Source organism: Aricia agestis, chromosome 7 (assembly GCF_905147365.1).
Source record: "Aricia agestis chromosome 7, ilAriAges1.1, whole genome shotgun sequence".
NCBI lineage: Eukaryota > Metazoa > Arthropoda > Insecta > Lepidoptera > Lycaenidae > Aricia > Aricia agestis.
Genome location: NC_056412.1, coordinates 13015691 through 13087779, shown reverse-complemented (window position 1 = coordinate 13087779; position 72089 = coordinate 13015691). Strand labels below are relative to the sequence as shown.

Below are 72089 nucleotides of genomic sequence, written 5' to 3'. Positions count from 1 at the left end.
CCTCTACAGAGGCTTGAGGGGAGTGACTTGTAATTTAAATTGACTAATTTTCTTTAATTTGGATGCAATTGAAATGCAAAATTCGGGAATGCAAATGAGGTCGGTGGTAATGGTAAAAATATGGTTTGAAAACGATTCATTTGGCATTTATTTTTAACAAATCTTCCGCAAAAGCCCCCTTTATTTAAATAAAGATAAGATAGTAGGTGAAACAATGGGGGCGCCAAAAATAATTTGTTCTCAAAGTGGGCAGTAGACAAAATAAGTTTGGGAACCCCTGATCTGAGGAATGTTACGTGCAAATGAGCAAAATTTGCAAACGCGGTTTCTTGGGGTAAAGCTGGTGACGTAATATAAGATTTCAGTAGGAAGATTTTACACAAAAGAGAGAACTAAGTATAAAGATTATGTGGACACCTCACTGGTAAAAATTGCGACGGCATTTCTGGGCCTCTTACGTGATAAGTGCAGCCTTCTGCAGCCAACCATGGAAAACACAGCCGAGTACTTAATTTGCAAAAACCTCCCACTTACTAGCTCACAAAGGGGTAAACCTTCGATGAGTCCTATTGAACGTCCAACAAACGCTCGGCGCGGCCGTTATTTTGAAAACTGGATCAGGTTTGAGCTTTATGAATGAGACGTCCTGCCCTGGAGGTCGCCCGCGCCATTGTGAGCATCGGAGTATTGATTCATTACAAAATGCGGGAAGTTTATACTTTACAGAATAAACCGCAGGAATGCCGGGTAAAAATAGACAACAACATAGTAGACTAGATATGATGTGAAACTCCCGCACAAAGGAATTCGATGAAACACAAAAGAAAGTCTTATTACAGTAAGAGCTGGTGCCATTGAGATTTTTCCTAAGTCTTATGTTAGTACAATATCAGTACGAAGCATACACTGCGTTTTACATTATGCTAGTGAACAGGTCAAAGAGCTCCGCGATTTCCACCTATTCTTATTAGACACTTTGAGTTTGAGGTATACTGGCTGAGTTGGTATGTATAGGTACCTAATTCTTGTGCCATTCTAGTAAGTTTGTTTGGTAGTTTAAGTGAATATAATGTATACAGTGTGTAACAAAAATAAGTGATAATACTTTAGGGTGTGTACGTGTTCCTTGTAGAGTAGTTCACTGTGAAAGTAGCAGCTCTGAAAGACGAATTTTTTTTTTTACTTTTGTATGGGCAAGGGCCCGAACGTCACGAGTTTCCCCATACAAAAGTGAAAAAAAATTAGATCTTTCAGCGCCGCTACTTTCACAATGAACTCTCTACAAGGAACACGTACACACCCTAAAGTATTATCACTTGTTTTTGTTACACCCTGTATACTGTATACGACGCCTCCGTGGTCTAGTGGTATAGAGCGCGGCTCTTGACTCGGAGGTCGTGGATTCGATTCCCGCGTTGGAAACATGTTATTTCCAAGTTTGGTTAGGACGATGCAGGCTGATCACCTGATTGTCTGACAAGTAAGATGATCCATGCGTCGGATGGGCATGTAAAAAGTCGGTCCTGCGCCTGATCTCTCGCCAGTCGTGTCGGTCTTCCGTCCCACTGGGTTATGAGAGTAAAGGAACAGAGAGTGCTCTTGTGTACTGCGCACACACTTTGGCACTATAAAATTACTCCTGCGTAGCTGGCCTGGTTTCAATGAAACCGGCCACCGTCACCGAAACCGGTGTGGGAGCTATTATTATTATTATTATTATTATTATACTGTATACCCACTTTAAGGATAAAACATTTTTGACTACTTACTAGTTAAGTAGTAAGTTAGTAAGTAGTAAGTTAAGTAGTACTCGTAGTAAAAATTTTCATTACTCTCAAAAACATGCTTGATCCTTCAACTCATAATATTACTTATTTATGGTGATTATGATGAGGAACTTCCTCCTTATATGCAGGAACGAAGTTAATTTTTTCAATTTACTATAATTTTTATTGAACCGGGCCGAATGTATAATGTCTTTCTTACTTAATTTATCGACAAAAGAATTGTGTTAATGAAAGAAATTAGTCAGCAAAAGCCACCTCGCAACGAAAATTTCCGAGAGGATCATGCGTGTGTGTTTGTGTCGTATAGATGTGTGTGTATGCATGTGTGCGTGTGTAAGGAATTTTGTATCCCAATTACTAAAACCCGCCTTCCATTAACACGGTATTATTTATAGGCTGAATAAGTTGCGGCTTTAATCAATCATGCTCATAAGGAGCATCCGGTCCCACATTGTCCGAAATTGCTGATCATCTTGTAAATCCCACCCCCACGATGTATAAATGGCAATTAACATTGTACTTGCCTTGCTTCCTGCTAGTAATACGTTATTTTCTGAGACATATATACCTAAATATGTACTATTTTGTAATATTTACGTAAACTTTTAGATAAGTCTTTCAACTTTCATCCTCGCTCGTTAATATGATCTTAGGGGTGCCTGGGGGACATGCTAAAGCTGTCTTGGGAGCTGTTAAGAAAGAAGCGAAATATTTTTCTCTCCCATAAGCAAAAGACAGAAAAAAGTTGCACTTACTAAAGAAAAAGGAATAAAGAATACCATGAGAATGAAAATTAATTATTGGGTCTTCTAAGCTAGAAGTTAATCAAAGTAGGAATTTGTTGTTACAGATAAAAATGTTCCAAAACTACTTGAAGACGCGGTTCCTAACACTTTTCGCGAGATCACCGGGTAGTAGCCAGGGGCCAGGGTTTAGGTACATTGTTAACTGTTAAAGTAAGAATAATAATTCTTTAGATTTGCATGAGATATTTAATTATTATTAAAGAACCTATTATCATCAAGCAAGACTTATTTTAATATATATGTCGCAGCCGACTGGTTTAAATAGCCGTTCAATCAAACAGCTAGCCCTTTGACTGAACAACGAAATTCAATCACACGGCTATACGTCGTTTAGCCGACTTGTTGACTACAACGTTCAACACTACAGCTAGACGACGCTTAGCCAACTGGTTTAATGGCAAATTAACTAGGGCGACCATTAGCTTAATATGTAATTTGGGAGAATAGGAAAACTTTTTGTATTTTATTGAAAGATTATTCTCGGATTAAGTTTAAGGGGTGACCAAAAGTTTAATGCAATAAGTAAAAATAAAAAATTCTGAGGCGTGTTTTGTGACGGTCGCCGGCTGCTGCCGCAGCACAGTCACAGTTCTAACCTAACCAACTTTTGGACTTTCTGGATTGTGTTTGTTTTTGTTTTGGCCCCCCTTTTGTTTGACGACGGTCGCCGGCTGCTGCCGCAGCACACCTGCTAGTTGACGTCATATTGTAAATAAAACGCACCTAGCGCCGCAGCGGTGCGCGCTGAACTACTTCAATTAGACGGCGGCTTTTGAATCAGCTGTACCTAGTGTTGAACGTTTTGAGCGACTAAAATATTCAATAGAAAAGCTAGACGTGTGATTGAATGGCGTTGTTCAGTCAAAGACCTAGCTGTTTGATTGAACGGCTATTTAAACCAGTCGGCTGCGACATATCCATCTAAGAATAGATACAGCAATAAAAGCCCAATAAAATATGTGTTAGAACTTAGAACTACAAACGACCAAGAAAGCGCGATCATCATATTAGTAAACCACAAATCCCCCTATTAATACCATTAATATTGCGGGAATGTTAAACATTCTGGTCACAAACTCTAAAAATAGCCGGGAAACCACAGGCCAAGTAAAAATAGAATGAGGGCTGGGAAGTGTAGACATAGTAAAAGGAGGGTGTAGACGACATTAAAGTTTACCTAAAGTTTCTAAAAGTTCACAACCAGATGATTCACGTGGCGCCGCCCGCGTATATAAAGAATTCGGCGAGAACCGTACATTTTCCCCGCTAAAATAGCCTAGGTATGTTCTTTCCCGTAGTCTATTCTATAACTGTGCCAAATGACATAAAAATCGGTCAAGTAGTTATAAAGACAAGCACGTTCAAACAAACTCTTCAGCTTTATAAATTATAATACCTAATTATTTACAGTAACGATTTTAAATTTTAACTAGCTTTCCCGGCAAACGTTGTTTTGCTATATAATATAAAGTATTTCGCTCATATTACCTACTTTATTATTGAAGTGACTAAATAAGTATGGCACCGTGGTAACGTCCATCGCTATCCCGTCGCACAAACAATGGTCGCCGTCAGTTGTAATAAGTAATTTACTATTATTTAGTGAACAAAATGCACAAGTATCAAAATAAAAAGTAGCCAGTAGCCGATTCTCAGACCTACTGAATATGCACATAAAATTTGGTAAAAATCAGTAAAGCCGTTTCGGAGGAATACGGTAACAAGTAACAACATTGTGACACGAGAATTTTATATAAAAGATATAACTTAGATCGTACTATAAAACATTCTACGACCGTCGTAGCTGGTGTCATTATACTAGTAAACCCATAAATTATAGGGATTATATAGACTTTTCTTAAATTTAATATAACTCGTTAGTGTGCGTAGGCACATTCCTGCAAATTAACAACAAGAAGCTAATCTACTTTTTATCAGAGACTTCAAACGAGTCAACGGATTTTGATAAATGAGCACCTAAACTCCTAATCGAAGGTTTGATTGCGCAGGTATGCGGTACCCGCGCTGTTACCGGTTTTTACTCTTTGACTTTTCGCAATGGTCAATTTCGCTGTAAATTGTAATAAATAATGGTATTTTGATATTTTAGCTGTGATGTTCAGGTTGCTAATCGTAGCTATTTATATTTATTGCTATTTAGCCGTAAATAACCATCTTAGCACCCTGTTAGCAAAGACATCTAGAATACAGGATATATTAAGTACATATCTTTAAATACTTTAGGGTGTGTATGTGCCACTTACTTACATGTTGTTAATAACCGTGGAAGTAGCTGCGCTGAAAGAGTAAATTTTTTGTAGCGCAGAGCATGCATTGGCCCATACAAAAATTAAATTAAGTTATTCTCGCGGCACTGCCACTTTCACAATGAAATCTATACTTACAAGTTACAGGGGACACACAAACAGCAAAATCAACGTCGATCATGGTCAATCATATACGAATGTAAGGTCGTCCGTCGTCATAACAATTTGCTTCAAGTCTCCAGTTTCTACCTGATTAATCTGGCTACTTGACGTTCGGGCGGTACGGGCGGTACCATATATTGTTTACAAGCGGATTATGTAACTACGATAGTCATCGGGCATCAGGTTGCCAAATCGCTCACCCAAAAACACCCCGAGACGTAACACAATATTTCCCAGCAGTATTTATTAGGCGGCTCCGACGGGCTCCGGGCGCCGCGACACCGCACTTCCCAGAACCTCGGTCGAGGCCGTTATATCACGAAAAAAAATGTATTTATGTTTACGAAAAAAACCGGGACTCGATCCGTATTTATCTGAAAAGTTTTTGTGTAAAAGTCAATTTGCAGTCGCATTATGTTGTTATGTGTTAAAACTTTAAATTATAGTATAACACTGAACAGATCACTAGAACATTATCGCCACGTAACTTTGGCTTGCAGGTAGATATTATGACGTAGGCATCCGCTAAGAAAGGATTTTGATCAATTCCACCTCCAAGGGGTTAAAATAGGGGATGAAAGTTTGTATATAATAATACTTCTTAACGCGAGCGAAGCCGCGGGCAAAAGCTCGTATGAAATAATATCTAATATACATCCGTACTTATAAATGGATAAATATTAAATACGTGGATAAATTCTAAATCGATTTACGTAGGTACATTAGGTACATTGAAATTTAGTATGGAGATACCTACTTTGAGCCCTGGTCACTGGCAAACCTAACACAAGACAGTTTTTAGCAAAAGGTAGGTACAGTTTCAGCGCGTAAGATGTTTCGGATAATATTAGTTTCAAAAGCAAGTGAACTCTAGAAAAATTTCTAATAAAAAATGTTTATCGCGTAACCGATTTATTTCGATCAATTTAACATTGACTTAGTTCAGGTAAGACTTATAAAAAATATATAAATCTCATAAATCTTTGCCACAAGCCCGAAGCTCAACGAAGAATGGCTTCAATAATTGATGTTGTTTTACTAGACTATAGGTAATATCACAACTCACAAGTGAAAAAGATCAAGCAATTATGCTAAAAGGACCTTAAAATGTAAAATAATAAAAAATGCATAAATTCATATCATGAAGAGATTAAAATTTAAAACATTCTTAACATGAATCGATTTTATGCTTATGCCCATCAGAAATCCTTAATACAACTTACAACTTATTTATAATAATGTGAAAAACGCTGTTACTAACTGTTGAAAGAGCACAAAGGACAATAATCAAAATATGTAACTTTCGACCTTTTCTTTTCCCTACTAACCAGCTTTATACGTCATTTGAAGTACTAACAGTTCGTCAGCTTTTCATCTTTAACGTAGTACTAAAGCAACACATATCTTTACCCTTCTACCCGGATTCCATCAACAAAAGGCGGAAAGATATCGTTTGTCCACTAGAAATAAATACAAAACATGCTTTTGCTGATAAGTACTTCATATTTTTAGGTCCTCTTCTTTATAAAAGAATAAATGTCCTGTTAAATATATATTATGTTATATATTTTAATTGTAAATTAAGCCTTAAAAATTTCTTCAAAATATGACTTATGAGGAAACAGAGAAACTTCTAGTGGTTTTGCAATAAATGAACATCAGAATAAGATTAAGTAAGTATAATATTGTGTAATAATAAATTAATATTAGTAAGTATAGGCAATTTAAAACTATAATAATTATAGTTAGTATAACTACTTAATTTAATTTGTAACTTTAAGGCATAGCTATAGTTTGTATCGTAATAATTATTGTAGCACTAATTTTCGCCTGAAACACAGGGTATCCTAGTTCAGGCAATACTATAATCATTAAATACTTATTTAGTTTAAGTAGCCCTAATATAATAATTGTATCTCACCATCATTGTAAATACTGAATAAATGATATACTTATTATATTATTATAATTATTATTAGAGATGTGCCGACTAGTCGGTAAAGCCGACTATCCGGCCACTTTCATAGTCGGCGACCTATGGAGATTCCATAGGTCGTGTATGAAACTGATGACTAGCAGAAAGTAAAATGTTAAGAACTCACCTGCCGGGCTAGCACGGCCACCAGTAGAAATGCGAAAGTATAGACAAACTGTGGAGATAAACTTAAGGTGAAGTTCCGATCTTTTTTCGTTCCACTACCAAAATGCCACATTATGACAGACTATAGTCCTAAAAATTCAAATAATATCCTACTTTATGACATATGCATGTCATAAACTAGGATATTATATAAGTCTGTCATTTTAATTGAATTTTTGTCGGTCGCGATTAGCCGCGGTAAAGATCGGAACGGCACCTTAAGTTTCTGTCCACAGTTTGTCCATACTTTCGCATTTCTACTAGTGGCCGTGCTAGCCCGGCAGATCGTCAGCTCGTAGAACTACAAGTGGAAGTGGTAGATAGGCTTGGTTCACTCTAAAGTAACTTTTCATTGCACGGTTGCACTCGACACATTATAAATGGAAGGTCGCCTTAACAAAAACGCACTACCTCAGAATTCAGGTTCTTTATCACGTAAGCCGATTGTCACCACGACTTTTTGGTCGGTTATTGTCGCTGCGATTCAAGTCAACGTAATCCCGATAGGTTAATTAGAAATCTAAATCATTTTTGATGGCTTGGGAGGCTTAGTTAGGAAAATAACATAATAGTTAATTTGCAGGTAGACATTTCAATGCTTAAAAGGAGAAGGGGCATTTTTGTATGGAACCCGTACCTAAGCTGTAGCCTGTAGCACAAAGGTTGAACGCCTCCGTGATCCAGTGGTTTAGGGCGTGGCTCTTGACTCGGAGATCATGGGCTCGATTCCCGCGTTGGAAACATGTTATTTTAAAGTTTGGTTAGGACAATGCTGGTTGATCACCTAGTTGTCTGACAACTGACAAGATCCATGCGCCGCGTCGCAGGGGCATGTAAAAAGTCGGTCCTGTGCCTGATCTCTCGCCAGTTGTGTCGGTCTTCCGTCCCACTGGGTTATGAGAGTAAAGGGAAAGAGAATGCTACTGTGTACTGCGCTGCGCACACACTTGGGCACTATAAAATTACTCCTGCGTAACTGACCTGGCTTGGCTGGCTGACCTGGAAACGGCCAACGGGCCACCGTCACGGAAATCGGTGTGGGAGATAATATATTATTCTATACCAATATTATAAAGCGGAAGAGTTTATTTGTTTGAACGCGCTAATCTCAGGAACTACTGGTCCGATTTGACTTTTTATCGAGCTATTAATATATAGATATTAGCTGACCCGGCAACGTTGTTTTGCCATATAAATTATTTTATAGTAGGGGAGAGGGAAGGGGGGCAAGTTCTAACAGATTTTTAATATTGTCATTAATTCTTTTCTTAATTTGAAAACTTTGTTATTATTTTATACCAGAGTAACGGAAATTTATATGACTTGCATAACATACTAAGCTAAAAATTCATCTAAATTACTTGGATTCGAAGGGAGACGCATTTTTTAAAAAGTCAGCGGTTAAAACTTGCCCCGTTTCGGGGGCAAATATTAACAGTGTCGGGGTAAGTATTAACGCTAGCCAAACTTGTTAGAAATTCATTTAACCATGGAAGTAATAAACAAAACAATTTTAAAATGGTAATTTATTTATTTTTGATATACAAATGTTAAATAACAATAAAAACTTCTCTCAAATAACATAAATTTCTTTTTCTGTCATCCACCCTGAGCTGCTATGGATTCTAGTGGACCGCTTGCAACAAAAATTGAATCTGATCCTCGGAAATATGAACATCTGTGGTATGGTGTTGCCAATAGCGTGTACCGCTGCCGCCAGAGTGATCCACGTACCTCTTTCGGCAGATGCAGCTCCAAATGGCTTGTAATACCAAATATTAACGGGTTAATACTTACCCCGTTCCTTTTGTTAAAACTAGCCCCCGGGGACCTTTTATTTTTTTATATATTTATTTATTATTTATTTTTTTATTTTGTTAAGTAAGTATATCTAATAACTAATTATTTAAAAAAAAACTATATGTATATTTTAATCAAATAACACGAAAATGTAATTAACAACTAAATAACCATTAATTATGTAAAAATCTGCAATGACAAAACTAAATTCTTAAAGCATGAATCAAAAAATTCGAGACGTAAAAATGTTCGGTTACCTGTATTTTTGCACCGACGTACAATAACTTCATAACGCGGCGACCGGTGGGCAATGTGTGGAGGAAGGTGTGGGCAATTGAATGTCTGAACGTATCGTCATTTAAAGTAGTAGTAGACTTGTTAATACCCCTGTTAAATCTAGCCCCCTCTCCCCTATAAATATAAAGAATAGATAAAAATCTATTCTCAGGCTTAACGAATGCATAATTTGATTATAAAATATATGAGAGTAAAGGAATAGAGAGTGCTCTTGTGTACTGCGCACACACTTGGGCACTATAAAATTACTCCTGGGTACCTGGCCTGGTTTCAATAAAATGGGCGACCTTCACCGAAACCGGTGTGGGGGGTATTATTAATGTGATTATCGTATATAGTAGGGTAATGGCTCAAAAACTACAAAAAATACCTGTTTCTCATTAAAATAAATTATATTTCACAACTCTTTTGTTTGCTTGTACTCCACAAAATTACAATTTCAATTTGAATCACTATCACTCCCCGAATAATTAGCTAACAGTGATAATCCTCCTGATTGTGACGGCTTTTCTTCTTTTATCTTCTCTGATTGTGAAGTTTCTTCTTTTTCAATCTTAACCTGATTCAATGGTGGTTGTGCTGATTTTTTTACCACGAGATTTGATAATGTTGTCTTCTTTGATAGTACACCAATACTCTTATTCCATGTTTCATTTTTAGTAGTGCTAATTTTTGCAACATTGATATTGTCTTTTGTATCTGTTTTCGTAATTTTTACACTAGGTTCTCCCTCTGTCACCTCCTCAATTATTTCTTCGGTCACAATTTTGTGCTTTGTAGATGGATTATTGAATTTAACTGACCTGAAAAAATAAATAAAAAAATCCATAAAAAATGCAGTAAAGTCTGGATAGTATTAGTAAAGTTCTCTGAAATTATAAATTTGAATTATAAAATTTTACATAGCTTATTTTTCTTTTACAGAGCTTGATATAATTTTTATTACTTATCACATTTTAAAAAGAATATAGTGGTATAACTTGGTTTTAATTAACAGAAAACAGGATAGCTTTCTTTGATTTACAGTAGGGCATCGGTAATACGGACTCCCGCTTGTTTGGTGATCGCTGGTTAGGTTAAAAATTCTTTAGTTCCTTTAATAAAACAGATGCTTACAAACATAAACGTGAGTTTTATTAACATTAAATATGGGAATTAAATATTGCATACTATAATCTGGACGCTTCGATAATTCGAAAAGGGTCTCGTTTTTGCCTCTCTGGATTAACGAGGCCCTTCACACTATGAAATAAACAATAAAAATCTGCCAAGTGCGAGTCGGACTTGCGCACGAAGGGTTCCGTACTGATACAGAGCACATAGGCTAAAAATTGTGTTTTTTGTATGGGAGCCCCCCTTAAATTTTTATTTTATTTTAATATTATTATTAAATACTAAAGTACATATATAACAAAAGAATGTGTGAAAAATTCAAGTGTCTACCTCTTCCCTTTATAGATATAGAGCGAAAAAGGCCGAAAAAAATCACGTTTTTTGTATGGGAGCCCCCCTTAAATATTAATTTTATTTTGTTTTCAGTATTTGTTGTTATAGCGGCAAAAGATATACACAATCTGTGAAAATTTCAGAAGGTTAGCTATAGCGGTTCTTGACATACAGCCTGGAGACAGACAGACGAACAGACAATGAAGTCTTAGTAATAGGGTCCCATTTTTACCCTTTGGATACGGAACTGTAAAAATTAAACAACATACTTGATAAACTCATTGTCTTCCTTTTCTTCCCTGGCTTTTCTTTCTTCTGGTGTTTCGGGTTGATACTGTTTCAACATACTCTCATAATCCACCGACCTCTGTCGTCGATTCAACTCCTTCAACTCTTCAAGACTTTCTAACAGCTCTATCTCTTGTCTTGATTGTTCTGTTCTATACTCTGCAATTGAAAGGTAATAGTATTTTATTATCATAAACACAAAACTAAAATATCACTAATAATATCTAGAATAACAATTAAATTTTAAAACTACATTATAAGTTTATGTTTTGTGTATTTAGATAGTAGCTGTAGCCCATGTTGCCATTTCAGGGGGTTTGCATGAGTTGATTATTGTAAAACTACTACTGTGTCTTCACTAGACAACTCACTTAGCCCTTAAACAAAATTGCCTTGCAGCCTCACCAAAATGCCATTGGTGCAGTGGTTTTTTGGCATTCAAAAGTCTACTATATCCAACATTCCTTTTAAAACTAATAATCTTTAGTCTTTAATGATACAATTAATAAAAAGAGGATGTAGTTATATAAAGTTTAGAAATAAATATTAGATTTAGAAACTATTTAACCAACTTTGTGGAGTGTGGACTGTGGACAACAGTGAGTGACACAAGGAGATAGGCTCCTATTTATTGCAGAAAAATGTAAAGCTTCTTGGGGTAAATGTGAAACCCTTTTACTAATAGAAAGTCTCCCACAACATCTATAATCAAAACAAATATTGCAGTTTAAGGGGCTCCTGCACCGGGAGCAATTACATGTAATGTACAGAGTTAAGCAATACATCAGTGAAGGAGGAGAACCGATCATTACAATGCACACCTTGTAATAATACATAATTTGACATAACTTGTAACCTATAATTAGACATTACATGAGAATGGTCGTCGGTCAGGGAGATAGTAAAGTAAAATGCAGTGTTTCCCAACCTTTTTCTGCCACGGACCCCTAGGAAATAATGTACAGTTTTTAGGGACCCCCTTAATGAAATAAACAGCAAAAAAATCTGAATTTGTATGGTCCAGAGACGACACCGTGGACCCCCATTATATACTCTGGACTCAGACCACAGGTTGGGAAACACTGGTATAATGTAATGCTCAGTAGAATCTATTATAATGTTACAATAAGGGAGCACCTTTAGATGGTGTAAATAATTATTCTGGCAAATTAATAATATTTTCTTCAATAGTGACTCAACTTACCCAATAATTTCATAGGATTATTTGCTTCTTCCTCTTTCTGTTCTTCCTCTTCCCGCTTGGCTTGTTCTTCTGCTAACTTTAAAGCCATAAAGTTCCTGGTGGCCCCAGCTTCTATTTCATAATCTGTATTCTTAGGGTCTGTTTTGAATGAAATTTCTTGTAGACAGCGAGTACACTGAAATTGGATAAAAACGTTTTTTTATTATAGTAATATAGTATTTAGTTGCATAAAAATAATTTTCTTGCTGTCCAGTATAAATGTGCTTAAACATTATGTTAATTTTTTTATGTTTTTCCTAAAATTTCAAGAAAGATGTTGTATTGTGTCACTCGTTATATATGAAAAATTCCTTTAAAATATTGGGTATGATATTTCCTTCCTCATAATTAACATTTATTACTATACTCACTTTGATATAGAATCTGTATATTCTTATTCCCAAATAATCTTCGTTTTCAACATCCTCTTTTCTTGCGTTGAACTTTTTTCCCTTGTAAATATACTCCCCACAAGTAGCGCATCTCATGTTGAAAGGTGCCATTAGACGAACAGTATATTGACGGTTTTTCGCCAATTTCATGCGAGGGATTTTTGATGGATCAAAATCCGGGGGATAATATTTCTAAAACAAATAAAGCGTGATACCTATAATTTAGCCTAGGGGAATTATAATCGGAAGGAAAAAGTAAGCACAAGCAATACTTACATTTAAAACCTTTCTTTCAGACATTTTTGGATATGGGTTTTATTATGCTGCTATAAAAAGATTTTAACAAAGATAAATTACCACTAATTCAACTTATTGAATACAAAATAAAAATTATTTTTCCAAGAGTTAACCAAAACTAGACCAAAACACAACGAAACTAACCTCACAATCACTACATGACAGTTGACACTTGAGTCTTTTCTTTTTCTTATAACGGCGCTCGGCTTTTTTAACCGACTTCCAAAAAGGAGAAGGTTACTCAATTCGACCTATGTTATTTTTTTTATGTTTATTCGCAGATATCTCCGCCGTTTGTGGACCGATTTTCAAAATTCTTTTGTTGTTGTATAGCATACAGCCGTCATTTGGTACAATGGTCACCAAAGTGGTGATCTGATGATGCAATCCATGGGGAATCGAGGGGACTCCTTGAAATTTATATTGAAATATCTAGTGATTTTAACTTTTTCTGAAGGATTATGTGCATACACTTCCAAAAAGTAACATTTTGCACCAGTGTATACCCTGGTTCCGAAGGTGCTGTACAGAACTCTTGAATCTAAGTTGAAACAAGTTCGGGGGGTTCGGCGTTGTTTTAAAAACGGGAAGCATATACTACAATGCAAATTATTTCATCATCATCATCATCATCAACAGTACTATACTAAGTTATTAATTAAAGTGTATATCATAACGAAATTATTGTAATCTCAACTAAACATACAGATTTCGAGTATCATTTGATAAATATGCGGGGGGCCTTGCCCCCGCCCCCTACATGGGGGGGCGCAGCCCCCTCAAACCCGCCCCCCTCCTAGAAATGTTGCTTATGATATGACACAATCTATACTTAATATTATAAATGCGAAAGTATCTCTGTCTGTCTGTTTGTCTCGCTTTCAAGCCAAAACTACTGAACCGATTGTAATGAAATTTTGTACACAGATAGTCTAAAGCCTGAGAAAAGACATAGGCTACTTTTTGACTGGAAAAAGGGGTTGTAAGGGGGTGAAAATGCGTAAATTTGTTCAAATTAAGTTAGTTCCAAAAATTCATAACAGATGGCGCCAAGAGTCGCCTAGATCGCGATATCGCTTGCTCATATATGTATTTCTATAAGAGGTGGTACCATGTTGAGCTATATTTTTCGATTTTTTCCGATCTTTCGATTGTTATACACGAACTCACCTACCAACATAGATATCAGAAAAAACAGCCTACCAATAATAAATACTAAATAGTTTATGGGCAAAGCTAAAGTTGTGTAATGCAGCTAAGTTGTATAAAGCTAAATAAGCTTTAAAATTTGGTATAAAAAACTTTAATTTAAAAAAAAATATATTATGTGCACACTGCACTGTTTTGGGTATTTTGATTTAAGGGGTACCAGGGTTTTAAAAAGCATTTGACAGCAAGTTTGTTGACACCGCCACAGTATAGCAATATTATACTCCACTCGGGCTAACTTGTCGCTAGCGGTCATTGACTCCCTGTCAAAACTTGTCATTTTCCATATAAAACCACGATTGACAATATCTGACACTTCATTGTCAATCGCGGTTTATATGGAAAATGACAAGTTTTTGACAGGGAGTCAACGACCGCTAGCAACAAGTTAGCCCGAGTGAAGTATAGTCCCTACAGTAACGAAACGCCTTTGATCCAGTAGCACGATGCCGCCACCGATGTAGGTACCGAGCAGATATGCCAGGGTTGCCACGGAACGGGAAATAAAATAAAAATAAAATATTGTGCTTGTAATGCAAATGTTATCATTTAATCTGTTTAATCAGCGTGTTATATTTACATATTTTGTCGTGTACCAAGTGTACCAAGACTACTCATCGTTTGTCATCAGTGTTCGCAGCGCCGGAGCGGAGCACAGGCGTACCAGTTTTCTGTCTCCGATACCAGTTTTCGATACAAGGATTTCCAAGTGGCCGTCTAACATCCCTGTTCAAAACTTTTATTACGTGCGCGGTAAGGGCGGTCCAAAGGACAAAATGTTACACTTTGGTGTGTGTCCCTAGCTAGGTAAGTACTAATTAGTATGTAACAGGGTATTTGACAGATTTTTAATTTATTCTATATTGTTTCTCTCCTTGTCACACTTCTTACAACGTAAACAATAAAACAGAGATGCAAAAAAGTGCCACCAAGGCCAACACAATATTAGTGTAAACTGTGAGCCGATATTTATGAAAATTTAAATCCTTTTTGTTTTTTGAATCAGATTTACGTCCGTACACTGAACATTTATTATAATATCCCGTTGTTTATAAGATAAGTTATCGTTTTACAACACAAAATTCGTAGACAACGCGCCAACGTCACCCCTGTGCGCGCAGGTATACAAACTCCGCGAGTTTGTATACGCGGGCCCGCGCCGCCCGCTTCCCCGCGGGTACCCCTCCGTTGCTCTGCGCAAGTACATTCGTTTCACTACTGTAGGGATATGTCATATTGCTATACTGTGACACCGCGCGCTATAAACTGAAGTCCACGCGGACGAAGTCACGGGCAACAGCTAGTGGGACTATAAAAGGAGAAATTTATCCATCTCAGAGAATCATATTGTGAATCATAATATGATTCATTTTTTTTAAATCGCAAAATGCAAGTCTGCTTGCAATTCATGTCTAGTAATTCGTACTAATTTGACATTTCTCAGTTTGACAGTTTTGACAATTCATTTGCTGAATAATTGATTGAGAGAAATTGCTAAATGTGACCATTTTAGCCCCACTGTTAACTTCCAGAACCTAAATCAACAGGTTTCATAAGTTCACTAAAGCAAAGATATAAAAATGCAATTTTCACAAATTAACGGATTAACGATTAACGTTAACTTGCGTTAATTATTTCGAAATGTAACGCTTTAACGTTTAACGAAGTTTACTTTTTTTGTAGCGGATTAACGATTAACGAAGTTAATAGGATACACCAGGGGCTAGATATATGAAAAAAAAGTACGTGTAACAGCTATAGTCTCCTTTATATAGTCTCCTTTACCTCAAGCCTATACCGCAGAACGCGATAGAGACAACTGCAGAAAATCAACGATTCGTTGTCCCCTGATTCCTTCTCCAAAACTTAACCGATTTAAGTTCTTTTTTCATTAAAGATTAAGAGGAGTCCACACCGCCGTTTTTCCATGTTACGTTGTAGGGTTGCTGAGGATTCCTCTTCCGCTTCCTCATAATGAGGAAGTTCCGCAATATTTTAGGTTCTTCATCCGTTACCGCATCCTCATAAATAAAAATAAAAAATCCTTTTCCGCTATCGCTTCCTCAAAATTTAAGAGGAATTTATGAGGAATTTCACTGCGCATGCGCGTCGCCTACGGCGTATCCAATCATGGCAACGCACACGCCAGAGCGCGACAATTGTATCATTCACTCATCTTAATAAAAACGGGACCCTATTACTGAGACTTCGATGTCTGTCCGTCTGTCTGTCTGTCTCCAAACTTTATCTCAAGAACGGCTATAGCTAGCCTTCTGAAATTTTCACAGATTGTGTATTTTTGTTGCCGCTATAACAACAAATACTAAAAACAAAATTAAATTAATACTTAAGGGGGGCTCCCATACAACAAACTTGATTTTTTGGCCTTTTTTGCTCGTAATCAATAATGGCAATAGGTACTCACTTGAAATTTTCACAAAGTCCTTAATTGTATGTGTACTTTAATGATTTATAATAAAATAAAATAAAAATAAGGGGGGCTCCCATACAAAAAACACAATTTTTGGCCTATTTTTTCTCTATATCGGTACGGAACCCTTCGTGCGCGAGTCCGACTCGCACTTAGCCGATTATTTTTGTGTGCGTGTGTTGTGTATGTTACGGAGCTCCTCTTAACTGCTGGACCGATTTTGATGATTCTTTATTCTGTGTTTTGAGAACGGTATAGATTCATAGTTTGGTCCACTGGAAAATACCCTTTTAATTATTTTTTGTGTAATGTATGTACCTTGTTATGTACAGACTGCACAAAGGCTTTTGGTTTGGGTCCGCTAGTATTTATAATTTCCTATCATCCTATTCCTCATCCTCTTCCTCATCCGCATCCTCTTCCTCAAAAAATATCCTCTTCCTCATCCGCATCCTCTAAATTTGCGAGTGACAATTCCTCCTCCTCCTCCTCTTTCTCATAATCCACTTCCTCAACAACCCTAAAACGTTGTTCCCTGTTTCCTCCCTGGATAATGCCAGTAGAGTTATGATTTTTTTCCTGAATATCTATGGCCACTATTAGCATGTCCCTATGTTTTCTTTTTTTCATAATTTTATTATTAAAAAAGATAAGAACCTCCAAAAACCCAAAAAAATGGCCAGATTTTCCCCTGTGTTCAAACACCCAGAAAACAAAACTGGCTAAAATATACAAAAAAATAAAACAGGAACACAGCTCAAGCCTTGCTTTAATTCTTAATGAAAAAAGTACTTAAATCGGTTAAGTTTTGGAGAAGGAAACAGCGGACAGCGAATCGAAGATTTTCTGTTCTTTTATTAGAACTTTTGTCGTGTTGTCTCTGTCGCGCTCTTCGATGGGAGACTTGAGATTGGTGAGACAGCAATACATTTTCAAATACCTATTTTCAATTACTCTCGCCCCTGGTGTATCCTCTTAAAGAAAGGCTTGAGCTGTGTTCCTATGTTTTTTTTTTTTGTATAATCTAGCCAAATCTGTTTTCTGGATGTTTGAACACAGCGGAAAATCTGGCCATTTTTTTGGATTTTTGAACGTTCATATCTTATTTAAAAATTAAATTATGAAAAAAAGGAAACATAGGGACATTGTATTAGTGGCCGTAGATATTCAGGAAAAAAAATATAACTCTACTAGCATTATCCAGGGAGGAAACAGGGGACAACGTTTGTATGGAAAAAAGGGCGGTGTGGACCTGGACTCCTCTTAACTATTTGATTAACGGTGCCCAGCTATGACGAAAAGTATCACTAATTGGATCATAACGTGATGACCCATGGTATAATTATAATTGTAATGATGATTAATCAAATTGATATATTGGCTTATTCTTGCAGGTTTAAACAACGCCAAAATCCCCGAAACTGTATCTATAAGGATTCAAAAGTTCTGTTGGGTACCTTCGGATCTAAGGTGGACCAAAAAGTAAGACTCGGTTTTACCATTCGGTATAACCTGGTATGAAGTCTTATTTTTTGGTAGCATGTGCCTCGTAATACTTCAGAAAAAATTAAAATCACTACTTATATTATGTTTCCATACAAATTTCAAGGAGTCCCCTCGATTCCTCAAGGATCCCATCATCAGATCACCACTTTTGTGAACATGGTACCAAATTCGAGTTAAACCCTATACAACATAAAAATAATTTTGAAAATCGGACCACAAACGGCTGAGTAATCGTTGAACATACTTACAAAAAAAAGATACAGCCGAACGTATTACCTCCTCCTTTTTGGAAGTCGGTCAAAAATAGTATGGGCACAGCAGTGCTATTCTCTAAGAGCAAATATTAAAACAGCCGTAATTACATCGGCTGTTACAGCCGTGAGATCGAGATTGGTATTCACTTGTTTATGTTTTCTAGGCTGTTCGATACTAGCGCCGCGCGGCTGTAAGCGGAGTGATATAGAATCACTTTTTGACATTTCATGTAAGAAATTCGTATTCTCTAAGCTCAACAGCCTACAGCTTCGATTACAGCCTCGGCGAACGCCTACAACTTTTAATGTCAAACGAAAAGCTACTATTTCGTGGCTGTCGCCAAAGATTTTGTATGATTTTGTACTTATTTACTGAAATGTACACCCTAATTAATGCACTGTTTTAATTTTTTTTACGTTTAAACCGAAAGTCAAATGCTAAGTCACTATAAAAATAACTCTTACGGCTTACCTCAAAAAGTCGCTAGAGCCCGAGTCCCGACTTCCGAGTCCCGGATTGTAACTCCACACAAAAATCTTGAAATTCACGTTTTGTATAAATCTTTCTAGTATCTAACTTTCTTCTACATACTAAACGGCGTTTTTATCGAGTTTTTTTACACTTAACTTAGAGCTTGTATGAACACTGAGTACAAAACATTAAACATACGCGGGTACATAGTTAGGTACATACCAAGTATTCAATATTAGTTAATTTTTACGTAGCACATTTAGATTATTACTTATTCACTTATACGAAACCACATTGATTTACGAAACAAGAATCCAACTTTCACGAATCTCAGACAAAGACTATTCAATGTTTATGAAATATTATGTTCCACGAAATATTTCAAGTGGTTGGCGCGGGTCACTCGAGCCGAGGTACACTACTCTTATCGCGTAGCTAGTAGAAATTCTTTTTGTAAACAGCAAAACTAAAGCTATAAGTATTTAAATGAAGTTTCATCTATTTCATGTCCCTTGGTTTGCACTTTTGTTTACATTCTTTATATTTTGTTTACATACGTAAGTGTAGAAGGCCAAGCGAGTTTTTTTTTATGCGACGAGTAACTCAATGGATACGAGGTTCATATCTTGGTACTTTCAACTTTTTGGATATTTTTTCGATGCATTAATAATTTTGTCTATTTGAATTGGTTCAAATATGTACTACAAATGATTATTACTATAAAAGTTCTAATAATATAGAGTTTATCGGGACAAAATAACTAAAATTCCTAAGACAAAAATGTATCTATAGTCGAGTCCACTATCTGAGCCGCAGCCTCGCCGACAGCCGCAGCCGAGACATCGTCGACGAGCTAATAGAGCTAAGAGAATACGAATTCTACAGCCGTGGTATCAGCGAACGATGTGACGGCTGCGACATCCGTGATAACAGCGGAGAGCACAGCCTTAACGTGTTCCTTAGAGAATAGCCTAGCTGGACAGCGCAGACGCGCGGCGGATGGCGGGCACACGGCGCGGGCGCTGCGCACGCTTTTCGCAATCGATGTTGTTTTCCGTTGACGTCTTTTTGCCAAAATATAATCCATGGTAATCTACATAACAACTGTTTATTTTTATTATTATTATTATTAAATAAAGGGGCAAACGAGCAAAAGGGTCACCTGATGGTAAGCAACTACCGTCGCCCATGGACACTCGCAACATCAGAAGAGCTGCAGGTGCGTTGCCGGCCTTTTAAGAGGGAATACGCTCTTTTCTTGAAGGTTTGCAGGAGAGTTTTACAGTGCGCGGCAGAAAGTTACGCGAAAAACGCACTGTGGAAGACTGCCACTCACCAAGGTGATGAGGATGGTATGTTTTTCGCGTGGGACGATAGCGAAAAGTTGCAGGTGGTATGATTCCGAACAATTCCTCAGAGCACTCCCCGTGATACAACCGATAGAGGATGCAGAGTGAAGCTACATCTCGGCGTAATTCCAGGGGGTCCAAGCTGTTTGAAACACTATGGCAGTCAACAATTCGAGCGGCCCTTCGTTGGATACGATCCAGAGGGAGCAGTTGGTATTTTGGCGCCCCTGCCCAGAGATGAGAACAATATTCTATATGAGGCCGAACCTGCGCCTTGTAGATTTGTTGGTCCGGACTGAAGTACTGTCTCGCTCTTAAGAACACCAAGCTTCTTCGAGGCTAATTTGGCCTTACCCTCAAGATGATATCGGAACTGGACTTCGCTCGATATGTTGACGCCAAGTATCTCAATGCTAGGGGAGATGGTTAAAGATGTGCCCTCGAAACAAGCATAAACGACCATTGGTGACTTTTTAGTGGTGAACGCGCAGACTTGTGTCTTGGCGGGGTTGACTTGGACTAAGTTACGTCTACCCCATTCAGAGACCTTCTCCAATGAATTATCCACCTTAGACACAAGTTCGTTTCGACTCTCAGTGACATTTTGCCTAGAAATATTAGGGGAGCCAGTATATACAGCATCACCTGTACTATCATCCGCATAGCAATGAATGCCGTTGGTTTGAAATATGTCATCGATATGCAGTATGAATAGAGTAGGCGATAGCACACAACCCTGAGGGACACCAGCATTAACAGACTGAGTTTCCGAGCATTCGCCGTCAACTACGACCTTTATGCTTCTGTCTGCTAAGAAACTAGTGACCCACTTACATAATTTCTCGGGCAGTCCGTATGATGGAAGCTTTGATAGCAGCGCTTTATGCCAAACCCGATCAAAGGCCTTTGCAATGTCCAAACTAAGAGCCAATGCCTCTCCCTTCGACTCAATTGCCTGAGCCCAACGATGAGTCAGGTGTGCCAAGAGATCACCAGCCGAGCGACCCTTACGGAACCCGTATTGTTTGTCGCTTAGCAATTCCTGGCCGTCCAAGTATCGAAGAAGCTGGCTATTGATAATGCATTCCATTATCTTCGAGAAGAGAGAGGTTATAGTTACACTCAAGCGTGTACAGTTTTTGTTACAAAACTGTACACGCTCGAGAATTTATATTATACTAGCAGCGCTAAATGAGAGGGGCGCACGCGACGGGTGCCCGCTCGCGGATTCGTGGCACGCGGCGGTCTACCGACGTCCGACGCGTGCGCCCGCCCGTCTTTTAGCGTAATAGCATAGTAAAAGGAGGGGAAGTAGGTTAACTCCGACATCTACTGTCTTAGGGTTGTCAATTTTAGGCGGCGGCGCGGGCGGCGGGGTGGTGCGGGAGCGGCCGTCCGCGCTTCGTTCGCGCAACCGCATGAACAGCGGCAACGTCGCGGTCTCCTGACTTTTAATAAAAAGTAACTCTTTATTGTGCATATTTTGTGCATATTTCGGCCATTTTTCGTGCATATTTGCATGTGTGAGATATTATCCGTTTTTGAATATATTTATGAATATAAATGGCTATTATTTCAATAATAGTCTTAAAAGAAATAATTATTTATGGTAACAATGGTCCTTATTTACGAGTAATTAAGTAATGATACTCGTATTTGGACGACAAAATATATAATATTATAACATTTTATCTTTAAACAGACAATATTAATTAAGGTTTCCGGTTAAAATACTTTTGTTACAAAAAGTAAATGATTTAATCTAATATATAAAAGGCATGTATTTAAATCAATATCTGTATATTCCCTTTTCTCGATCAAAATATTTGAAAGTTTCACCAAAAATACTGACTTGCACACTAATTATGCACCCTAAATAATGCGAATTCAGCATACTATTTAAAGTTATATGCAAAACTGTTTTACTGAACGAATAACTATTATTAAAATTGTATATCTGACAATTCCTTAGTTCAACAAACATACTACAACTTTTTAAAGGAAAACCATCACCTAAATTACTTTTAGGAATAACATTTATTCTAAATAAAACCCAATTTAATCTGTTATGCTCATATAATTAAGAACACATAAAAATCATCAAGTGCTAACTTAACATGGACTAAACTTTGGCACAGTGAATGGTAACTCAGTTTATAAACAATAATAATAAACAATCGGCAAAGAGCGAGTCGGATTCGCGCACAAAGGTTTCCTTACCGACATATTGCAAAATAATTAAGCCTCTGGCTTAGGAATTGCACTCTAGGGGTTGACAAGCTACTAAAGAAAAAAAAAGAAAAAAAACAACGCTACGCGGGGCTCCTATTTCTGGGTGGTTCACAAAAAAATAACCACGATGGCTAAGGCGGGAGCTACGCTGCGCTGCGCTCCCGCCTTAGCCATCTAACCTAACCCAATCAAGTCGTATTGGGCCAACATTGCTATTAATTATTTAAGAATCATTAATAAATTTATTAACCCATACAATTACAATACAGTAGTAAATTTTGATAATTTTTCTTAATTTTTATCAAGAAACCTTGAATTATATTGTATCACTCCACCAAAATAGCCCGTGTCAATATTTACTCCCGTGTAATTACCTCATTCTTGGATTAGAAGTTGGAAAAACGCAAAACCAGCTTACTCTTAGATTAGGAGACAGTTATACTCGAGTAAAATTTTACTCCAGTTTGGTCGAATCCGCCCGTAATGATTAATCTAATCAGCTGGGTAACAAGTTTACAAACTCTCGTAATTAATTTAAATAAAATAATTTCGTTTTCAGGGAGTCAAAAAATTACTAATTTAAAAATTGATTTTCTCAAAAATGAAGTAAAATGCGCACACGGGAGTTCTACTCTTGCATTTGAAATATAAGACACCATTGACTCATTGCGTTAACTTAGTCATGTCCGATTTTGGGGACTTCTAAAACACTGTGAGTCGGTTAAAAACAGTATGTTGGAGAAGCAAGTTTTAATAAAAATCCAGAGTGTAAACCGATTTTTCATATTTTATTAAAATAAAACTAACCAAAAAAACATACAAAATATTAGTTTTAGTGTAATATTTTGTATTCTTTTTTTCTTTTTATAATTATTTTCAAATCGTTTGGCATCCACAGCTTAGTTAGGTAAACGTACGAGTACATCAGAAGAACAGGAATTTCCTGAAAATCAAAAATGTTATGATAGTTTTGCAATCTCGATCAGTAAATTTATCGTTTCCTTATAAATTATAATATTATATTTTATGGTATAACTAGCTGTTGCCCGCGACTTCATCCGCGTTAACATAGTATAATAACAAAGATGGATAGTTTTCTCCCTTTTTTTTGTGGTTCCTTATACAAAGGGTAAAAATGGACCCTATTTAAGCAAACGTCAAACGCAAACGTCAATAAACTTTCATGTTTCTAACTCAAGAAATGACGGACTTTCATTGAAACTTTCTACCCCAATTTCACCCCCTTGGGGGTAGAATTACCAGAAACACTTAAATACGTATCCATTCATTTTTAATCAGTAGCACAAAAATAAAGTTTCATGTTTCTAACTCAAGAAATGACGTACTTTTATTCAAACTTTCAACTCCAATTTCACCCCCTTGGGGGTAGAATTTCTAATAACGCTTAAATACCTATCCATTCATTTTTAATCAGCAGTCCAAAAATAAACTTTCATGTTTCTAACTTAGGAAATGACGGACTTACATTTAAACTTTCAACCCCTATTTCACCCCCTTGGGGGTAGAATTTTCAGAAACGCTTAAACACGTATCCAATCATTTTTAATCAGTAACCCAAACAAAAAATTTCATGTTTCTAACTCAAGAAATAACGGAGTTTCATTCAAACTTTCAACCCTAATTTCACCCCCTTGGGGGTAGAATTTCCAAAAACGCTTAAATACTTATTCATTCATTTTTAATCAGTAACCCGTAAATAAATTTTCATGTTTCTAACTCAAGAAATGACGGACTTTCATTAAAACTTTCAACCGTTATTTCACCCCCTTCGGGGTAAAATTTTCAAAATTCCTTCCTTAGTGGGTGTTTACTTAATAAAACAACCCTACGCACCAAATTTCGTGGCTGTAACTTTTACAGTTTTTGCTCAGCGATGATGAATCAGTCAGTCAGTCAGTCAGGACATGTAATTTTATAAGTATAGATAGATAGTCTAAGATCCCACTGCAGAATTGTGCATGTATCGAGTACACGCTAAAAACCACGTTTTTACTAATATGATAAGGAGTACACATTTCTACTGGGGTGCCAGTCCAAACGTAGCAAATATTTTAAAAAATGTTTTAAAAAATTGAGTTGGCGGGATAAAATGTAATCATCAGGTATTGAAAGCAAACAGCAATTTCACGGCAATGAGTATTATAGAGATTCAGAAAAATCCGGTGTGCCGTTGGGCACCCGGCCGCAACTCTATTTTTTCGCCAAAATAGAGGGGGCCAAGTTAAAGTTGAATCCGAAAAAGTGTCGGTTATTCAGGAGTAAGGTCAATTATCTCGGCCATGTCATCTCCAGTGATGGAATCCAGACGGACCCGGAGAAACTGGAAGCAGTTCAAAATTGGCCAACCCCTAAGAACAAAACCGAAGTGCGGGCATTTCTCGGCCTATGCTCCTACTACAGGCGTTTTATTAAGGGATTCTCAGCGATAGCCAAGCCGGGAGAAATTCATCGGCTGACAGAAGATAAACGACAGTTTATTTGGGACGAGACTTCTGAAGATTCTTTTCAAAAACTGAAGAAACATCTGTGTAAAACACCAATCCTGGGGTATCCACAACCCGAAGGTCAGTCTATAGTCGACACGGATGCAAGCAACACAGCCATTGGAGGGGTGTTATCTCAAAAACAGGGCGAAAGAGAAGTTGTAATTGCACATTTCAGCAAATCTTTATCTAAGCCAGAGAGAAACTACTGTGTAACAAGAAGAGAACTCTTGGCTGTTGTAAAGACGCTACAGCATTTCAGCAAATATCTCATCGGCAGACAGTTTTTACTGCGAACTGATCACGCAGCCTTGAAGTGGCTACTGCAATTCAAGAACCCAGAAGGCCAAGTAGCTCGATGGATTGAACAACTCCAGGAGTATTATGACTTCAAGACGGAATACCGCAGCGGAAAGGCGCATGGGAATGCCGACGCACTTTCACGAAGGCCGTGTTCAGAAGACTGCAAACATTGTGTTAAGCAGAAATCTAATGAAGTAACATTAAAGTTAACGAGAACAAGTCCTTTGGGTCCATGGGAGAATGATGCTATGAGGGAGGCTCAAGAGAGAGATGACGACCTTCGGCACATCATCACATGGAAGAAACGGGGTGATGTAAAACCAATCTGGAGTGAGGTTGCACCCACTGGCGCTGTCACTAAGGCGTACTGGGCGCAATGGGACAGTCTGATACTTAAAAACGGAATACTCTACCGGAAATGGGAGAAGACCAACGGCAGAGAGTTCCATCTTCAGATAGTTGTCCCAAGAACGAGAGTACCAGATGTTCTCCGTGAAATGCACGATGGCGTATCAGGAGGTCATCTAGGTGTCAAGAGGACGTTAACAAAAGTTCGAGAACGATTCTACTGGTTGCATTGTCGAGACGATGTACAGGATTGGTGCCGCAAATGCACTACTTGCGCTGCCGTGAAGGGACCACAGACAAGGAGCCGTGGGAGCCTGCGCTTGTATAACGTTGGCGAACCGTAGGAACGAATTGCAGTTGACGTAGCTGGGCCATTTCCTGTAACGGAATCAGGAAACAAGTATTTTATGGTTGTCATGGATTACTTCACCAAATGGCCCGAAGTGTTCGCCATACCAAACCAAGAAGCTACAACAGTCGCTTCTAAATTAGTCGAAGAAGTGATATCTCGGTTTGGTGTGCCTCCAGAAATCCATTCTGATCAGGGCAGGAATTTCGAATCGCAGGTCTTCCAGAAAGTGTGCAGAATTTTGGGAATGCATAAAACGAGGACCACCGCGTACCATCCACAGTCTGATGGAATGGTTGAGAGATTTAACCAGACCCTTGAGAGGCATTTGGCGAAATTGGTAGATGATAAACAAAAGGACTGGGACAAGTATATACCGCTCTTCCTTCTGTCGTACCGTACCGCCGAGCATGAGAGCATAAAAGCTACCCCGGCGTATGTCAATTACGGTAGAGAACTGCGAGTACCAGTAGACCTCTTGACAGGAGGGTCACCGGAGGAACCGAAGACCGTACAAGACTATGTCTGCGATTTAAGGGAAAAGATGCGCTATATACACGCCATGGTTTGGGAAAATGGGTTACAGTCAAGTGAGAGCATGAAGACCAGATACGACCGGAACTCGAACACGAGCGGCTTCGAAGAAGGGTCACTGGTGTGGCTGCATAACCCAACTCACCGAAAAGGCAAATTTCCAAAGTTGCAGACCAAGTGGGACGGCCCATACAAAGTGGTTACCCGATTGAATGATGTGACTTACAGGATTCAAAAGTAACCAAGAGGGACATTCAAAGTGGTACACATAGATCGTCTGGCGCGATACCATGGCAGTAACAATGATGCTCGGGACGAGCATCTCTAAGAGGGGAGTAGTGTTACGGTACATGGTATACGGACACGTGGTGCCATCTAGCGACAAACCAGCGAAACTTACCGAGGGAGCACAGGCAACATAAATCCCCTACTCAATACTAGATGGCATGAGGTGCGCAAGTACATACTCGAACCTTCTAGAAAAGTCCAACATTTTGTTTACGTGTTTAGTTGTTTACTTTTATTGTAGTACATGCTCGAGCCTCCTAGAAAGTTCCCATGGTTGTTTACTTGTTTATGTGAATCGGGAACTTTCTGGAATTCGTCTCGCCATATAAAAAACCGCAGGCAGGCCCGGCAATTCAGTTCGTTTCGAGCTACCATCAAGGCGATTTCGGAGTGACAACAAGTGATTAATAGTGAGTGAACCAGTGAAACCTGCGACTTGGCTACGACCTAGGACAGTGATAGTGCTTAGTGATTGGACCTAGTGATTAGTGTTTGGACTTAGTGCTAAGTGTTGTGACCTAGTGTTTAGTGCAGTGTTAATAAAGTCTTCAAGAGAGTCACCAGGTCTTTCTCTCCAAATCCTCGAACCCTAGCACGTAACAATATCTACTGTATTTTGAGATCCCATAGAAATTAGAACCCGGTTTCTGATTAGTGATTTTTTTCTCTTGTTAGGGAAGTCTACTCGGCTAAAATAATTATAATATGAGTTAATGACGTCCGCAACTTTGCTTGCCGTACATTTAACCGGGCTAAAAAGTATCCAATATCATTTTCCGGGACTCAAAGTATCTCCATACTCAGCAAAATCGGTTCAACGGTTTGGGCGTGAAGAGGTAACAGACAGACACGTGACACTTTCGCATTTATAATATTAGCACGGAACCACAACAATAGCTTCTGAATCACCTCTCTCTACGTGCTCCCTCGGCCAGTTCGTGTTCCAGCACGGCGATCTTCTCCTCGTGTCGCGTGCGCTGCGCCTGCGACCGCCGCTGTTGCCCCTCCAACTCTAGCACAATCTTCTCCAACCGGTTAATCAGCTGCTGCTTGCTCTCTAACGTCGAAAACAACTCCTCGATCTCGTTGGCTTTAGCTTCAATCTGCTTGTTCACCTAAAATGTATGATTGAAGATTCTCATTTTTGATATTTTACTTGTTGTTCATAAGACGATTAGTAACTTAATACTTTATTATAGGTTGTTAAAATCAGCAAATTAGATATTTAATATGTAAGTACATATTGGATATATGTAACTTCTGATCGAACAAAAAGTATACCAAGATAGGCGGGATTTTTATCAGTGGCGTGCGCGTTAAACAGTGTCTAGATTTTAAACTAGCATGGTTAAAACAATGGTCGTGGGCTCCCTTGACTTTTTAATTTAGTCTGAGGTTGAAGCACATTTTTTTTCCTGAAGGCAGGTCAAGTAGCCCTGATGTCACTGCGACCCCTGAGGATCTATTGTGACTCCTTCGCATTAGAGTACCGTCCCCAACCCAATGCTGCTCATAAATTGAACGATGTGGTTGGGGTTGGTGCCACGAATTTCCTCGGATGTGTATTCGTAGCAACCAAGGTGTCTGTTTCCTGCTCTGTAGTAGAGCAGGGCAGTCAAGGAGAAGGTGTATAGGTGTTTCATCCTCCTCCTCGCAGAATAGCAAGTCATTGAGCTACTAACACCTATTCTGTTGAGGTGCTTATTAAGCTTGCAGTGCCCAGTAAGGCTTCTGGTAAGGATTCTTAATTTATTCCTACCCATGGTGAGCACTATTCCTGATAGTTTCCTGTTGAAGCCAGAAATAAGTGCCTTAGAGTGTTCAAGGCCAGGGGTCTCAACCCATTGCTTCCTGCTCAGTTTGCGAACCCATTCCTCGAGCACTTGCTTTGTGGTACTGGGAGATATTCCACAGACTGGTTCTGGGCCATATATGAGACTCTCAACCCCAAGCCTAGCCAGTTCGTCCGCGGTTTCGTTACGTTACTGTGGCCCGGGACCCATACTAGGCGTATTTTGTTGTCCTTTCCTAGCATGTTCAACGTCTCAATGCATTCCAGAACCAATTTTGACGAAACTTCTGCAGCAGTCAGTGCTTTAAGTGCAGCTTGACTATCAGAGAAGATAAAAATATTTTTGTTAACTAGTGCCATCTCTAAGCTTTCTAGTAAGCAACCGATGATTGCGAAGACCTCAGCCTGAAACACGGTCGCAAACTCCCCCAAACTGGCATGTTTGCCTCTTGGGGGCCTGCCTCCGTAGAATCCGGCTCCCGCACGGTTGTCTTTCCTTGATCCATACGTGAACCAAACTATATTTATACGCAGCTTTTTTTTGCCACACTACGCAGCCATATGTGGTAATCGGTCTCACTATGGCTGTATAAATCCATAGCATTGCCTTCGGCCGAATACCCCATTTAGAGCTGACAAGCTTCCAACAGGAACCCAGAGCACATCTAGCTTTTTTCGTAATATACTCGATGTGCTTATTCCAAGTGAGTCCTTTGTCTAAGATTACTCCTAAATATTTGACTTCACTCGCAAACTTAACAGTTTTTCCGAAGAGTGTCCCCAACACTCTTCGGGAAAACTATTAAGTTTGCGTCTTAGTCTCTCCAACTTCCTCTTTTTGGTGAATGGTATCAAGACCGTCTTATCAGCGTTTATTGTTAGCTTGACCCTTCGGCACCAATCCTCGACGACTCTTAGTGCTGACTGCATTAACCCAGCAACCACTGATGCGCATTTGCCCACCACTAGAATCGTCAGGTCGTGAGCGTACCCTTGAGCGTAATATCTTCTGAGGTTCAGTTCCCTTAGTAGGTCGTCCACTACCAGGGACCATTCCACAGGTGACAACACACCTCCTTGAGGGCAGCCTTGCGTCAGCCTGATTAAGAGTGTCAGGTCCATGATGGTCGATGAGGCTACCCTATTGTCGAGCGTGGCTTTGATCCACTGTACAGTAGTTGGATCCATGTCCCTCAAAGCCAGGCTATTTGTGATAGAGCTGGTTGAAGTTTTGTCGAATGCACCTTCAATGTCTAGAAAGACACAGAGCGCAATCTCTTTATCTTCAATTGCTCTATCAATGCGATCTACTAGGTCCAATAGAGCCGTTTCAGTAGATTTGCCTTTTTGGTAGGTTGCCATGTTGTCTTTCATGCAAAGGCTTTTTAGTGAGATAGGTGTCCCTTATGTGTAGGTTGACCATCTTCTCCATCGTTTTGAGCATGAAAGCGGTGAGGCTGATTGGTCTGTAGGACTTCGGTAAAGCCTTATCTCTGTCCCCACTCTTTGGTATGTAGGACACCTTTACCTTTGTCCATGCCAATGGGATGTAGACTACGCGAAACTTGCTCTGAATATTTTCAGTAGCACTGGGAGGATAATGTCCTTGCCCTGTTGGAGGAGGGCCGGAAATATGTTATCCTCGCCGCCGGTCTTGTAAGGATTGAAGCTGTCAATTGCCCATTTGACTCGGTCAGGCTTGAAGATCGTAGAAGCTCTTCTCCAGTCGTCAGACGATGGTCTGGTTTTAATAGTCGTATGGGAGAATGCTTCGTTACTTTCGAGATGGATACTGTTGGGGAAGTGTACGTCGGCTAGTAATCTTAGCGTTTCTTCCGCTGTTTTAGTATAAGTACCATCTGGCCTCTTTAGAGTGCTGGGATGGGAGCTAGGGGCCTTCGATATTACTATTGAAGCACATATCTATATATTATTATAATAAAAAACTACATATTATAAATATAATTTAAGTGCTTAACTAACATTATCAACGATTTTCATTCTGCGCTCGAGGTCCTGTTGCAAAGCTACCAGCTTGCTACTCTGCTCAGTTTCCTTATTTTTTAGTACCTGTATTATAATATTTTACGTAAAGTCACAGAATATAAATTATAATAGTGTAAGTGTAAGTAAAAACTAGATAATATTACTTTATTAATAAGCCTAAGAGGGTGTTCAAACTTTCGTGTTTTCGACGAAATCACGCACGTCTGAACGCGCCGTTGTTGATAATTTCATCTACTTAATAAATAAATAATTGTGGGCCTTAAGACTAGATCTAGTCTTAAGGCCCACAATTTTTATTCTCTAGTCACCAGAGTAAGGCACCAGCTATACATATTTATTATTATTAATATTATTTTTTACAACAATGTGAAACGAGCAACCTTTATAACTTTCGCTTGAGCGCGTGCTGTTTTTTCTTGCTGCTGCAACAGCTGATCTTTCTCCGTCAGCCTTTCTAACAATTCTTCGTTTCGGGTTGAAACTTCAAGGAGATGCATTTTCAGATCCATAACCTTATTCAGAAATATATTATACTTAATGAGATATGTTTTAATTGATAAGTACATAATAATAGGGATGATGACAAGGTCAAAGATTAGCGAATTTTGTTAATAAAATAAAGAAATCACGGTGAAAAATAAGTGTTCCCAAAATTACAGCTCGATAGCATTTTTTTTTTTTTTTGCTATGCGCCTTCAAAGTTAGATAATCAAGACGATTTTATTTTTCAATTAAATTTCTTAATATTTGTATACCAATCGATAACTTATGCAATTAAAAGCAACTTTTGTTATGAAACCACTTTCATAAACGCAATATTTGATATACCTATCGAACAAAGTTGTCTCCCGATGCATACAAACTACGAAAGAGTGACGTCAGTCTTTCGTAGCACTTTGTATGGATCATTTCGGGCAGGTCTATTTTATGAGATGTTTGAATTGTCATATCTTGGTGAATTTTTAAGCTATCAGAGTCATTCTTTCAGCGATGTTTTTTTTTTTAAGGGTCTTTCAATTACCAATAAGAAAAAAAATAGTCATCTAGCCTATTATGAGTATTATGGAGACACTTTACGTTAGGGCCTAAAGGATATATTATGTAAGGCCCGACCAACAAAATTTTTTATTTTGTATATATTATATCCCCCCGCCATATTGCGGAAATCTATTGGAACTAATTTCTTCAACTGGCAACAATCTTTATGAGATATCATAATTGTCATCTGTCAAAGTGTGTTCTCGATTGTGCGTATTATATTTCTTGGGCAAGTGAGTTATTTATGCGTTAAAGTGCCGAAAACTATTAAAAGCCAGTTATAAAAAGTTATTTCTAATATGAATAATTACTTGTCGGAAAGAAGGTCTGAAGGGATCGACTCTATTCCTCTAAACAACATCACGGACTTTGTTGTCAACATGACTGGTAGGTACCTCATATAGTGTGTACAATTTGAATTGGCTAATTTGTGACTAATTTAATTTAAAAATTCTGTTTTTAGGTGTATATTGATCGTCTGTAATGAAAATACGAAGAGAAGGTCAGACCTCAGTTTTATTTTCTACACCTAAGAATAATGAAAGAAGAATGAGTCAGAGATGAGATATTATGACATTGAACCACTACAATCTGAAGCTCATGAAGTATTATAATATGAATCTGTTGAATATTTAGATTCTGAGTTTGATGAATAACTTAAATAAAAGCGAATATAGAAATTATAAAGTAGTATTTTTTAAAACTGTCTAATGCCTATAGTTTTAAGGAAGTTTATTTCGTGATTCTTTAAAACTATACTTACATTTAAGTGCTATGCTTGTGTAAAATGATTTCTGCAATAGTTTATATTAAAATATTTAGTTTATATTATTAAATTAAACACTAGCTAAAATTGTTCACTAGCCAATTCATAAGTGTATGACTGTACTAGATGTTGCCATAATCATAGTTCATTTAGCGCCCTCAGCACAGGTTTTTTATTTCTGTGGTCAGGCTTTAATACTACTTAGTACGTACTATCGTTATATTATTAATGATTTACCACGCAACCAAAATGCAGGAAGCATTCGATAGACAAATAAACGATAATTACTATAATAATGTGTACCTACCTCATTTTGTATATCTTGATATGCGTTTGTGTCAGGCGATTCTGGAGAATTGACAGCAGCACGACTATGTAATTCATGCACGTATTGTGCATACTGGGCCACCTTCTTTTCGCTAGAAATAGTAGCGACAGATTGATATGTCGATTTAAGATGAAGTTCAAATTTAAAACAATCAAGTATCAATATACCCATACTCACTTTAGTTTAACGTTTTTTATCAACTCTCTTATCTGAATCTGCATATTGCTAATTATTTCCTCCTTGCTCATCAATTCTGCAGCCAGTTTTTGTTGCGCACCAATTTTGTCATCTGAATCCTGTAAGAGAGCTCCGTCAATATTTCGATGCCCCATTTTACTAACTGTTTTATAAATCTCTGATAATGCATTACCACTCTCTTCTTCAATTATTTTTATTTGTAAAACATAGGTCAATGGTCATATTAATTATAACTATTGCTTTGGGACCTATGCAGCGTGCACATACCGTTTCCTTTGTCAGTCTTTCCAAGAACCGTATTTTCTCATTTTTACAAGCTAAGATCTCGTCTTCAGCAATGCGAAGAGTTTCTTTAACTGCACTAAGTTCAGAAAACAGATCCATTTCTCGTTCTGTAGGTAAATCTGAAACAAAATATGCACATATTTATGTATAAAGGCGGTTTAAAAACTAATTATGTACCTATTTATTTTATTACATTATTTAAATTTTAATAACATTATATTAATAATACTCATTACCTATGTTATGTTTACTTTCTAGATCACAAATTTTGTTTTGAAGTTCTTCAATCACGTTTTGACTCATATTTAATTCTGCTGCTAATTTGTCTTTTACATTTCTTTCTCTCTGTAAAAGCTCCTGCTCGTGTTCAAGTGAAGCCATCGCCTTCTCAAATTTTTCATTTAGTTCCTCGATTCGCGATTTATATTGATTTTCTTTTATTTTCAGGTTTTCTTTTAATTCGTGTAACCTTTTAAAATACATTATATTGTTATTGTTACTAAAGTTTGAAGTCAAGAACGTTTGACGTTACTAAATAGCGAAAATAGTTTTTTTTTTATACAACAACGCACTCTGTTTGTAGTCCATTCTTTTGCTGTAATAGTTGGCTGCTCGTCACCTCTCCCGTCTTAAGCGATTCTTTTAACTTTCGTGCTCTCGCTTCTAAACTTATTTCTTTTTGGCGACTCTAAAATAGTTTAAGTTTCGTTTAAAAACTAAAAACAAGCTTTTTTTATTCTCCAAGTCAATAAATTGATAAGAAATTAAAAACCTTATCTTCTAAAGATTTGACGGTTGCAGTCAAACTGGCTATGCTAGCTTCTGCTTCCTTCAGCTGTTTGTCCATTTGAGTGACTCGTGTCCGCGCGTACCGCAGCTGCGTCTCGGTAGTCGCTAGTTTTTCTTTTAACTGTGATTTTGCAGTTCTCTCTTTTTCTAGCTCTTGACGAGCTTCCTAAAACGCTTCTTGCATTAACATCACTAAGATTTTTATTTCTAGAATTTTGCATAGGAAGATTATTGTCGTCGTTGATAAACTTAAATTCATTATTTAAACTGTTTTTGTTAGGACCACTTCCGCCAGTACAATAAAGAAGATGATTAAACTTAATATACGAGTAGGATGATACATCCTACCTCAATCGTGTAACCTTTATTTTTTATTTGTTTGTATCAAACCTCAATCGCATGCGCAACTTCAGTAGGTTCCTGAGCTTGTTTTAGTCGGGCGAGTTCACGGACTAGTGATTCTTCTACCCTTATCAAGGTTGATCTGTCTTGACAAAATTGTCTAAAAATTGAAATTTTCAAAATGTATTATGTTCCTAGTTCTACAAATAAAAGGTCAAAACAGAATCTACTAATAAAAATCGTACTTGGTCAACGAAGTGAACGAGTCCATTGTATTTTTCGACTCGGTCTTAGTTTTCTCCAAAATCTCATACAGACGGAGTCCCTCGAGGTTGTACTGACTTATGCGTTCCTTTACAACATCACTTGGAATTTCCTATATAATATAATTAAAGTTATTGTTTATATATGAACACCTTATCAGATAACAGCTATGACTTTAAAAATTTAGTTTTGCTTTAAACTTTTGACGTACGTTTTTTTCAGCGAGATCTTTCATCCAATCTATGACTTCTTGACGCACTGTGAACGCTTTGAAGCACAGTTCTGCAAAATATTCGGGAACCTTCCTCGCTTCCGTCTCTAGTGCTGCTATCGTGGCATCGTCTACAAAAGTATGTTGCCAGATTAAAAAGGTTGCAAGTACTGTTTATTACATAGGTTTCTGTGGAAAATTCATATCAATTTAAGGCTAAATTGACTCTTTGTGTCGAACGAGTAGATTTTTGTCATAATTTGGTAGCACCTCCATCGTGGGTATCGCAGACGACATATTTTACGCAATTGTTATGCGGCATATTGGGGATTGATGGGTTAAAGCTTATTTGATATCATCATAAACAGTATTAATCAGATTAAGTTTCATACCAATTGGATTAACTTTATTGAACATTTGAGCTCGATCCCCGGCAGAGCCCTCTGCGTCTCTGCACATCTGTGAAATTTCCTGTGTGGTCCAATCACCGACATTAAATATTATTAATTCTTGAGAAACGCTTTCTCGTACTTGAATCCCGTCTTCCTGCATACGCTCTTGTAAGCGTCTTAACGTATCGAATACTTGTAGTACTGATTGCTAAAATTGGAGAGCCGTTAGTATTTTATCAACTAACATAATATTATGTTAATATGTAGCTCTAAGTTAGTAACATACTTGTTTTAGGTCTAATTCCTTCTTCAATTGATGGAATTCGTTTTGTTTTGTGCAATACACATTTTGCAGATCACCATCGATATTCAGGCGCTGTGGTTGCTGCAGCTGTGGAGAGATAATATATATTTTTTTATATTACTGATGATAGAAAGATTGCAATGATTGTAGTGGCAGTAGTTCGTTCAAGTAATGTTACATAATTATTCGAAATTTCAATTCAATTCAAATTACATGGCAAATCCCTTATCCCTAGGCCGTATAGCGCACATGATATTATCTCGGAAACGAATCGTATTTATTCTCCTCGAGCCGTCAGTATTCTTTTTATGAAACTCCCTATTAGGTTCAATCGTCATCCAACACTTGCAGCCCTAGCATGGCCACAGTAGAAATGCGAAAGTATAGAAAAATGTTTGTCGCTCGCGGTTAGCCGCGGTAAAGATCGGAACGGTACCTTAGTTTATCTCCAGTCTCCACAGAGTTTCTATACTTTCGCATTTCTACTGTGGCCATGTTACGGCTATTGGAGAGTTGTAACTCGTAAGCGATGTCTGTGGCGATGTGTCGCCTAGCCGTATTGACGCTAGGAACAAGGTTGACGCTTGACTTGGTACTATATATTCTGTGGCTTGACCGCAAAAAGATACGGTCCTGATCCGAGTTATATTATTATGTGTGTCGTGAGTTGTGATCATAAGTCACCAAAAAGTTTTGTTAAATAGGATACCTCAGCTGCCTCTTGATCATGATGTTTCTCTGTATCATTTACTACCACTTCTTTCTTAACTTCTACCTGGAATCAAAAGTTTTCAGGATTATCTATGGGATTATCGCTATCTCTACAGCTACAAGATTCTTTGGGAACGAAAAATTATAAGCACACAACAAAACGTATATTAAAAGCACATAACAAAATTGGTCCAACCGTTTCGGGGGCTGTCTTGTCTCCCTCTGTCTTTGTACTTAACTGGCAACATTTTATAAATAACTAGATGACGCTCGCAACTCGTTGCGCCAATATTCGATAATCGCGCGGGAACCGTACATTTTTTCTGAGATAAAAAGGATCCTATGTCTTTTCCCGGGACTCAAAGTATCTCCATTCTCCATACCAAATTTCAACAAAATTGGTTCAGCGGTTTGGGCGTGAAGAGGTAACAGACAGACAGACAAACTTTCGCATTTATAATATTATATTAGTATGGTTTTTTTTTAATAATTAAGGTAATATACCACAGCGACAGGTGTGACGGCAGCTGGTCGTATGGGCGACTGCCGCGGGGTGGCTGCCGGCATGCGATGAGCATTGCGGGCGGCGCGGGCGGCGCTCGCGGTGGTCGGCCGAGGGACCAGGCGAGGACCTAGACAAGGAAAAGGTGAAATAATGATTAGTACAAGTCATGTAAAAATGCGATTGCTCGTGCAGCTTAGCTATAACAGGCCCGACTGTGCACTACTTTAGGATCACTCATTGAAAATGGAGGAGAAATGCGCAGTCTCTGTCTCTTGGGTAAGTGGGACGGGTGCGCGCGCATTAGCAAAACGTAGTGATTATAATATTCTCTTTGGCATGAGCACATGCTAGTCGCTACTGGTAGCTATTGTATGGTATTGGTACTCATTTGCACATTGCCCCCTCAAGTTTCGCCAAAAGATATTGAAGTTGCGCGCACCAGGGCCCCCGTAAGGGCTACTGGCGCCTGTGTGCAAAAAAAGGATTTTGGCGCCCCTTAAGGGAAATTTTTTGGGACCTTGGTTTTGGCGCCCCTAAAGATGACAATTTGGCGCCCCTAGAGGATGGCACCCGTGTGCATTGCACACATTGCACATATTATGGTAGCGGGGGCCCTGGCGCGCAGGCTAGGACTAGGTGTATCTTTTTAAATATGAAAAAAAACTGGATATTATAATGATAATGATAAAGTAATAAACATAAAAAAATACTTACAAGGAGACCCTTGTAAGTATCCAGTTTTTTTTTCATATTTAAAAAGATACACCTAGCATGCGCGCCAGGGCCCCCGCTACCATAATATGTGCAATGTGTGCAATGCACACGGGCGCCATCCTCTAGGGGCGCCAAATTCTCTGCCGCATGGACAAATGTATGGGCATTTGATTACCAGTCTCATAAGTCATAACGGAGGCTCTAGTGAGAATGTAAAATGAAAGAGACTTACCTGGTTTTTCATTTGACGGCTTTACACTAGCCATAATATGAAACTTAAATTTAGCTCGAAAATATAATTTTAATTTAGTTAGTCAACGATACAATTTTGGTGTGATCTTGATTTTCGAAAAAAATGACAAATATCAAATGACAGGTCCTATTTTTGTTAATATTTTATTAAAATGTTAATTTATCTGTTACCAGCCAGTTGTAAAAAAAAACTTTTGCAGTGCCGACTACCGACCATGGTCAATTATATGATAGTGCAATCAAAGAGGATAATATTAACTACGATAGCAATAATTGAACTTATCCGGTTTTGTTTGAAAATTGACTTTTTAAAGCCTTTTTAACCAGTTTTGACTGAAAATATTAACAAGGATTGACGCAGATGGGTCAAGAGAAGACAATTAAATTATACTTTCGCACTCTGGTGGACTTGTCCGGTTTTGTTCGCTAGCTCCTCAACTTATCTGACAGATGCTCCATACTTCATCTGTGAGATAAGTTATGGATAGCCTATCCCACACTTATCAGTAAGTGGAGCAGCAGCCCCTAAGGCTTGTTGAGTATCAGTCGAATTAAACAAAGAAAATCCAAGCGAATGGAATATGCAGCTGCCATCATGAGGCATTGGAATAATGCGGTGTAACTGCACAAGTGTATTTCCAACTATTAACTCTACGGTACAACTTATTGTGCGAAAGTTAAGAAGCTATTAAAATACACTTAATACTCAGAATGTCAGACAGACAGACAGATGCCAATTGCAAGTCCATTGCCCCAAATTCATCCATCGCACGGTAACCATCCTTTCCCGGGACTCTAACTATATCTCCATTCCAAATTTCAGAACAATCGGTACAAGCAGTTTGGTGTGAAAAGCTAACAGACAGACATACACTTCTATGAGCCAAATTTGACACGTTTATGTTAAATAGTTTATGAGTTATGAGGGGGCCAAAAGTCCCAAATGGTTCGTGTAATATTACACACGGTGCTGCTCGCCAGTTCTGTTATACTTGAACTTGGCTTGACACGCTGCTGCCTGTCTACATTTGTATAGCATAGCGTACTAAACAAAGTAGGTTGCATTAGTTTTGGTTTTGGCTAAAATATTCCCGGGTTCCGTCAATGACAAAGTCAACAAAATCATGACCACGTGTATTATTTTCCTCTATGATCATGAGTCATGACAAAATCATAGTCTGTGTCTTAACATATTTAAGTATTTGGAAGATCTTAATTTTTTTAAATTAAAACTGCAGTACACGGACGTAAAAAAAATACGGACGGATCGCCATTAAGAAATGGGTGAAGCACCCTTAATAAGCCCAGGCGATCATATGTACACATCTTGCACAAACACTCGCACTGTAATAAGCCGATCGTACCGCCATTACGCAATTAGACTGCATCGCGGTGACACGTCTTTGTCAATCATAAATAAAAATAAATATGCCATCTTGTGTTGTAAAATGGTGCAAGAACAATACAACCTTACACAAAAAACATCAAGGAATAATATTTCATAGGTAAGATAACATATTTTTAAAGTATTTTGATAAAATAATGTAAATATTAATTCAACTTCAACAGGTCAGTAATGTCCATAACAAAGTGGGGAAATTTTCCCCAAACCGGGGAAAATTTTAAATTATTTTTAAATAATCAAATAATTAATTTTATTGTCTTTTATTAGTGTCATGTAAGTATTTAGCATACTATTGACCAGTAATTAGGCAGGAATACAATAATAGGGGTGTAGACAGTAAACGAAATCTAATACAAATTATTGTTTTTTTGAGAGTTTGTATTATAGAATTACCGAAAATGGACATATTTTACTTAATAACTTTATAATATTTTTTATATTGAATAAGTGATTTTTTAAATTGAAATAAGAGTGTATTTATTTTTTATACATATTTTTAGGTGTGACAAAATACTTATGTACTATCAGAGAAGTTGATTCTCTAAGTTGATAAGTAGTTTGGTTGCGTTACGTCAAACCCAGCCGACAGATCACAATTAACATTGAATTGACATAAGTATTCGACCAAATAACGTTGGTCTGTCAATTGCATAGGAATCAACTTCCTTGATGGTACATCTGTAAAATAATTATATTTCCTAAAAATAGTCTACACCCCTATTAATTTCTTAATTTACAAAAGTGGATATAATTGTTGTTTGACGACCTCTGTGGCTCAGTGGGTGGGCTGTCGGTGGCTCAAGCCGGGGGTCGCGGGTTCGAATCCTGCCGACGGAACAAAAAGTTTTCAAAGTTCCTGGGTCATGGGTGTGTATTAAATATGTGTATCATATAATAAAAATCTTAAATATATGTATAGTATAACAGTATTAAATATATTTCCGTTGTCTGGTACCCGTAACACAAGTCCTTCAGGTACTTAGCACGGGGTCAGACTGACGTGGTGTGAAGCGTCCATAGATAAAATTGTTGTCTTAGATTTCCTTCAGTAGTAGGGGAGGGAAGGTGCTATTGGTGCAGTCACCCGAGCGTCATTGAGACCTAGTAGGAATGAAAATATTGAATGGACCTCTAGATCAGCAATAAATTTAACACCATGTTAGGTGATTTGATTTGACGTTAGCGCATGGTAGAACTCTCGATAGCTCTAACAGGCCGTTAACTGATTTAACAAGCCATTATTTATTTAACATTATTTGATTGTTTGATGAAACGGGTTACGGGACTTAAGTATCTTATATCTTTTCGTATACAGGTTTCTTATATAGGTTTCGGGGGCGATAAATCTGTCTAGCTAGGAATTATTTTTAGAAAATGTCATTTTATTCGTGTTTTATCGAATACCGAGCAAAGCTCGGTCAAATAGCTAGTAATAATTTTATTATTGTAAATGTTTGTACATAATCATAATTACTAATAATCTTATGAAAATAATATACTTCTCTGTACGTAATATGTGTTTTTTTTTCTATCTATAGTGTCATAAAAATAATATTTTCATTATGACATCTTTAACAACCGCTTACATTTCTGAAGCGAAAAAACATAAAAATATGTTTAAGTATAAAAAATAACATTTAACTTGTCTGAGTTTACAAAAAAAAGTAGGGAAATTTTACAAATTTATGATTTATATGGCAACCCTCATATCACGCACACGTCCTACACGGGCGGCCATAACTAGGCTTCACTCGTGATTAGAGAAGGTTACGTCCGTACTTTTTTTACGTCCGTGCTGCAGTATTACTATTTTCTACTTTCTACTAATATGTAGTTTTCGGCGGCGGCTTTTAAATCCAGTGAAATATTGAGTTACATTACAAAAATGTCACTAGCTTTTGGAAGAAAAGTCACACACGGTAACAGGAAAAGTCGTCGTAAAAAGTGATTATTATCATAATATGAAGTAGCTGATTATTATTATATGAATGTGCTTACAGCTAGTGGGAGTCCAAGGAAATGTCGTATTCCACAGAGAGTATGCTCGGGAACACATCGTCCTCTTCCCACGTCCAGAGACGTTCCACGGGTAAGGAACTAAAATGCTTAGGTTGGGTTGCACCAGAGGCGTGGTTATAGTTAAAGTTAAATATGGCGTCCAAACACCCCATATTCTCATACGACATCTGTCAATTTTCCGGTTATAGTTAAGGTTAAAGTCAAAGTTAGTTGGTGCAACCCAGTCTAAGTTATGTAAAAAGCTGATTGTACGTTTGACAGCACGTCAGCACCGTACGCGCCGAATTTTAACATTCATTACATATAATGCAGAGCCGCGTACGGCGCGTACGGTGCTGATAGAATATGTGCGATCACCTTTAGGGCCAACCCACACGTACCACAACACAACCACACGACAACTACAACCACACCACAACCACACCACGTGGTCGGGCGTATATTTCGTATTGTAAATGAACTGGACCATTCACACGTACCACATTTTGCAGTCGTTGTCGACCACTTGTCAGATAAGTTATCTGTCAAAGTCAAACGTAACCACGGCCGACCACATCGCAACCACAACGTTGCGTCGATGCAACGACGGTGCGCGCACACCGCCCGCGCTCTTCCCCCCCTCCGTTTCATTGACTATCGTACGCAACCACATCGCAACCACATCGCAACCACTAGCGACAACGCAACCACGTCGGCATTTTGTCGGTACCACAACGCAACCACAAAATGCTGCAGCGACACCATTCACACGTAACCACTGCTCGACGACATTTTGTCGTTGCGATGTCGTGTGGTTGTGGACTGTGGTACGTGTGGGTTGGCACTTAGGCTTCGGGGTTTTTTCATAAAAGAAATCCATCGTGCACTTGGACGATGTATTCCTTCGCGCAATGTGTCGCAATGTGCGCGATGTTTTATATTATAGTTCCAGTACAATGTACAACTATAAAGGTGAAAGTTGGAAGCCAGCTACATGAAGCGGCAGCAGACGACGTGTCGTCGCGATAGTACTGGTTTCTAAGTATTTCTATAAAAAGTGTCGCTAGCTTCGTGCTGGCGGCGTGAAACAGCGCTTGCGCTGTATTTCGCCGAGTGAGTGAGTTTACCGGAGGCCCAATCCCCTACCCTATTCCGTCTTAAAAGGCCGGCAACGCACCTGCAGCTCTTCTGATGCTGCGAGTGTCCATGGGCGACGGAAGTTGCTTTCCATCAGGTGACCCGTTTGCTCGTTAGCCCCCTTATTTTATAAAAAAAAATACATAGAAACCAGTAGTGTCGTGAGTCGCGACAACACGTCGTTTGCGGTTGCTTTATGTCGCCGCTGCCAACCGGCACCAGGCGATCGCACATATTTTGTCAGCAGTCAGCACCGCACCATACGCGCCACGCCGCATTTTAAGAATTATTCGTTGATTTAAGGAGTGAGCACACTGAGACGGGCCGCGCATCCGCTTCCATACAAATTGTATGGAGGCGGATTTTTGCGATGAGCCCCGGCATGCTGAGCCCCGGCACGGCCCGTCTCAGTGTGCTCACTCCTTTAAATGACGTTACTAAATGCTGCTCGTGCGGTGCTGACAAATGTGCGATCAGCTTGATATGGTACCTAAATTATACGTAGGTACATAAGTAGGTACTCAGTACTCACTACTTATTAAACTTGTTTTAGGTTAGTCCCATGTCGGAAAATGGAGGAAAAATACCAAAACAAAATGACACGAATGATAACAATATTATAACGGCTTCTCATAGAATAATATTATGTCAAGAAACATCGGAACAGAAGGTAGAACTAATTTGTTTCCTTGTCACGCCTTAAACAAAGAACTTTGTAGAATAAGAAAAAGCAGACAAAATATTTAAACCTAACCTAACCCTCCACACGAAAACTTCTTGTTTTAGATTCCTAGTGAGAGTGGTGTTAATCCTGAAAAACTAACTAAAGGACAAATAAACGAACTAGGTATTATGTACTCAATTTTTTGTTTTACTTTACGTACTTTACCTAGTGTGTAATCTACAGGGTGTTTCAAATAAATAAGGTTTAGTAAGCCGAAAGGGGGTGATTCGGGGGGGTCATTCTGAACAAACTTTTGTACTGCGACTTTTGGAAATTCGCGAAAAAAAATTATTAATTTTCCATAGACATTTTTTTTAATTCGTCCCGGTCGGGAAAGGCAAAAGGAGCGTTGCCCATACAGCCATTTTCCATAGACACTTTGTTGGTCACGAGACTTTTGACTATGGAAATGCAAAATTTTTTTCGCGAATTTCCAAAACTCGTAGAACAAAAGTATTCCCTGAGTCACCTTTCGGCTTGCTATAATATAACTTATTTATTTGAAACACCCTGTATAAGTACGTTTGTTGCAGGTCATTACTCATTTATATATTTGCTGTTTACAGTTTAACCACTGACCTCTATAAGTGGGTTTAACCTAATTATGTTATTTTTAATAACATAATGGTCTATGTTTTTAGATTCAAATAAAGCTAATATCGACCCTATTGAACTAAAAGCGAGTTGGAAGGTAAAAAAGGAGCAATTCGATAAAATGAGGGATGACCTAAAGGAAAGACAAGTAAGTTCGCCTAGCAAAAATATTTTAGATTAGTACATGAATTTTTTTTATTAATTTACAGAATTTTAAAAAAAACTTGTGGCACTCGGGGACTGCCGCGGTAAAGCTATTGCAGTTAGCAGCTAGTATACACCTATACGTCTACTCGCACGCTCACAAACACCCTGCCGAAGTCTGCCTGAAACGCTAGACGAGAGTTAGGTTTATTTTCGTTACGGAATTTCTTGATTCGGTCGCCGTGCGTTTTTTTTTTCGTAAAAAAAAATTCGTAACATCTATATAGCTTAAAAATATTACAGGGCACAATAATGGAAGTATATGCAGATCTCAAGACCGCTGAGGAGGAGTTAGCTTTACTAGGCCAAAAACTGAGTTCCCATGCTACTGAAAATGACCTGCAAATCATGAATGTAGCAAAGTTGACTCCGCGACGGTTGTTAGAGCTTTGTGGTGAAACGAAGGCCTGCAGTCCAGGTAGAGTAATTCACCTTGGACATAGTAAAAGGAGGGGAAGTATAGTCAGTCAAGAAAGTGAAGAAATTAAAAAGTGGCAACAACATCTCATCCCTTTTTAGGGTTCCGTAGCCAAATGGCAAAAAACGGAACCCTTATAGATTCGTCATGTCTGTCTGTCTGTCTGTTTGTCTGTCTGTCTGTCCATCCGTATGTCACAGCCAATTTTCTCCGAAACTATAAGAGCTATACTATTGAAACATGGTAAGTAGATGTAGTCTGTGAACCGCTTTAAGATTTAAATGGAATGGAAAAATTATTTAAAATTTTAGGGGTCCCCATAGACACAACTGAAACAAAAAACCTATACGTGTGGGGTATCTATGGATAGGTCTTCAAAAATCATATTGAGTCTTCTACACTACTATTATAAAGAGGAAAGATTTGATTTTTTGTTTGTTTGTTTGTTTGTTTGTTTGAGTCGAATAGGCTCCGAAACTACTGGACCGATTTGAAAAATTCTTTTACCATTGGAATCCTGCATTATTTCTGCTGAACATAGGCTAATTTTTATTTTGGAAAAATATAAGGTTCCGTAATATATTTGGGATTTTCGGACGCAAGGTTTAAAAAATCAACCAGAAAAGTTACTTATTTTGCGTACGCTGCCTAAACTATAAAAGATAGAGGCATAAAATGTTCTAAGTAATTATAGATCTTTTAAATATCTACAAAAAAGTCCGCGACACACTATACCTATCTATGTTGAGTGAGGCACAATAACCATTTTTTTATTAAAAAATCTAGAATTTTTTTTGGACTATATTTAAATGCGTTTATTTAAATCATGCTATTGACCCTTATCAAAATAAATTATTTCATCACTAAGTACAGTTAATGTAGATAATATTCGGTCTTTGAATGATTAAAATTGGACGTTTGGTTTTAATGTTATGGCGAAATTAAAATATTACGATTTCTGCTGCACGTTGCGAATTGGGCGTCAAGGCGCGATGCGCGGGTGTGCGTGCGGTAGGGGAGAGATTTAATTATCAGTGCCACAGACTCGCCCGGAGAGTCCACGTAAATATTACCTCGATCGTGGGAATCGCAGACACAATAGATTTTCAATAGTTATGCGACAGCCGGGTGCTGCTTTATTGATTTGATATAGACTATCGTGCTTCATTATTATAATCCTAATTTCAAAAAAGCTTTAAAAGTTATGACTACGAAAGTAATATTTTTAGAACTTTTTAAAATAAGTTTTGAATGACTATTATTTTTGATTGCTATTATAATTAATTAATTTCTTTAACTATAAATCTCCAATAGCGGCAGCCGGCTGCCAGCATAACAATTGAAGATCTATTGTGTCTGCGATACCCACGATGCCGATGCACGATGGAAGTATTTTTAATCCACACTATTTCTGCTGAATATAGGCTATATTTAATGGGAGAAAAAAGGGAACCGTATTAAGTGTTAATAATTGTGTGAAAAATCTACCAAAATATTCCTTCTTGCTTATCCATACTAATATTATAAATGCGAAAGTATCTCTGTCTGTCTGTCTGTCTGTCTGTCTTGCTTTCACGCCAAAACTACTGAACCGATTGCAATGAAATTTTGTATACAGTTATTCTAGAGTCTGAGAAAGGACATAGGCTACATTTTGATGTGGGAAAATATCTTATTTCCATGAAAATTTCGATGAAAATGAATTCGCATTGCGCGTGGCCAGCGCTCATCCCGGGGGTCCTGGGTTCGAGTCCCGCAGGCGGAACAAAAAGTTTTCAATGTTCCTGGGTCTTGGATGTGTATTAAAATAAAATTTCAAAAATCTTAAACATATTTTATGTATAATATTATAAAAAATCCAGAAATATATCGATGGAATGAACATTTTAGTTCTAATACGATTCAACAGATGGCGTTTTATTTTTTACTTTATTGTAACATAGAACTAATCATACTTATTAGTTAGTATGTTTTTGTTTATAGTTTTTAATACGTTAGAATATTATGTTTAATAATATTATCACTTGGTATAATAATAATCAATCTATCTTATCTTATGTAGAACTCCTACTGCATTTCTAATCCATACTATCCATACTAATATTATAAATGCGAAAGTATCTCTGTCTGTCTGTCTGTCTGTCTGTCTTGCTTTCACGCCAAAACTACTGAACCGATTGCAATGAAATTTTGTATACAGTTATTCTAGAGTCTGAGAAAGGACATAGGCTACATTTTGATGTGGGAAAATATCTTATTTCCATGAAAATATCGATGAAAATGAATTCGCATTGCGCGTGGCCAGCGCTCATCCCGGGGGTCCTGGGTTCGAGTCCCGCAGGCGGAACAAAAAGTTTTCAATGTTCCTGGGTCTTGGATGTTTAAGATTTTTGAAAATAAAATTTCAAAAATCTTAAACATATTTTATGTATAATATTATAAAAAATCCAGAAATATATCGATGAAATGAACATTTTAGTTCTAATACGATTCAACAGATGGCGTTTTATTTTTTACCTTATTGTAACATAGAACTAATCATACTTATTAGTTAGTATGTTTTTGTTTATAGTTTTTAATACGTTAGAATATTATGTTTAATAATATTATCACTTGGTATAATAATAATCAATCTATCTTATCTTATGTAGAACTCCTACTGCATTTCTAATCCATACTATCCATACTAATATTATAAATGCGAAAGTATCTCTGTCTGTCTGTCTGTCTGTCTGTCTGTCTGTCTGTCTTGCTTTCACGCCAAAACTACTGAACCGATTGCAATGAAATTTTGTATACAGTTATTCTAGAGTCTGAGAAAGGACATAGGCTACATTTTGATGTGGGAAAATATCTTATTTCCATGAAAATATCGATGAAAATGAATTCGCATTGCGCGTGGCCAGCGCTCATCCCGGGGGTCCTGGGTTCGAGTCCCGCAGGCGGAACAAAAAGTTTTCAATGTTCCTGGGTCTTGGATGTGTATTAAAATAAAATTTCAAAAATCTTAAACATATTTTATGTATAATACTAGCTGTTGCCCGCGACTTCGTCCGCGTGGACTTTAGTTTATAGCGCGCGGTGTCAACAAAATTTGTGTCAAATTTAAAAACTTTTTAATACCCTGGTAAGTGCTTCCGGTGTAGCGCGGCCCTTAATTAATCAAAATACCCAAAAACAGCTATGCAGTGTGCACATAATCTATACTAATATTATAAATGCAAAAGTATCTCTGTCTGTCTGTCTGTCTGTCAGTCTCGCTTTCACGCCAAACGCCAAAAGTATCTCTGTCTGTCTGTCTGTCTGTCAGTCTCGCTTTCACGCCAAACGCCAAAACTTCCGAACCGATTGTAATGAAATTTTGTATACAGATAGTCTAAAGCCTGAGAAAGGACATAGGCTACTTTTTTACTGGAAAAAAGGGTTGTAAGGGGGTGAAAATGCGTAAATTTGTTCAAATTAAGTTAGTTCCAACAATTCATAATAGATGGCGCCGTGCGTCTTCTACATCGCGCTGACGCTTGCTCAAAAGTCTTTCTATAAGACGTGGTATCATCTTTTTAAGTTTCGATTTTTTTCGATTGTTATATCTATTCTACGGTATTAAATAACTCAGTACTTTATCTGCAGTGACGTAACCTTAAATCTATCAATGATAAATAGTTTATGGGTAAAGTTGGGTAATTGGAGGGCTAAATAAGCTTTAAAATTTGGCATAAAGTATAAAGTTTAATATAAAAAAATGAAATACTTATTGTGTGCACACTGCACAGCTGTATTGATTTAAGGGGTACCAGGGTTTTTTTATAAAAGCTTTTGACACCAATTTTGTTGACATCGCGCGCTATAAACTGAAGTCCACGCGGACGAAGTCGCGGGCAACAGCTAGTCTAATATATTTTTTTTCTAATCTGAACAGTTTGCGAGAGACACTCTTCCAAAGTGGTAAAATGTGTGTCCCCCCCCCCCCCCTCTAACTTCTAAAGTAGGGGCATGATAAGTCTAAAAAATATATGATGTACATTACTAAAACTACCAACGAAAATTGGTTCGAGCGAGATCTAGCCCGTAGTTTTTTTTATACGTCATAAATGGTAAACCTTAATTTAACTTTTATTAAATCAACTGAAATATGAAAATAAATTAAAAACCTCTTAATTTCATAAAAATAAACCTTATAGCTGCTGCGGAACCCTTCATGGGCGAGTCCAACTCGCACTTGGCCGGTTTTTTCTAGATTGATTTGAAAGAGATGACACTACGATGTTGCCACTTTTTAATTTCTTCACTTTCTTGACAGACTATAAGTTATCTTCATACAAAGGTACCGCGCGCGGCTTGTATGTGTGCGCCATAGCAATTCTGTGGCCATAGTATCAATGCGTTGCTACACGGCACACAACAAAATCTCGGCGGTACCAGCCTCTAAAACTGGCCGAGATTTTGTTGTGTGCCGTACGTGGCGACGCATTGATACTATGGCGCACGCATACAAGCCGCGCGCGGTACCTTTGTAATTTGTATGAAGATAACTTACTTCCATAGCTGGGCATTAACTCTTTAATCCGTTAATCGTTAATTAACGAAGTTAATATTTTGATTAACGGATTAACTTTTAAGTTAACTTTTAAAAATATTAACGGACTCGTTAACTTCCGTTAATATGCAGAAGTCCGTTAATCGTTAATCCAATGCCAACTATTTACCGCACGGCACCGCGGCGCGGCGCGAAAACAGGTTCAGACAGTTAGTATGAAACGACAAGTGCCGGGCGGGCGGGCAGCGCGGCGCCGCGGCACGGCAACAGCGAGTGAAACAAAAACAATACATTTTCAGGCGAGTGAGAAGAGATTTGTTTCCTTTTATCATTTCATTACTCAGCGCCGTGCTTATACAGTGAAAGTGATTTGTTTTTATTGTTAATATAAATCATTTGCATGTTGACAAAGAAGAGTGCAGTGTAAATTAGTTCGGTAGAATACATAATTATAAAAATATTATTAATAAATAATAATAATCTGTAATATAAAAATGAGTCGCTGAATGTGTTGCTAAGCGCAAAACTCGAGAACGGTTGGACCGATTTCGCTAATTCTTTTTTTATTCAATATTCCTTGAAGTACGAGGATGGTTCTTACGGAGAGAAAAATTCTAAAAAAAATTAAATTTGCTGAAAAAGTCTAAAAACAACACTTTTCTATACTCCCATACAAAAGATTTGTGATAATACTCAAAAGTCAATTTGAACTTTAATACCACTAAACCTAAAATAAATAAATTTCTTTATATATATATATATATATATATATATATATATATATATATATATATATATATATATATATAAATGGATTGTCAATTGTGCTAGTAATGCTAAAACTCGAAAACGGCTGAACGGATTGATCTGATTTTAGTCTTAAAATATTCGTAGAAGCCCAGGGAAGGTTTTAAAGTGACACGAAGTTCACCGGGGCAGCTAGTATACAATAATTATAAAAATATTTTGTTTTGTCCCTAACCAGTTCACTTCCAGAACCTAAACCAACAGGTTTTGTATGTACACTAACGCAATAATATACTTAAATCATAACAAGGCCATATTACACATATTAACCGATTAACGATTAACGTTAACTTGCGTTAATTCGTCCGTAATGTAACGATTTAACGTTTAACGAAGCTAACTTTTTTCTTAATGGATTAACGATTAACGTAGTTAACTATTTGATTAAAGGTGCCCAGCTATGCTTACTTCCCCTCCTTTTACTATGCCTTGGATGTTTACAATATAAGACTAAAATAATAATTGCCCATTCATAATACACATGATATTAATTTATCTGCAACGATAAACGAGAAAATTTGAGAGGGAGGGGGACCATGATGATGATGGTATGCCAAATCCACACTAGAAATACTACAAAAAGAGAGTAGAAATACTACAAACTAGACCAGTATTAAATTATTTACATGTGTTTTAAGATGTTGCCGACAAGGAACGTATGGTTGCAGCATATTTTAATGTAGACGTGGAAAAGATTTCCAACATTCCATCAAGAGTAATTGGGACGTGCGAGGAAATGCTACAGAAACACAAGGAATTAATTGACTTGTTTGAAAGTTTACAACTGAATGAAAGTGTAATACTTTATTTGATGTATATTTAATTCTAATTATGTTTTCTACCTATGATAATATTTAACATATTATTTAAATTCCCAGGATTTATTGCATAGTAGAAATGGAAGGAAAATTAATGATTTCAAAGTCGAATATGACGCGCTTAAAGACAAAGTACAAGCTGTCAAAACAGAATTAGCCATGGACCTGGTGGAACTAACGGACGTAATAAGGTATGTACCGTCGAAGAAATTGATTCATAGGCAGTTGACGGACCTACGGCATTTGGTCGAATTATATCAATGCAATGTTAATCGAGATCTGTCGGCTGGATTTGACCATAAAGTTAATATACCTAGCGGAATAGGGCAACAATCTCGAGCTGTCAAACGAAACCGAAATTGGTTGTACGTATACACTTACACAAGCATGATTGAACATGATTTCTATGAGATTAAATTGTCAACGTGCGGCACGTGCCGACTGGACGTCAAAAAAAGTGCTGCGGTCATGTATCACACGTCTCTTTTTACCACGCAGTGTTACTGATAGTGACATCTCTCTTGCTCAGGCCTTTGTTTCTCTATTCCGCTAGGTATATTAACTTTATGGGTTTGACACAACGCGGCAACGCGGCCAAATTACATAGGTCTGCCATCTGCCTCTGAATCAAATTCTCTGATAATACATTGTACAGCAACGTGAAGATTATAAAATGATTCGCCACGTTCCCTTATATGTAGTATTGTGTTATTGTTATCAGAAAATGCGTGAAGGAAACAATGGCAGTATCACTGCGGAACAAAAATCTTACGAGCGAATTGTCTCGACTCAACTCGAAGAACAGTCTTCCTCCGAAGCAAATCCATGATAAGGATCACGTTTTCAAACAGCATCCCAATAAAATTAAAATTGAGGTTTTGTTTACCGCCATACTAGTAAAATAGCTTGTAGAATCAAATAGTTACTGGTAGCATATAGCACCCATACTTCCACACTAGTATTATAAATGCGATAGTGTGTCTGTCCTCTTCACGGATAACCGCCGAACTGATATTTGGTGTAGAGCATATTATAATTTGACTCCCGAGAAACGACATCAGACACTTTATCTCGGAAAAATTACAGACCTCAAAGTGTTATCACTTAAATTGTTACCCCTTTTGGTTTTCTTACACATTATAGGAGCTCGAAAAAATAGTTAAAGAAGAAAAATTGAAAAACTTATCAATGAAAGAACGTTTAAAGAAATTCGAAAGTGAAGCGAAAATGAACGAAAATCGTGCCGTCCACTTAGAAGGGGCTCTGGAACAAGCGAGAGAGGAATATCGTGTCCTGGAACGAACTATACAAAATCAACGGGATCAGGTAACTTTATGTAACTTTATTGAAGTCAAACTTCTTTAATTTGAAGGCTGCGCGGCGTCATGAAAAAGAAGGACGAATAAACAATAATATTGCGTCACGACTCGCGATGCCGCGCCGCGCCGCGCGCCGTAACGATTTTCGATACATGTTTCACTTCTAAGTTCTAAGACGTGTACACAGTACACACGCTCTTTTTGACTTTTATAAGTATTTTTTACTAAAAAATAAAACACAAAACTTTAAGCGTTGTGTGTAGCAAATTACTTATTATTACTTCTGAATCCACAGTCACAGCAGGAATTTAACGAGGAACTTTGTAAGCTGACTAATTCAATTGAAGAAAATTCGAAGAATTTGGAAAAAATTGTTGAGGCTAAAACTAAACTACAAAATGAGTGAGAAAACATTTAAAATAAATCTTAACATTAATATAGAAAATTATATTCGTTTATAATTAAGTATGTATTTATTTTGTATCAGGAAAGAAGAACTCGAGATCAGGTTAAAGACTGTATTAGATGAAAAAATGAAATTGCAGAATATTACTCATACTCAACAATCTCGAATTATACAGAAAGACGAACAATATCAACAAACTTTAAAGATACTCCAGGATACTCAAGTCGAGTTGGGTAAATATATTATAGTTTACTTACTCCACGGCGTACAGCTATGTCTTTGTGTATATTCGCAATAAAGGAAACAAACGACAAACGGCCGGACTACGGAAATTATACAACTTTATATGTTACTAAGGAGTCAAGAGTCAAGAACGTTAATTATAAATCTATTGACATTAGTCACTATATAATCGATAGTAGTAAATAGCTAGACAACATTAGATACAAGCATACATAGACATACAACAGGTAGCTTAAAGCTGGTGCCGGTTGGCAGCGGGCGACATGAAGCAACCGCAGACGACGTGTCGTGGCGACACTACCGGTTTGTATGTTATTTCTACGAAATACCCTGCGCAGCTAGTGACACGAAGCTAGCGACACATTCATAGAACGTGTCGCGATGACACGTCGTTTGCTGCAAGTTCATATAGCCGGCTTCCAATTAACTGTGGAATATTGCCAAAGTCAATATTTTCTAATAATTTCTGGCTTTGCTGTAGTCGGGTGAAATACAAATGAAAACAAAAGAAACAAAATATATAAGAATTAAGAGTAAGTATACAATAAAGTAAAAGTAGCGTTTTATAATATAAAGTTTCACTATAGCCGAAGCTTTAAAAGATCGAGGAGACACAGTTACAGTCCCTCAAGTGATAGAAAAAGATTTAGAAGATACAAAAGCAGAAATTGAAAACTTGCATAAGAAGACAGCGGAGAAGAATAAATTAATACAAAAAATGAAGGTAAAAATATTTAATTTAATGCAATTGAGTTACAAATTTACGGTAAAACATTAAAAATTGTGGTAAGTATATTATAAAATAATATAATAAATTATCTATAGTACTTCAGTAATTATTTTTTTATATGCAGGAAAGGTTACATGCCACAAAAACTTTAGAAGACCAACTACGAAATGAAATAGAACAAAAAGCAAAGCATATTGAAAATCTTAAAAATAAATGTAGTTCATTAGAAGATAGGACAAAAGAAAGGTATAATATTTATGAGATGTTGTGGGTTCAAGAATATCCTGCAAAAAATCCGTACATTTTTTTATTTTACCTGCGATAAAAAGTAACTTTAGAGTGATCTTTATACTAATTTCATTATAATTGAACTCGAATCGATTAGTTATTACTTATTAGTATAAAGAGCAAGCGCACAGGGCTTCCCTTTGGAAGCCCTGTGCGCAAATCTCGAAGGTTTGGACTTTTCCAAACCTTCGAGATTTTATAAAACTTCTAAGTTTTTACAGAGGTACAGAGGTAAGGGTAAGAACGACCAGCGAGTAGGTGTATCAAATACTTACCTAACTTTCATTAAAGTATAAAGCCAGGTAGGTAGTCAACAGGGTTCCGTACTCAACAAGGAACCCTTATAGTATCGGTCTGTCCGTCCATCAGTCCGTCTGTCTGCCTGTCTGTCTGTCCGTCCGCGGTTTTGCTATAGGACCTACAAAGCTGTAATTTCGCATGAATGCACGTCATACATACCATGCCGACAAAATGGAACATGAAATCTTAAAAAAATATTTTTTATGGTACCTTCCCTACATATCAAGTGGGGATGAATTTTTTTTTTCGCGTCCAACACCCCATCGTGATTCGTGTGGGATGTCGTTGGATAGGTTTTTTTTATTATTTTTTAACAAAAGATTAAACCCGACTTCCAAGGTAAAACAATATTTTTAAAACGATCTAAAAAGTATGAAATAATTCTTATTAGTTTCAACGACATTAGGACTACTACCTATATTTTTTTGTAAAAAATAATAATTTTTGTTTTTTTTGTTTATGAAATATTAAGTTTTAAAGTGGAACAAATCGTTGAGTCCAGTGTCCTTCCTTCCTTACCAGCTAAACGGTTGCTTCTGGAAATGTGAAAAAATTCACGGGAGTAGGAAATATGCTGGATTTAAAAGAAAAATTATCACGGCTAAGAAGACTTCATTAGTTATTGAATAATATTGGCAAAAAAAAATTGCCATTGTATAGACTTTCAGCTTATTTAAAATAATGAACCTGCGCTCTTGAGCTACAATAAAATAATTATATTGAGAAATAAATCCTTTTATTTTTTAGCGAAGTGAAGATGCAATTTTACCAAAAACAAATAATGACCCTCGAGGAGGAAATAAAGAACGTTAAAAACAATTATTACAGAGAAAAAGGAAATTTGGATAACTTAAATAGCACGGTAATAAAAAAATACATTAAAATAGTTTTGAATTAAAAATATCACGCATGTTAAATTTTATTTCTAGCTAAGAGGCTGAGTGTCAGACAGATTATTATTATTAATAATCTCTTTCGTTTTATTTTCTAGGTGACTGAACAAAAGCAGAAAATACAAGAATTAACTCAATGCAAAGATGAATTGACAATGACATTACATAACCAGGCAATAGAATTAAAAGCTTGTACGCATACTATATTAACACAAGAAGAGCATATTAAAGAGAAAGACGCATTATTAAGTGAATTGACCAAAACCAAAACGAAACAAACGAGTATCATTGAATCTTTACAAAGAGACTTAGCGTCTAAAGTGAATAAAACTGATAGTAAGGTAATATTTTTGGGATAACTCATTTTACTTTTGTCTCAAACATCGACACCAAATAATAATAAGAGGTGGCAATCCATAACGAAAAAAATGTTTACAGGTAAACGGAAACTTGTATGAAAGGGATCCCGAAATTGAATCTTTAATAGTCGACATACGAACAAAAGAAAACCGAATATCAGAAATGGAAAAGGTTATGATAGCACTATACTATCAGGCACGCAAAACGAAATCGAAAAATAAGAAGTATCGAGAAAAAATTAATGTCCTCAAACAAGTACTATCACGCTACGAAACTTACATAGATAATACAAATGTATACTTCCCGTCAGAACATCTAGACAGTTTGCTTAAAATTCTTGAGAACGAACTTTAATCTAGACAGTTTGCTTAAAATTCTTGGGAACGAACTTTAGTAACCATTTTTATTGATGTACCAAATCTCCTGTATTTACGGCTGGACAATAATGCCTACAGAATATAGTCTCAATTGTTGAAGGCAGTGTGAAACAAATCATTATCCCTTCAATATATTTATGTATTTATATTTTATATGTTAATTAAAAATAGTAAAATTTTGTTTTAACAAATACAATTGTTTAATTTAGTATTAGTATTGTATTTTAGAACTATAATTAAAATACGATTGATTTCATAAAATAATATATTTTATCTATTGACTGTTGAAATAAATGTATTGTTTCATGAACGAGATGACGAAACAATTCCACTTGTAGGTAGGAAGTAGCGCAAAAATTTATTATTCAAATGTAGTACTTGGCCCGTCCAATACAGCATTAGACGCTGACGAATGTCTTGCACGTATCAATTCCCTTTCTAAAACAGCCCTGCGTCGCTCCAACTGAGTTCTGACTCGCTCTTCTCTTTCTAATTGTAAATTTTGGGAGAGGACAGCACTCTCCAACGCGAGAACTCGTGCTCGCTCTGCCTTGAGCGCTGACCAAACACTCGCGCCGCTTGCACAGATTGACGACAAAGAGCGAGTTGCCTGAAATCAATATCGTCTAATTAGTCAAGCTTACTAAAAACTGCTACCCAAAGCTGGTGTTCGCACATTTATCAGCACGCGCACGCACGCGCCCAACGCTTCGCACTTCGTGTTACAATATGCGGTGCGTTCGACGCGTTCGGTGCTGACGGTGATGCGATCAGTTTAAATAAGACGTACCTTGTTGTTTCTTTGCCAACATATAGAAACCTACATACTATAAAAAAAGACACCTCGCCTATAAGGAAAAATCATTCAATTTCTCCAGAATTAATCGGACTAACCTCAGGGACAGAATCTGTGCTCGGATGCGCCTCATTCTCCAAGTATCCCTCCAGTTCCTTCCGAGCTCTGGTGACGTGGGCGAAGAGAGCGGCGGCCCGCTCGTGTCGCTCCAGCATCAGCGCCCTGGAGGCGGCGACGTTCACCAGCGCCTTGCGCTCACGAGACAGGCTCTCCACTTGCGTTTGCAGAACCAGCAGCTGTGTGGAATAATTATTTGACAAGATAGCTTTTTACTGTACACGAGCTATAAATCACCGGGACTGAACAATCAACCGCCATCGCGAGTCGCGACGTAGCCAGTGACATTATCATGTCACCTCTACATCGCTGCAAAGCGCTGTTTTTTAAACTAAACTTTAAGAAAAACACCGCTTTGCGGGCGACGTAGAGACGCCAGACGTTGCTTGGACGTTGCCATGGTAACATCACTGGCTACGTCGCGTTGGCTTCCCGTTAAGTTATAGCCCTAAACCATTACGGCCGTTCCCAATATTTGATTTATCTCTGGTTTTGCCCTACTAGAGATAGGAATAGCTCACAATTGACATAAAATATATGTATCTAATGTCTAATGTGAGCTATTCCTATCTCTAGTAGGGCAAAACCAGAGATAGATCAAATATTGGGAACGGCCCTTAACCTATCGTCGTTAACTGCCGTATATTGAACATAATATTTTTCTTTAACGGTTTTTTTTAATTCTTGCACGTTCTATAGTGACGTCACAATGTATTCGTAACGTTAGCGTTAAAACGCCTTCGTTGTCCAGTGGCTTAAAGCGTGGCTCTCTACTCGGAGGTCGTCGGATGTGCATGTAAAAAGTCCTACGCCTAATCTCTTGCCAGTCGTGTTGGTCGTCTGTCTTACTGGGTTACGAGAGTAAATCAATAGAAAGTACTCTTGTGTAGGTACTGCGCACACACTTGGGCGCTATAATAATCACTCCTGTGTAACTGGCCTGGTTTCGATAAAACCGGCCGCCGTCACCAAAATCGGTGAGGAGTAATTATTAAAGTTAGGTTAAGTGAAATAGATTATAAAATAAACATTCTACCCTTGTATACTTGCCTCGGTTTGCAAATCTTGATGAGGAATCTCTTTAGAGTAGCAATCGTAGTTTCTTAATCTTCTAACTTCTAATGTCAGCTCTCCTATTTTCTTTTCGGACTCAGATACATTTTGTTCCCTGTTTTAATTTAAATAATCTTTCAGATCCTAAGCTTTTGCATTAATTTTAAACCTACTTAAATAAAAAGCCTAGCTTTTATACTTACAATTTTTTTTCTTTTTCTTGATGCTCCGATATAATTTGCTGAAGCTTAATTATTTTCTTTTCTCTGCTTACCAATTCGTTCGCTAAATTTTCTTCCTTTGCCGCTCCTTCGCTTTGCTAAAACATAAACATAATACAAACATATTTAAAATCATTTCACATTTCAATGCTATTCCATTCCAATTCCAAAATGTTTGCATCTATTCTCGAAGGTCAGGTAGACCTTCAGAACTGGATAACTCCTAAGTCCTAAAGTATTCTTTAGGAGGGTGTAAAATTTTTCTGTGTTTTCTAATAAGTATTACGATGCCGGAAGACGATTGATATTTAAATGAAATTGAGAATTATTTAATCATTGTATATTTATCTGATATTTGCCTAACGGAAAACACGATTCACTTATTTTCGACTCGATAGTTATATTTTTAGAAATTATGAATATTTCTAGGCTTTTCAACAAAATATGTCTTATTGAGTTACTATCATTAAATAACTTGCACTACTATAATCACACACTTTATAAAATAATGGCTAAAGGAAATATTACAGTAAGTAAGTATTGTTTAATTTTTATTTTTTAAGTAATCATCAAAAACATTTTTGGGACATGTGACCTTTACTTTCGTGCTATAAATGCGGGAACCGTTGATACGCGATATTGTTCTTAGCTGCAGCGCAAGGCACAATGCCCGGGGGCACGATTCTGGAATGTATGAATGGTGTGTAGGCGGGGCCAGCGTGCAAATATTTCTGGCAGCCCGCTCATAAGACTCAACAAATATTTAAGATATGTTTACTATGTGTGTAGGTATACTTTAAAAAAATATATTTACTGCAATTTTTGATAAAGAATCGAGGAATTTATCTTTTTCTGTGCGACTCTGTCGTAGTGCTTCCTCAGTGCGGACCAAAGTTCTTCGCGTCGCTTGCAATTTCTTCCACAAATCTGTATCCCTTTGCGAGGGTTCTTTCTCTGCAAAAACCTTCGATCGTGGAAAAACGAGACACAATAGCTTATCTATTGTTATCGCGGCCGGCTGTGGCCGCTTGGGGCTTGATGAATTAAGCTGATGATTTTTTGACAAATGATGTTTAAAAGTTTTTTGCAAAGTAACTACGAAGGACTTCAAAATACTTTAACTAAAACGGAAAACTCTCGACTACTCATTATTGAGAAATTACCTTTTGAAGGAACGTAGTCAAGACGATGTTGTTTCTGTACATCAATCAAGCGACTGGAGCTCTCCCTCATAACTGATAATTTTGACTGTAATTGCTTTATATGATTTTCCAGTTCAAATATACGATCTTCCGCTGCTTTTTGGGCTTTTCCCTTGGTGACAAGAAATTGTGATTTTAATTGAAAATCAATAATATGCTACTTATAAAATAATGAAGATTATTTTATGCTAAAAATAATGAAAATATTATAGTAAGTAAGTACTTAATTGCCATTCGTGTGATATAGTGGATTTTTAAACTATTTGATGAAATATATAAAATATTCTGCATTGTGTGTGTTCACATTTGGGGCGCAGGTCTACCTTTATTGTTGGCTAATTTCTTGGATGAGGCTGCTAGTCTTAAATTAGATTATTGTGGCTTGGATTCTTTATGTTCTGCACATCGCACGAGCTCTATTGAATTAGAGGCTGAGGAACGGGCGGGTACACCTATCTCTCGATCTCCCCCGCAATATTTAATTGCGAAAGTGTATTCATGCTTAAAACACTAGTGGCTTAAGCATGAATCCAGCTGCACCGATTTAGATCAAATTTGATATAAGATTGGAGATACTTTAAGACCCTGCAGGACCCGGACATGAGGTAGGTAGTTTATAATATCTGAAAGGCAAAATAAACGGCTCCCGAACTTTAAAAAAAAATCGGCGCAACGGAGTCGTGGTCAACATCAATATTATAAATCTGAAGAGTTTTTTTTGTTTGTTTGAACGCACTAATCTCAGTACCAGACGTTCAGTTTCGCGTCAATCTTTACCAGATTGATGGACTGAACTGATGAGAAACTAAGCGTGTAACCTACGTCTATAGGATGCTTATAGTAATGGCACCTGTCGCGCTACCTTCGCCAGCAGGGAGTCAGTGCGCGCGCGCATCTCCGCCGCCCGCGCCGCCGCCGCGCACTCTGCTTGTTCCGCTTGTTCCCTCAACTCCTTCACTCTAAGTATCATACTTTCATCATCACCATCATGACTTTACACTGCAAAACTAGGAGGTCGATTCGAATAATTTGTAATGATTTTCTTTTTTTTTGTCTAAGAATTAGGCATACTTAGGTACTCAATAATAAACTAAGCATATTATAAAATTTATGAACTAAGCTTTAAATTAATATAAAGGTAGACATCATCAACACTAGATGATGTGGGAATCGTACCTCATTTCTAAAGCGTCTCGCTGTCGCGTCAGGGTGTCGATTGCGTTTTCACCGGTTTTGGAAACTTGTAACAGTTTCTTGGATTGCGTATCAAAATGGCTCTCTCGGTGACGATACTGTCAAAATAAGTAGTTTGTTACTTATAAAAAAATAAACAATCTTTTAACCTCACAACAGGAAAAAAAGTCTTAGGGCCTCACTTTCTGATAAAGTTAGGCTATTGACAACTTTTTTGACAGATTCTCCATACTTGATCTGTCCAGTTAATTGGTGGATAGCCATATCAGGAAGTGGTGAAACAGGCCCTTAGTCTAAAATCAGTGCTTTTAACGGATAATACTGGCAAAAAAGAATAATGTGACGGTGGCGACCATAAGTAAAGACAATCAAAATGTTTCTAGGACCAACCAGGGTAAACTTGAGTTAAATATCATGGAATTTGCTAAATGAGGAGAAGGAAAATTGCTAAATGAGAAAAAGGAGGAACATTATGAAAACATAGATATATCTATTATACTTTTTATCTATTATTACAAAGCTGAAAAGTTTGTTTGATTGCTCGAACGCGCTTATCTCACGAACTACGAGACTGATATTTATGTAATTCAGCATAGAGATGGAGTTAGACCACGAGGGAAGATTATATTGTTCCATACTACGAATAATAAAAACTAAGGAAGAGTAACTCCGTCAAAAAAATTGCGCCAAGAGGCTACAAAATGTGACCCGAATACATGCATACTTTATGCATGTATTCGGTATACAATTTTGTGTCTTAATACAAGTGACAATTATTATCAACGGTTTTATTTCGTAAGTTTGAGTGTGTGTTTCATAGCTATTGTCTTATTGTAGTGTGCGAAAAGGAACTAAATTTGAAATGGTTCAAGTATGGGAGTTACGTTTCCTTAGTTGTTTTATTCACATGTTCCATAATATCAATTAGGAACTACCAGTTGCTCCAACTCCTTGTGCTTGCGTTTAACAACTTCTATCTCGGAGTTTCTGTCTTTGAGCTGTCGTTCTAACATAGTTATTTTGGTTCTCGCAGCCCGAAGCATATTCTCCGCTGCCGAAACAACTTCCTTCAAAGATTCCTTCTCACTTCGTTCTTTCTTCAACTCTTCTGATAGATCCTATTTAGATTAAATGTTGATTGGATAAATAAAAATTTATAGCTTGTAATTTTTGCCTAAATTAAAATACAGGATTATATTGATTGATTGTTTGCATTGAATAGTTTTTAAAACTTTATCTGATCATGAAGCAAATTGGAACAAATATAGACCACTAGCCCTACTATAGATATTAGATACTCCAATGGGTACGTCTACAATCTACATCCATCGTATTAAGTCAGTTAGGACCTGTTTCATTACTTCCTCATAAAGTGCCGAATAGGCTATTCACAACTTTTTTGACAGATTCTCCATACTTGATCTGTCAAGTTAATTGGTGGATAGCCTATTCGTCATTTATTAGGATGTGGTGAAACAGGCCCTTAGGTTTTTGTCGCTCAGAACAGTTGTCGCTGGACTCCATGTTTGTGGCAACATCTTATTTTAATAAACTATAATATCTTAAACTAGGAAATGTATATTATGAACGTCTGTTACGAAACCTGCTGCATCTTCGGTTCCTCTGCCTTATGTTCTGTCACAGGAGGTTCGGTACTTTTTGTGACTTCCTCGAGTTTATTTAGCAGCTTAACGTTTTCTTTTTGTACCTTGTCAATTTTCTTTATAATCGCATCCCGATCCTTCCAAGAAATTCTGTAATTGATGTTTAGAGTATTGATGTGAAAATAACGAGTCCCTTTAACGAGTATATGTATACAACATATACTCGTAACCTTAGGAAACTGAAGTAATATGTATTATTATAGGTAAGGCATAAAAAAGCTTACTTTGCTAATTCAAGTGAGGAAATAATTTTGGCTTTCAAATTTTCTGTCAACCCCGTAACCAGTTTACGTAGAGTTTCAGACTCGTTGTCCAATTCAGCGTTTTTATTTTTCCACTCGATGTTCTGTAAAATCATATCAATAATTAAAACCATTAATAATAATTAATAAATAAATTTATTATTTGCTTAAGCTTTGGCCCGCGGGCCGCTACTTATTGTGATATTTTTAGGGTGGACCTAGATTTAAAAATAGGCCGTATAGGCCGCAGCCTAGCGGCGGCAGCGTTCTAGGTACATGGGGGTGGTGGAAATAAAGTGGCCTATTACACTCACAGAAAATATAACTCCGTGACTAAGTCAGGGTATCAGTTAACTCCCTACCAATATTTATTATCTATTTAAATCACTCCAGCCGTTTACAGAAGTAATAAACATACACAGTCACAAACTTTTGCCTTTGTAACATGAGTGTGACTATTATAATATTGTGAGTTGTGACTTAAAATTGTATTGAAATAAAGAAGTTCCCCGTTTTGAGTCGTCCCAAAATAGATTAAAAATGAATGTCTTTACTCTCTAGTCTCTACTCACCGCCTGATACGTATTTCGATCAGCTCGGCGTTTGGAGCGCAACAGCGTCAGAAGATCGAGCCTTCGTTTCATGATTTCGGAGGCCATGGCCAGTACTTGTTGCGGTATGGAGTTGAGCTGCGCCTGTATCTGCTGCACTACATGGGAGCCTGGGTGGGTTAGGAAAGTATCATATCAAAGTAGTACCAGGCGCGGTCGCAGCCTGAAATTTTGGGGGGGGTCACTCAGTAGTCAATACACTATTCTTTTTATCTGCGCCCTCGGACGGTTCTGGATTTTATTTTATTTTCAATTTTACCTTACATTTGGGGGGGGGGGGGGGGGTTCATGTCCCCTGTGACCCCCCCCCCCCCTTCGGACCGCGCCTGAGTAGTACCTAATAAGTTAAATGGATAATGGATTAATATTTTATATTGACGACAAAATTATTGCGACAGTTTAAATATCACGATTTATTCGATTTTTAATTTATACATACAGATGTTAAAAATGGTAAGTAAAATTAAGAACTGCTTATGCCTTATAGTTTTTAAGACTAAGAGGAGTTTCCCTATTCATAGTCAATTAACAACACTATTAAAAAGATACACTAAAAACCTCATATAGTGAGCATTGGTGCATCTAAACTTCGCATTGGATTGGATTTATACCCTTTTTTAGTCCAAAAATTAGCCCATATAAGCAACTTGGCCCCATTTTGACAGACCTATGTTTTTGCAGGTTTAGCTACAGGGACATATTTCAGGATCTACCGAAGCTATACGTCTATGAAATGGGGATACTGCTTAAGTACTAGTATATTATAATTACGTAGGTTTAATTTTATGTTTGCACTCGCAATAGGCACTGAGCTACAGGGGGTCAAAAAAGCGTCGAAACGGTTCGTACTTCGTGTAAATAGTGCACGGCATGAGCGCGGCCAGCTGGAACTTGACCTGCGCTAGTGATCTAACTAACTACAATAACGTGTCACGATATAGTTAAAATATGAATTACATAAGAGCCTTGTACTAAATTGAGACAATATTATATTCACCGACGTACACAATATTAATTGTGATAACAAGGTGACCGATACCCTGATTCTATTATTTCACTCCAACATTGATGCAGCTCTATTAAGATTGCTAGACGATGCCACAGACACAGTATTACAATATTTAAATATTACATAATACTGTGACGACGCCCGCAACTCCGTTGCGCCAAAATTCGTTTATCACACGGAAACCGTATATTTTTCCGGGTTGAAAAGCATACTATGTCCTTTCCCAGAACTCAAAGTATATACATACTAAATTTCAACCAAATCGGTTCAGCGGTTTATCTGCTTTTTACAAAATTTTTACTTTTAGCAAATTAGTAAGAATGATCTGAATCGTATTATGATAACGCTTCCCCCCCTTAAACACCTCACGTAATTTGTAGACACCCCCTTATGTCAAAACTTCCCACAATCCTGCTGGTACAATATACCCGACTTTCCTATAAAATAATAAATCATATTATTATGTGAACAATATTTAGAGTGGATCGAAGCTGCACTGTCGGACTCAACAGAATCAGGGCACAGATAAGATCGATCGATCGATTGAATATCGATATGTCGCGAGGGGATTATACCTATTACACCGCTTATCTCGGAGTTCGTTGGCATCGCGAGGTCATCGCGTATCAGTAGCAGAAGGTCGTGAGCCGGCCAGCCCTTGATGGATAGGACCCGCATCTCCTCCAAGGCGACGTCTGTCACGCCAGCTTTAGATTCCAGTTCTTTCAGAGCGGCGTATTGCTCCAACAACATATTCTGCGATAATCGAAAGTTTTCTATACAGTTGTGATAAATGCGTCACTACTCGCCAGGGGAAAATTTTTTAAAAGTTTTCTTTTTTGGGGGTTACTTCTCAAAAGGGGTCCACCACTAAAAAAGTTTAAGAAACTGTAGGATATGGCCATCGGTTACAAACTTAGTTAAACACCTTATATCTGAGACTGGTAGATATTTTCTGCATTTAAAATATCATAGCTATATTATATTATGATACGCACTTGTTGACTCATCAAGTTATTTCTCAACTTCATGAATTCCCTCTTCTTCGTTGCAAAAGTTCGAAGCGACTTCCCTTGCGGCCGTTGCTGGTTATTCGTCTCGTTATCTTATCAAAATAAAAGAGCCCAAAGTAAATCGATGGCACAAATTATAACTATCTATTTTCTATGTAAATGAATTTTAATTTTTGTTAGTCTTGCTAAAACTGGACGGCTGAACCGATTTGGCTAATTTTAGTCTCGAAATATTCGTGAAAGTCTAGGCTATATTAGAAGGAAAATGTCATGAAGTTCACAGAGTCATCTAGTTATAATTACTATTTACTATAAAGTTTTTATACGTGGGAGAGCCATGCTTCGGCACGAATGGGCCGGCTCGAGCGGAGAAATACCACGTTCTCACAGAAAACCGGCGTGAAACAGCGCTTGCACTGTGTTTCGTCGAGTGAGTCAGTTTACCGGAGGCCCGATCCCCTACCCTATTCCCTTCCCTACCCTCCCCTATTCCCTTCCCTTCCCTACCCTACCCTATTACCCTATTCCCTCTTAAAAGGCCGGCAACTCACCTCCAGCTCTTCTGATGCTGCGAGTGTCTCGTTGGTTGGTTGGAGGTGACCCGTTTGCTCGTTTGCCCCCTTTATTTCATAAAAAAAAAGTTTATCATGAACAAAACGTAGCGCTTTTAAGCGTAGCGCGGCGCTACAGGGCCTCTACATTGTGCTACAGCGCGCTACGGTGCCCTACGGGCTACGACACGCTACGAAGCTCGCCAACGCTCAAACTTATAACTTCTAGGGTGGGTTGCACCAGAGGTGTGTGTAAAGTTAAAGTTATGGTCAAAGTTATGGTTATAGTTATGGCTAAATTTAACTTTAACCTTAACTATGACCACAGAATTTGACAGATGACAGCTGGTCCGACAAGGCTTGAAATGAACGCGGGCGGGGGCGCTGCTGGTAAAGGAGAACTGTCAAAAATGGCGTTTTTGTATGATGACAGCGTTAGTTCCTTTTTTCACCACGTTCATTTAAAGCCTTGTCGAGCTCAAGGTTATGGTTAAATATGGCGTCCATTTTTTACTTTAACCAAAGATTTGACATTTTGCATTGTAGTTACAGTTAAAGTTACAGTTATAGCTAAAGTAAGTTGGTGCAACCCACCCTTAATTCATTAAAGACTACTAGATGACATCCGCAACTCCGGGATTTTTTAAATTCGATTATCGCGCGGGAACCGTACATTTTTCCGGCATAAAAAGTATCCTATGTCCTTTCCCGGGACTCAAAGTATTCTCATACAAAATTTCAGCAAAATCGGTTCAGCGGTTTGGGCGTCAAGAAGTAACAGACAGACAGAAAGATACACTTTCGCATTTATAATATTAAGTAAGAGCATTATAGATAGTTGACCTATATCATCCCCCTCTTGACGTTACTGTTTCTATCGTGTCGCGTAAGCCCAGTGAGGCTATGGAACCTAGCATAAGCCAGCGTCATGATTACAATTTTACCAAAGCTGATTTTATGCATCTATACCATACCCTCAATACTGCCCCATGGCACAAGGTTTTAGACTATACTGACACCCGTTTTGCTACTGATACATTTTATAATATTTTGTATAACGCTTTCGATACTTCTGTTCCCATGAAAAAAAGACAATCCTTGGGCAACAGGCGGCATCCGGTCTGGTTCACTGCAGATATTGTTAGCGGTTTAAGACAAAAAAAAACTACTACATAATAAATGGAAACGTACTCGTTGTGAGCTCACCTACACTCAATTTAAGAACTTGCGTTCCGAGCTGAAAACAAAAGTACAGGCTGAGTACAGCTCCTATTGTTCTGCCATCGAAAGTAGGTTGTTCAAATATCCAAAGCAATTTTGGCAGCACATTTCCAACCTAAAATCTAAGGGTGGGTTTGAACCAACTGTATTATTTAACGGTTCCTTCTACTCAGGAACTAAAAGTGCAGAAGCGTTTGCTCTATACTTCTCTAGCGTTTTCTCCCTGATGTGCCTAAACTAGATCCTAATTTTGAGCTTGTCAATGCTGAGGGAACTAGTATAATTCTTCCATTCTTAACACCTGGAGACGTAAGCAAGGCTATTGACAAGCTTAAAGCACAAAGCTCGGTGGGCACTGATGGTGTACCCCCATATGTCCTAAAAGCGTGCAAAGACATCTTTACCGTTCCCTTATGTCACCTGTTCAACACATCTCTCAGGGCTGGAATATATCCTAACCAATGGAAATTATCGAGGGTCATACCTATTCCCAAAACGAGCGATCGTCTGTCGGTAGAAAACCACAGACCCATAGCTGTCTTGCCTTCTATCGCCAAAGTTTTTGAGCTTGCGCTACATAACATATTAATGAAACAGATCCGTGGAATTCTTTCTGATGACCAGCATGGTTTCCGTCCTGGACGCTCTGTCAGTACAAATCTTTTAGCTCACGTGGACATCATTTCTAAGGCTCTTGACGCAGGTTATCAAGTGGACATTCTATACTTTGATTTCTGCAAAGCCTTTGATAGAGTCGATAACGATGTTCTCCTCAAAAAGTTGAGCGCTCTTAGGTTTTCTCCTGGCCTTGTTCGTTTTTTCGCTGACTATCTTCGTGATCGGATGCAATTTGTGAGGTATGGATGTTTTGAGAGTGCCCCCTATAATACACGCTCTGGTGTTAGTCAAGGGTCGGTGTTGGGCCCTCTCTTATTTCTTATATTTATCAACGATCTTACCACCATCCTTAAGTTTGCCAAGTGTTTACTGTATGCTGATGACCTGAAGATCATTATGATCATAAAATCTCTTTATGACTGTCTTCTCTTGCAAAAGGACTTGGATGCTGTAAAACGCTGGAGTGTTTCCAACAACCTTTTGTTTAATATGAAAAAATGTAGCGTAATGACTTATGGGCGGAAGCTGCACCCAATCGTCTTTGATTATTCTATCATCATATCAGCCTATAGTCGTCCACTGCTGGACATAGGCCTCTCTCAATGAACGCCAAGATGACCGATCTCTTGCTACTCGCATCCAACATGGGCCATGGGCATTGGATTATTCTATAGATGGTCATATTATCTCCCGTGTCCATAGTACCAAAGACTTGGGGGTATACTTTGACAAAACTCTTACGTTTAAAGACCACATACATGCCACAGCTCAAGACAGTTTCAAACGTCTTGTTTTTGTACTTCGGAACGTTAAGGACTTTAAAAATCCCGCCGTCATAAAACTGCTATACAATGCACTAGTACGCAGCAAGCTAGAAACAGATGCGTGTGTCTGGGCTCCTTACACAGCTACATCGATTCTGATGCTGGAAAAATTCCAGAAGGCGTTTCTCAGATTTTTATTTAAGAAAGTGTACGGATACTACCCTTACATGTACCCAACGGGCTATCACTTGGGTACCTTAGGTTACCAATCTTTAGAGGTCCGACGAGGGGTAGATTATTGGTTGCCTTAAAAATCCTTCGCAATATAATCGATTGCCCTGAACTCCATGCCTTAATTTGCCGCTTGTATGTGCGTGACAACTATCTAAAGCACCGTCCGAGCCGTCGGCCAAAATTATTCGCACTGCCGACTTGTCGGACTGTCGCGAGAGCTGAGTCCCCGCTGTACCGAGCACTAAACTTGCTCAACGCCCTTCTGTCAGTGAATCCTGAATGTGATGTGTTTGTTGATAAGTGGATGGATGTGAAGAGAGCATGTGTAAGATTCTGTGAAACTAAGTACGAAAGGGTTCCTTCTATTACTATTTAATTTAATTTGTGTATGTATTGTAACATTGTCATAAATAATTTTTAGTTCTAATTTTATTCATGATAGTAGTTAATTATTGTAATTGGGGTAACCCGTTGTAATTAACTTTAATAAGCAAATAAATAAATAGTTGAGTAGGTATAATATGAGCAAGTGTCTTAATAATTACTTCTATGACTAGGACTAGGACTTTGATTGTAAACTGTTGTTTACCTGGCTTTCGATCAATGTGAGATGCCGGAGTAGAAGGACTTTGTTCGAATCCAATTGTTTTATGTCTTTTTTGTATGTGCTGGAACAAGAAAATATACATGATGGTATTGAAAGGCATAGTGGTAGTATGAGATCTCCTACCAAGCGGGGTGGGAGCATGCAAGTAAGACCAAAGACCAATGTTTTAGTTCAAATCTGACCTGACAGCTCGGAAATCAATTTGTGATGAAATTGTTAGGAAAATTGGCCTTTTCTTAAGGATATAAAAAAATTGTTTCCAAAAAATCTCTAATCATAGGTCACAAAATATCTTTAAAATTGTGTCAATGGCATCAATATCGCTCGTCAAGATCACACTTTATCTCTCTCACTCGGTATTGGCAGCACATTTAGTTATCTGCCCGTAAATTATCTAACGCGGAATGCGGATATTTGCTCAAAATCAAGGATTTTACTCAAAAACTTATAATATTGTTTATTCAGACCATAACATTCGTAATTTCGTGGAATTACAAAATCCTTGCTGTAAGGTATAATAATTAAACGTGTGCGTATTAAAATGTCTCTTTTTACTAAATCCGTTAAGATACTTTGCGGCGAATCAAGGACAAGGAAAAGTTTTCATTAGGGAAAAACTATGTTTTAGGCACTAAGCATGAACCAAACGTCCTCAAAGTTACATCGACGAAAACGGCTTACTTGTGACATGCTTGGCTAAAATTACTTATTTTTAAACACTATACTAGATGACGTCCGCGACTCTGTTGCACCAAAATTCGTTTGTCACGCGGGAACCGTACATTTGCCGGGAAAAAATGTATCCATGCCCGTTCCCAGGGTCTCAAAGTATCTCCACACCAAAAAGCCAAATCGGTTCAGGGCTTTAAGCGTGAAGATGTAGCAGACAGACAGATAGACAGACAGACACACTTTCGCATTTATAATATTAGTATGGATAAAACAAATTGTGCTTACAATAGGTATTAAGCTCATACATCTTCTTCCAACCAAGTTATTTTTGGAGTGTTCCTGAAACAAAATATAACATAAGATTTTTCGTTTCCTGCCCTCTTTTATATTTACACGAGCTTTTGCTCGCTCGCGTTAAGAAGTATTATTATAATATACAAACTTTCATCCCCTATTTGAACCCCTTGGGGTTGGAATTTATCAAAATCCTTTCTTAGCGGATGCCTACGTCATAACATCTACCTGCATGCCAAATTTCAGCCCGATCCGTCCAGTGGTTTGGGCTGTGCGTTGATAGATCACTATGTCAATCAGTCAGTCAGTCACCTTTGAGTTTTATATACTTATATAGATTATAATAGCGGACCCGACAGAAGTTGTATAAAAGTTCAGTGATATACACACGAGTAGAATTTTATTTTGTTATGTACCTATAAAGATAAGAAAAAATATTTGAAGGACTTGACTAACTTTTTGATGATCTGCGGAGACTGTGCCGGAAGATTGGGCCCGTTTACACTCGACGTGTGGAGGTAAGCTTTGTTTTGACACATCCTCTAAAACATATTACACTTATTGTCTTGACTTATATTATTATATATATTGACTTATTGTAATTATATTGCTGCTATAATCTCCTTCATTATAATATGGGATTAAGTACTAGTTTAAATCCAGCAAATACGAGGACCCTTCTTGCAACACTCATTACATTGCGAGTAGCACTGTTACAAGAAGTATGTGAGTATAACAAAAATATGACTAAGTACGTAGTTTGAATTTCTTATTGAAATTATGTTTTATAAATTCGATATATTTCTAATTACTTTTAACATGTGATAACAATACGGAAGTCATTGTTAATTTTGTTGTGTTTTAGTAGTTTTTTCCAAAATGTTACACGAACTTGAATAGAATTTTGACAATCTCTGATTCTGACAGAAGATTCTCTTCTAATGTCAAGATTAAAAACTCTGCTGTAATGTGTATAATGGAGATCAGTGTGTATATTACTGAAAATATAAAAAAAAAAACAAACGAAAGATACCTATGATCTATGCAGCTTTGATCGATGGACTAAAACCAAAACCATAAAGTTAATATATCTAGCGGAATAGAGAAACAAAGCCTGAGCAAGAGAGATGTCACTATCAGTAACACTGCGTGGTAAAAAGAGACGTGTGATACATGACAGCAGCACTCTTTTTTTGACGTCCAGTCGGCACGTGCCGCACGTTGACAATTTAATCTCAAGAATTCATGTTCAATCATGCTTGTGTAAGTGTATACGTACACATATTTTTCACACAGATGAAAACCAATTTCGGTTTCGTTTGACAGCTCGAGATTGTTGCTCTATTCCGCTAGGTATATTAACTTTATGACTAAAACACAACTAAAACAAGACAAACAAGCTATTACGAACATGTAAGAGGAGCATAATAATAATTATTCATCAATAATTACGACGTGAATTTTTCATGCTATCCACAGCTCCACAAGTCGCAATCATGGTGGCAATCATGGTTCTCCATTTAAGCGCAATGTGGTGACTGGTGAGGGCCATAAGTTTATGTACTTTTAGTAACTTATTGAAAAAAATCGCATTAAAAATTATTAAAAACTTTCTTCTACTTATCGCTGGAGACCAATCATAAGTATATAACATTATCGTATTGACAATGTATCGTTTATTTAAGTAAATTACTTTAAATACCAAAGTAATACTTTTACAACAATAATTATTGTTGTTATCATTAACAAATAACAACAAAACGGTTATATCGTTATCGTTACCGCAAGTTCTATCGTTATCTATTAGGTACCTCGCAAAACCAGTAGCTCTACAAATTGTGTCAAGTATAAACTATAAACTGTATTATATTTTTGTCACTAGGTACAGTTTACTAAAAATATGTAAGATGTAAGTAATTTAATGTTTATTTGTTAATTATTTTGATCAGATCGACGTTATACGTGGGAATCCCCTAACTCCTACCCTATTCCCTTCCCTACCCTCAACTATTCCCTTCCCTTCCCTTCCCTACCCTCCCCTATTACCCTATTCCCTCTTAAAAGGCCGGCAACGCACTTGCGGCTCTTCTGATGCTGCGAGTGTCCATGGGCGACGGAAGTTGCTTTCCATCAGGTGACCCGTTTGCTCGTTTGCCCCCTTATTTCATTTAATTGGAATCTCGGAATCGGCTCCAACGATTTTCATTAAATTTAGTATAAAGGGGGTTTCGGGGGCGATAAATAGATCTAGCTAGGAATCATTTTTAGAAAATGTCATTTTATTCGTGTTCGAATACCGAGCAAAGCTCGGTCAAACAGCTAGTAGATAATTTATCATTGGTCGCCGTGACGCCGTAGCGCTACGTCACAACTTTTACGCGCTACGTCACAACTGCAAGCGTGATAAACTGCCGACGGCTGCTGTCGACTGCTGCCGACACGTGCCGCCGACTGCCGTCGACTGCCGCCGCCACGTGCCGTCATCTGCCGTCGACTGTCGCTCAGCGCGGCGATGCTATTGGTTCTCAATAACACATTTCTCGCAATGTACCTAGCTCCGCTCAGCTCTGGTGGAAACGCAGCCGTACTTTATGCAATGTTGAAACGGAAAAATAGGGAAAAATGTGTTTTGTATAGGAGCCCCGCTTAATGTTTTTTTTAAATTAATTTTAAAGTTTAAATACAACTGAGTATTTTATGAACATTTCAGGTCCCTATCTGTAGCTATCATTGCTATCGAGCAAAAAATGGCAAAAAAGTCACGTTTCTTGTATGGGAGCCCCCCTTAAATATTTAATTTATTATGTTTTTAGTATTTGTTGTTATAGCGGCAACAGAAATAAATA

General features: G+C 37.7%; 4 protein-coding genes across 5 annotated transcripts; 1 reads left to right on the top strand and 3 right to left on the bottom strand.

Moving 5' to 3' along the window:
- Positions 1-9626: 9626 nt before the first annotated feature.
- Positions 9627-13066, bottom strand: LOC121728783 (splicing factor YJU2). The gene is made up of 5 exons (XM_042117057.1): positions 12905-13066; positions 12608-12820; positions 12198-12372; positions 10975-11152; positions 9627-10062 (listed from the first exon to the last, which is right to left on the bottom strand). Exons 1-5 carry the CDS (start codon positions 12926-12928, stop codon positions 9699-9701), a joined length of 954 nt encoding a protein of 317 aa, XP_041972991.1. The 5' UTR covers positions 12929-13066; the 3' UTR covers positions 9627-9698.
- A 10150-nt stretch (positions 13067-23216) lies between these two features.
- LOC121728782 (COP1-interactive protein 1-like) lies at positions 23217-37707 on the bottom strand. Its single transcript, XM_042117056.1, has 18 exons — positions 37583-37707; positions 36636-36763; positions 36130-36195; positions 35403-35507; positions 35117-35324; positions 34725-34855; positions 34495-34625; positions 34298-34409; positions 33891-34073; positions 33691-33806; positions 33355-33587; positions 33101-33237; positions 32813-32931; positions 32615-32726; positions 30884-31015; positions 30480-30566; positions 27614-27819; positions 23217-23321 (listed from the first exon to the last, which is right to left on the bottom strand). The coding sequence occupies exons 1-18, from the start codon at positions 37614-37616 to the stop codon at positions 23303-23305; spliced, it is 2259 nt and encodes a 752-aa protein (XP_041972990.1). The 5' UTR covers positions 37617-37707; the 3' UTR covers positions 23217-23302.
- A 3101-nt stretch (positions 37708-40808) lies between these two features.
- Positions 40809-55137, top strand: LOC121729083 (myosin-8-like). Its single transcript, XM_042117470.1, has 17 exons — positions 40809-40926; positions 41008-41096; positions 42696-42812; positions 42929-42989; positions 43508-43608; positions 43908-44082; positions 50065-50222; positions 50305-50435; positions 50966-51119; positions 51388-51570; positions 51859-51965; positions 52051-52202; positions 52800-52936; positions 53067-53188; positions 54278-54392; positions 54522-54764; positions 54862-55137. The coding sequence occupies exons 1-17, from the start codon at positions 40893-40895 to the stop codon at positions 55135-55137; spliced, it is 2355 nt and encodes a 784-aa protein (XP_041973404.1). The 5' UTR covers positions 40809-40892.
- A 270-nt stretch (positions 55138-55407) lies between these two features.
- On the bottom strand, positions 55408-70152 carry LOC121728931 (ELKS/Rab6-interacting/CAST family member 1-like). 2 transcript variants are annotated; one of them, XM_042117264.1, is made up of 18 exons: positions 70056-70152; positions 69700-69785; positions 69235-69288; positions 68260-68338; positions 64268-64374; positions 63845-64025; positions 62222-62370; positions 61632-61753; positions 61347-61497; positions 60679-60861; positions 59726-59841; positions 59400-59508; positions 58511-58661; positions 58162-58301; positions 57330-57445; positions 57124-57241; positions 56055-56252; positions 55408-55770 (listed from the first exon to the last, which is right to left on the bottom strand). In XM_042117264.1, exons 1-18 carry the CDS (start codon positions 70084-70086, stop codon positions 55522-55524), a joined length of 2340 nt encoding a protein of 779 aa, XP_041973198.1. In that variant the 5' UTR covers positions 70087-70152; the 3' UTR covers positions 55408-55521. The 2 variants fall into 2 exon arrangements, with proteins under 2 accessions (XP_041973198.1, XP_041973199.1); XM_042117265.1 differs by having other exon boundaries at positions 59412-59508.
- Between the last annotated feature and the right edge of the window lie 1937 nt (positions 70153-72089).

Coding starts and splice junctions, on each gene's coding strand:
- LOC121728783 (XM_042117057.1), bottom strand. CDS start 12,928: ATGTCTGAAAGAAAGGTTTTAAAT. Junction 12,821..12,904: donor CTGAAAGAAAGGTTTTAAAT/GTAAGTATTGCT, acceptor TATTTGTTTTAG/AAATATTATCCCCCGGATTT. Junction 12,373..12,607: donor TATACAGATTCTATATCAAA/GTGAGTATAGTA, acceptor ATCCAATTTCAG/TGTACTCGCTGTCTACAAGA.
- LOC121728782 (XM_042117056.1), bottom strand. CDS start 37,616: ATGGCTAGTGTAAAGCCGTCAAATGAAAAACCAG. Junction 36,196..36,635: donor CCGTCACACCTGTCGCTGTG/GTATATTACCTT, acceptor TTTTGATTCCAG/GTAGAAGTTAAGAAAGAAGT. Junction 27,820..30,479: donor GAATGAAAATCGTTGATAAT/GTTAGTTAAGCA, acceptor CATACATTTTAG/GTGAACAAGCAGATTGAAGC.
- LOC121729083 (XM_042117470.1), top strand. CDS start 40,893: ATGTCACTAGCTTTTGGAAGAAAAGTCACACACG. Junction 43,609..43,907: donor ATGACCTAAAGGAAAGACAA/GTAAGTTCGCCT, acceptor AAAATATTACAG/GGCACAATAATGGAAGTATA. Junction 52,203..52,799: donor GGATACTCAAGTCGAGTTGG/GTAAATATATTA, acceptor GTTTCACTATAG/CCGAAGCTTTAAAAGATCGA.
- LOC121728931 (XM_042117264.1), bottom strand. CDS start 70,086: ATGACTTCCGTATTGTTATCACATGTTAAAA. Junction 64,375..68,259: donor TCACATTGATCGAAAGCCAG/GTAAACAACAGT, acceptor TATTTTGATAAG/ATAACGAGACGAATAACCAG. Junction 60,862..61,346: donor AGGAACCGAAGATGCAGCAG/GTTTCGTAACAG, acceptor TAATCTAAATAG/GATCTATCAGAAGAGTTGAA.